Source organism: Coenobita brevimanus, chromosome 111, assembly GCF_032717465.1.
Source record: "Coenobita brevimanus isolate Jiangsu-jjx chromosome 111, ASM3271746v2, whole genome shotgun sequence".
NCBI classification, from domain to species: domain Eukaryota; kingdom Metazoa; phylum Arthropoda; class Malacostraca; order Decapoda; family Coenobitidae; genus Coenobita; species Coenobita brevimanus.
The window spans coordinates 34,655,435-34,711,500 of record NC_137064.1 but is presented as its reverse complement, the minus strand read 5'-3'; the positions used below and the strand labels follow the sequence as shown (position 1 = coordinate 34,711,500).

At 43.1% G+C, this 56,066-nt stretch overlaps 1 protein-coding gene across 1 annotated transcript; it reads left to right on the top strand.

Annotated features, from left to right (window-relative positions):
- The first annotated feature begins 6,244 nt into the window (after positions 1-6,244).
- On the top strand, positions 6,245-55,738 carry nompA (no mechanoreceptor potential A). The gene is made up of 21 exons (XM_080286483.1): positions 6,245-6,320; positions 16,659-16,928; positions 25,646-25,740; positions 26,415-26,673; positions 27,426-27,552; positions 28,326-28,498; positions 28,823-29,101; positions 29,460-29,583; positions 30,071-30,267; positions 31,962-32,789; positions 33,934-34,333; positions 42,240-42,373; positions 46,321-46,499; positions 48,046-48,185; positions 50,078-50,314; positions 50,881-51,031; positions 51,296-51,448; positions 51,981-52,144; positions 53,154-53,279; positions 54,651-54,770; positions 55,626-55,738. The coding sequence occupies exons 1-21, from the start codon at positions 6,245-6,247 to the stop codon at positions 55,675-55,677; spliced, it is 4,284 nt and encodes a 1,427-aa protein (XP_080142609.1). The 3' UTR covers positions 55,678-55,738.
- Positions 55,739-56,066: the final 328 nt, after the last annotated feature.

Here is a 56,066-nt window from a genome sequence, read left to right as displayed (position 1 = left end):
ATACTAGTGTTTGTATATGTACGTGTGTGTGCTGTGGCCTGGTGTGTAATAATAATTCACCATGTATGTCTGTTTGCAGAGGTAGGCTATAAATATGGCCCAGTGGAAGGTCACGAGCATAATATATATAAATAGCGCGGGGGGTTGAGGGAGGGAGGGGTGCAGTCCCCATCATTAACCGCAAAATTAGCATTCGCATTTTTTAAGATCGATGAATGAAGTTTAGTATAGACAGCAGAGGAACTGAGAGTGGGTGTTGCGGGAGGGGACAGAGCTTCTGACCATTACCCTTTCCCCTCCAGAATTTTTGTAGTTTGGTAGCGCTAAATGGTTGTTGTTACATAAAGTTGTGTTGGTGAGTGTGTTTGTTAGTGTGATAGGCAGTGACACCTTCGGGGAGTCCCCAGGTGAGGGTGAGGCTTCGTTAGCGAGGGACACCACCACCCCGGCCACCGACACCGCTCCCGCCTGCCCCTCCCTCCCCATTTCCTCCCATCATGACGCTCTTTTGTTTTAGCTGCCCCTGTCGTGTGTTGCCTTTCCGTTCGTTATTTGTTATATGGCATCATAGTGCCATTGTTTGCGTACACAGCCTTCACGCCCGCCACTGTTGTAATTGAACTGTTAATTTTCCGACTGTCCTTGATGCCTGCTGGCAGTGATGCTGCTGTTTTCACTGTTGTTACCTGAACCCACGAAAGGGAATCATACACCAGTGGGCACGGTTCATGTGTACGTTTTTATGCAGACATCTCAAAACATCGGTAAAACAAAGGAAATTGAAATACCGGTATATCCAGCCCATCCCTCATCCCTCACCAGTGTACATGTCACCCTCGAGGATATGTCTGATCTGCATTGTAGACAGCTTATGCAGCTGGTTCAGGTTCTGCTTTGAAACATTGCGTTTAGATACCGTAGACTTTGTGATTCGGTCATTGTTCTCTCAGATTTGGCCTTTGGTTCCTTTCGTGTGTTGGATGTCACAATGAAAGACGTCATGGTAGTGAAGGTATTAATGTTGCAGTGAGTAAGTTCATCCTTCTTCCATCTACTCGCCAGGATTTTCTAAATGCTCAGTCCTCCATCTCTTTGTATTCTAGGCACCATTCTCATGATCCATCCTAGAAAGGTGGCAGTCCTCAAAGTCAGTTTCTAAGGAGGTTGGGTGTGTTAAGCAGACTCTGTGTTGTCTCTGTCCCTTCTCTTCTGTTGCTGTTACACAAGAGCTTTATTTACCCGTGTGTAGAGTACAGTTTTTATGTTTACGTGTGAGACTGCATGATTCGGCCATGTGGAGCAAGTGTAGAGTGACGGATTGGCTATACACTGTCTACTTAAACTTGGCTTGTCACGAAAAAGTGCTATGAAAAGGATATAGAGCCGTAGCATTGCCATATTTTGCCATTAAACTCGAAATTATGGTGCTAGTCACGAAAAAGTGCTATGAAAAGGATGTAGAACCATGTTATTGTATTAGTCTGCCAATAAGAAAAAAAACTCTAAGTGAAGGTGTAACTGAAAGAGTGAGAGTGATGTTGTGGAGCAAGGTGAGGGAGGAGGTGGAGCAGAGTAGTGGCGTTACGGCTCTGCGTACGCTGAGAGGGGGAGTGACAAAGGTGAAGGAGGGGGAGGGAGGGAGAAAAGGGAGGGAAGGGAGAGACAGAGGTAGGAAAGAGAGAGGCAGGAGGAATGACGGGAGATAGGAGGCAGCGGGAGATAGAAGGGAGGGTGGAAGGCAGGAAAATAGGGAGGCAGGAAGAAGAGAGGTAGTAAAGGAAGGGAGAGAGAGGGGAAAAATATGAAACTGGAGGGAGGGAGGGAGGAAGGTATAGAAATAGGGAGAGGGAGGTAGGAAGGAGGGAGGGAGGGACGGAGGGGACAGAATAGATGGTAGGGAAACAGGGAGAGAGGGAAAAAGATAAAACAGGAGGAGGGGGGGATGGATATAAATCAAGCTAGAGAAATCGACAAAGTATAGACTGTAACTGGGGAAGGAATGATCAAGAGGTGGGAGAGGGTGAGGCAAGAAGGCACTGAGAGAGAGAGGGGGGGGGGAACAAGTGGAGTGGATATGTGTGTGTGTGTGTGTGTGTGTGTGTGTGTGGGAGGGGGAGGGGAGTGAAGGAAGAATGAATGAACGTAAAAACAGAATACAGAGAGAATAAAACGCGTGGGGAGACAGGAAAGACGTGACAGTAAAAAGTGGAAGAGGGAGCGAGAGATGCATAATTATTCACACAAAAAGAATAGAGCTGCTTCCGGATTGGGGGAAACCAGTGTAGAGATGCAGCCACAGATACAGACGACCTGAATCTGGTGGTACTGAGAAAATACTTTATTCCTTTGACAGCGATAAAGATTGGAGGATACGAGATGCGGAGGAAGAGAGGAAGTACTTAACTATTTAGTGGGCTGGGCCGCATTTAGTTTTGTATAATTCAGTTTAGGGAAATCCTTGCACTAAACAAGGTTAGGATAAAACCCAGTGGGAAGTTCCTAAAGTGTTCTTCTCAAAGTGCAAAAAAAAGAAAGAACCCAAAACTGACAGTCTACAAAATTTGTCCCTATCAAAGAATATTGAGCAAATACAGTAGAATATAATATTAAAATACCATATATTTCTGGATGCTTGGACACAGTGTGGTTAGAAGGCTGGAGGTCATAGACAGAGGGAAAGAGAACCTGATAAGGAAAAAAAATTGGGCGTGTGAATAAGTTGCAGCCTCCCAGACACCACCCACTATAAAGACAAGCACAGGTGGAGAGGATGATGCAAAAAAATATGTTTAGGAATGTGTGTGTGATGGCAGGGTGGATGGGATGGGAGGAAAGGGTGGCGTGTTGTGGACTGGGGTGAAGTTCCTGTTACATTGACCTGATGCTCTTCCTGTGTCGCCCCCCTGATGATAATAATGATAATGATGGTGTTAATGATGATGGTGATGGTGGTGGTGATGGTGCGTTCGCCTGTTATCTATGATGCGCTGCGTTAACTTTTACATGTGTGTGCTTTTACCTCTTCCTCTGCCGCCGCCATGTGTTACTGAGGTGGGTCACAGAGGCCCAGGTGTAATATGCTGGGCTGCGTTCTCTTTACCTGGGATGCGGTGCGTTAGTTTTATGCGCGGCATTTGCTTTTACTACCTCTGATGTGCTGCTGAGGGGGAGGGGAAGGGTAGGACGCACGGACGATGGGAGAGAGAGAGAGACTCGACGGAGCGGAAGGCCAAATGGACAGTAAGGAATGCGGAAGGTAGGACCAGGGAGGAAGAGACGATGAGACTGAAAGGAAGTAGAAAGATATATAGAGGGTAATACAAGACACCTTCGTAACATTGCATTCTCTTCGGTTGTGGAGACTCCCTAACACCTTTTCCTTAGCGATTTATTTAGCTCACCTTAGCAGTCTCTTGTATCAACAGTTTTTGCATCAATACCATAACAAGAATATTGAGGTGTATTGTGTACAACAAGTGGTGCAGGGCACAACAAACCTCGCCGGACAGCAGTTATTTTAGTTCTGTTAAATACTGATTTGGTACTGCCAGTTAGTGTCAGTAAACAGTTAGTCGCAGCTAACTTCATTTTCAACTTGCCCTGTGAAACTCCTAAATAATGTCTACGGTAATGACGCAACTCACTTCACATTCAAGAACTCGCCCTGTGAAACTCCTTGACCTGGCGTTTCTTCTTTCAAACTTGAAGACATAACCTCCACAATTAAATCAGTTCCTTTTGGGACCATTGCCCACATATCCTGAAGGTTTCATGTATTTTTTTCCAGCCGTTTTTCCGTAATGGTGCTAACAAAGAAACAAACAAAAAAACGACCAAAAACAATACCTCGCCGGAGTCCGTCCCGGACAAGGTAGTAAATCGCTGTGGATGAGGTGTTACGAAACGTCCAAAGCCTCTTAGGTGTGTGTGTGTGTGTGTGTGTGTGTGTGTGTGTGTGTGTGTGTGTGTGTGTGTGTGTGTGTGTGTGTGTAACGAAAGTCAGAGAGAGAGAGAGAGAGAGAGAGAGAGAGAGGGAGGGAGAGTTTTCGCATCTTCCATTAAAAGATAAATCTTAGGTTATCAGGTTTATGTACATATGAAAGAGTTACAGCCAGAAGTATTACTGTGATGGTGATGATGTTAAGACCCAAGCCTTTTATTACCGTCACCAGATTTATCACTGTTGTTTCAGATATCGCGTTAATAAGCTGCGCCATCCCTTGTGTCGCTTGTAATGATCTCCTTCATTTAGCACGCATTAATTTCAGAAAGATTACCCCTTAAATTTCTACTCTTATCTGAATGACTAAAATCCCAGTTTCAAAAACTTTCTAATTGTTTCTCTGTGGAAAAATATGTGTGAAGCAGTCTCATATTTTCTTGTTTTCATAATGCCTTCACACTTGCATTATGAGTGCCACCCCTACCCTTTCTGTGTTTACAGAATTTTCAGTCCTTATGTACCTTCCAGTAAGTATACAATTTCCAGTACTTATATAATTCACTGTTCGGTTGAGTCTGCAATTCCTCTGTCCAACTAGTCCAACCACTTCTTGACCCCATCCCCCCACATCACTTACTAATACCCGATACCGTTAGTGCCAGCAACACAGTGCTCATTGAACAGTCATGCCGATCCATCAGAATTCCTTTTGAACAAAAAGACGCATGAAAAAACGATGCATAATTACCCATAATTGAAAGGCACGCAGCGTAAGGTGGGGAAAAAGATGGGGGGGGGAGGGTTGCGTTCACTGTCCCATCTCATTACGTCACGCGCCGTCCACCAATCTCCGGAGGTCTTCGTGAGCTGGGTGTGAGGGCCGCGCTGTGATTGGTCTACATCCTGCGCTTTTTGCTACGAGGCACGGGATTGGCTAATCGTCGCTTCTGGTGTGACAATGGCTGTTATTATTCTCGCACTGATGGTCACAGTTGAATGTAAGAGTGATTTGGGTACAGAAAAGTGGTGGAGTTTTCGACTTTATGAAGGTCCCATGGTCCCCAGTGAATGTAAGAGTGGTCTGGATACCCAGGAATGGTGGTGTTTTCGACTTTACGTCGGTTCCAAGCCATAATTAAGAGCGATTTTGATCCAGATTGCAGTAGCACTTTCGCCTCTACGACCCTGTCGGTGTTGCGGGGGTGCTCACTTGTGCTCTTTGTTATATTTCCGCCAAATGGGTGTGGGTGTGAGGGTGGGGGTTCAGTTGGGATGGTGGCGCCGCGGAGGTAACACCGGCCTGTGGGGAGGGACCATCTACCAACACAACCACCACCATCACAACAGGACAGTACCGCTTTACTCAGCCAGTACCACATCAAGGACAGTATAGTCTTCACTCGTCTGTCTCCACACTAGGAACGTTTACACACTTCCAACACAACTACATCAAGGGCAATTCCATCTTCGTTACCAGCAACACGTCAGCATCACATCGAGGTAGTGCTTTAAAACTTGCAAAACACCAAGAGCAGTACTGTCTTCACTTTATTCTCACCGCATCAGGGATAGTAACGCCTTCGCCTTCACACCACCATAGGCAACCACAACAACAGTGTAATAAATAAAAACTGAAATAAAGCGCAAGTGAGCTGCCAGAAATTAGAAGATTGATCTCGTTGGACGTTCGTGCGAGAGAGAGACAGTATACCGAAATTGGGCGCGTGGCCCTCAGCTTTTTCCCCCCTACCGCGGTCTAGCCTCTCTATCCCGTGTACATCAACCACAACTGTCCATTAACTCTCCTTTTAAACTAAGCCTCTGTTACACCCTTACATCGTCATTCAGTCATTGCTTACTGTCGACATTTGAAACTCTTTTGTTTACATACTATCCTCTGCCCCTTATACTCTGCTCTTTAGTAACATTATTCTCTGTCCATTGTTATTACTGGATCCTCTACCGTATAAATCATACCTTCTGCCTCTTTCCCTGCCCTGTGTCAGCTTTCTATCCTGTTTCCTTACATTTTTGTGCCCTTTGTCAACCTTCTTTCTGGTGTATACATTTTGTCTTAATTTGCTGATTGTCATCTACTTTCTGCCCTTTTCCCACTTCTGCTCTCTGTTACCAGTCCTCTTCCCTCTATCTCCGACTCCCTGTCGTGTACCTTTTTTCCCTCTACCCACTATCCACTCCCTTGCACCCCTTGCCCTTCCCCCAGTGTGCCAATAAGAGGTGCGTGTACACAAGCATCATGATCCCAGCCTGCCCTTGCCTCTCCCTGCAGCGCCTGTGAAGATGGTGAGACAGTCCACATCACACACTATGTTTAATGCCGTGGCTATCGTCTCTGCGCTCCACCTCCTCTCCGAAGGTTAGTTGAGATATTGATTATAAAGTTATTGATGTTATTGGTACTATAGGTTAGTTGGTCCTAGTGTTTTTGATAGTTTTTAATGTTATTGATTGTGCAGCAGTTGTTTATTAGTTTTAATGGTATTATTATTATTATTATTATTATTATTATTATTATTATTATTATTATTATTATTATTACTACTACTACTACTACTACTACTACTACTACTACTACTACTACTACTACTACTACTACTACCACCACCACCACTACTACTACTACTACTACTACTACTACTACTACTACTCATTACTAACCAACTTTTTAAGTTGAAAATTAGGCTAGGTTGATTATATTAGTGTAATTTTTCGCCAATTTGTCATTTATTATTATTATTATTATTATTATTATTATTATTATTTTATTATTATTATTAATATCATTATATTAATGCACACCCACCTCATTGATTAGTGGGAAATAGGGTGGAATAGTGATGCTGATGCTGATTATTACTTCCGCCAACGAAGTCGGAGGAGGTTATGTATTCACCTATGTTTGTTTGTTTGTTTCTCCGCACAATATCTCCAAAAGTTCTCAATGAATTTCAGCGAATTTCTGTGGAAGGGTGGGCCATGGACCAAGAAAGAATTTATTAAATTTGGGGGTGGATCCGGATCCTGAGTATCCCGGACATTATCTCCAAAATTTCTCTATGAATTTCAATAAAAGTTTGTGGAAGAGTGGGCCATGGGTCAAGGAACAATTGATCAAACTGTAGGGGGGATCCGGATCCTATGTATTCCGCACAATATCTCCACAGATCCGGATCCTGTTTAATGGCAATGGCATTGGCGGAGGTATCTGAGTGCTGTCTAGTTGATTGTGTGGTTGTTTTTGTGGTTGTCGTCGTTTTTGTTATTATTTTGTTGTTTCAGGACTTAAGGTTAAACGCGGATGACTTTCTTACACTACTGAAATGTTTGCTGTGAGATTACAGTTGTTTTAGTCTCAGCTGGAGCCATTTTACTTATGAAGAGATAGAGAAGATATATAAGTGTAGCTTTTGGCAACTTATTGAGTATAATTCACCCAAGCTAGTGATAATCTGCAAAACATCGCCAACATATAAGAGTAAAATTCATCCTAACTAGTTATAGTCTGCAAAACATCACCAACATATAGCAAGGACTGAACTGTATTGTAGTGATGCTAAAGAGGGACGCCTTAATGTGGTGGCACTAGTATAACCGAGCTGCTCCACTGCCCGGCTATACAAACGTCCCTCATCTGCCTCCGTATCACCCATATGGAGGAAGCTAGACTGTAGAAGGAGGACTTCTTCAGCCTGCAGTCCACCGGGTTCACGGTCAGTTGATCCTGGGTTTGCAAATATATCCTAGTCAGAGTGAAATGGTGTGAAAATAGTAAGAATAAAGTGAAACCTAAAGCCAGTGGACTGTAGGTTTAAGTTGATCTCCTGCGGTTCACCATCCTCTTTACGGTGGATAGGGAAGTAGCTGAGAGACGTTTGTGTAGCCAGGCAGTTGACCGACCTGGTTATATCGGTGCCACCACGTGAAGGCGTCCCTCCGGCATCATGTCCTCGGACTAAAGGGGTTAATGAAACTAATGACATGACAGGCTATAGCTATTCTCTCTCTCTCTCTCTCTCTCTCTCTCTCTCTCTCTCTCTCTCTCTCATACATAAAATTAGTGATGTGTGGTGAACCCTGAGCAACTACATTTCAGTCACACCCACACCAGCCGCACTGAACCTTAGTTATGAAGTGTTATGGAGTAGGCATGAATCTCCTTGGTTACTAGTTAAGTCAGCCCTCCAGTCTACCTACGCCTGAGCTGAAAGGGATTAGGAATTTTTGTCAGGTTAGAATGAACGCACTGTAGAGCCGTAATGTGAAGGACGGTTAAGAGTCACTGTACTGAGAGAGAGAGAGAGAGAGAGAGAGAGAGAGAGAGAGAGAGAGAGAGAGAGAGAGAGAGAGAGAGAGAGAAAGAGGAAAGGGGGGGGAATATCACGTCACGGGTTGAGTGGCTAGGAAGATGAGCAGACTCGACAAACACAGATGAATCTATGACATTACTCAAATATATAACATCCTTAATTGTCCCATGTTGCGTGTTTTTTATTGTACTAATAAATACCAAGATTAATATTAGCAGTACCGTCACAGGCTGCCCCGTATATCACAACGCCTCTCCCACGTTTCAAAATACTGTGTACTTCAAGTGGCCTTTTTTTTTTTAAGATATTAGAAAATCTCCTCAGCTAATGGTAATGTGGGCTTTAATGACGCCTAAAAGCTGCGTGAGGATAGTGAATTGTACGAGGCATAATGCGACGGAGGCGAAAAAGTCATTGTACTGTACCACGTGCGTCACACAGCGTTACCAGAGCGGTGACGTTACTGCGACAGAGGTGATATAAAAGTACCCCATGAATGAACCGAGTATAGTGCGTTGGTTCACACCTGACAGGTCCCTATCCTCCTTTCACTTCAGTTGATGACCTAGCGTAGCCAGAGTGGAGAGTACACTTGATTAGTAACCAAAGACACTTGTATCTACCCTTTTTGGACTTTTTCCTCATCCCTGGTGCCGAGTTACTTGCAAGTAGCACTACATCGAGTGAGCGGATGGTGGGTGCCCCCATCTTCCATTGTCATTATCTTTCATTGTAGGGCATAATTATAAACTCAGCATTCATTCGTGTGAGTGTGTTAGTGGCAGTGTGAGGAGGGCAGTGTGTTGTGGAGGTGTGGTTGCTGGCATGGTTAGGACCTCACACTTACTAATTCACAGTGAGGTTGGGAGAGTGGTGTGGTGTGGTATGGTGTGATATGTGGTGTGGTGTGACCTGATGTGGTCTGGTGTAGTGATGTGGCGTGGTGTGATATGATGTGGTGTGGTGTGGTGTGCTGTGTTGTGGCTGTGGCTGATGATGCGGACCACGACCTGCCTCACCAGCTAATATCTCCAGGAAGTGACAACTGGCACACACAGCATCACACCACCACTCACGCACACACTACATACCGGCCAACATTAAACTCACTCCCTTGCATTCTTTCCCGCTGTGTTGTACAAGCTCCTCACAACATGAGTTCATTTGGATACGTAAAGTAGCTTGTCCGGTGTTGTTGACACTTTCGGCCGTGATGCTGATAATCCTGAGCGTTGTTCCGAAATCTTTCCATTGCTTGATGGCTATATTTAGCCAAAAGGACCAGAGATGGAGTGAGAGAGCGTGGCAGAGGACAAGGTGGCGAGATAAGATTCGGATATTTGCTGGGGTTTGATGGAACCGGTCGGCAGTTAGTAGGTCAGAGTGGAAAAAGAAGGGAGAGGCTTTTGCCCTGTATTGGACTGATTCAGACTGATGGTGATGATGTTGATGATGACAAAAAGGGACCCTCTCGTGTAAAAGAGTTATCATATGCTGATTGTTATGTAGTTAACGAATATACTTTAGGTCTTTTCTGTCACGGTTTATAAAGTGCAAAATTCGTTTAGTGGTGGTTTTGGAAATATACGCATGCTTTCCACTGGTCGGTTTCCTAACACATGGTTTCCATCCCTCACTGGAGTTGTTTCCACACCGTACGTATAGCGGCGCCCTGGAGCGTGGAAGTAAGTGCTGCCACCCCTCTCTTATTACAGTCCTGCCGTCCTTCCATTCCTCCTTCTTTGCTCCCTTCTTTCTTTCCTTCCTGCCCACATTCATTCATTCATAGCTACTTACCTACCTACTTCCCTGTCTCACTTCCTTCCTTCCTACATCAGTGCCTTATATAGGGGAACAAGGCACATAAAGAAGAAAATACGAGGCTGGGGCTGGGGCTCGCATGCTGATAAGCTTAGGAGGCTTCGTATGTAAGAAATGAATATCTTTGGTTGCTAGTCAATTCGTCCCTTCAATCTGACTACACATGCCCTATTTAGCTGAAAGTAGTTTGGCGTCATTTAGGGTAATTGCACCATAGGAAGCCACTTAAGTGACGGGAATGCAGTGGCAGAGCAGGAATGATGCGTAGAAATTAAGGGCGGAAATGGCCGAAAAAAGCAATATGAATAAAAAGAGAGGGAGGGGAGGCGGAATAAAATGGGAAGAAGGGAGAAGGGAAGAAGAGGGAGGAGAAAGTGGTGAAAGAGGAAGGAGGAGGAGAGAGTGATGTTGGAGAAGGGGAGGGAAGAAGTGGGAGGTGGGGGAGGAGGAGAAGGGATAAGGGAGGGGGGAGAGAAAGAAGTGATGTGAATCAGAGAGCATGACGAGGAAGGCAAGGAACGATAGGGGAAGTGGCGGATGAGGTAATGTATGGAGGAAGGAAGAGCTAGACAGACAGCAGAGGAGGGGAAAGAAAAGAGATGGAGGAAGGAGAAGAGAGGAAGGGAGGGAGGGATTGAAATGAGAGGCAGAAAGAAAAAGAGAGGAAGGAAAGAAAGAGTGAGGGAGGAAAGGAAATGAGAGGGAGGAAGAGCAAGAGAAGGGGGAGGGAAAGAGAAGGAGGAAGGGCAAAAAGAGGAAGGAAGGAAAAGAGAGAGAGGAAGGGGAAAGAAAAGATAAGGAGGAAGGTCAAAAGAAGGGGGGTAAGAGCAAGAGAGGAAGGAAGGGAAGTTAGAGAGAGGACATCCTTTCCTAACATAAGTGCCGTCCCATATTTCATCCCACTTGACACCCGCATATCTTCATTTCATAATCCTTTAGTTCATTCCTGGTCCGCCCTTTTCCTCCTCTGTGCGTGTCACAAGTGGTTTTGCCAAATCTCTTTAAGTTAACGGAGACTAAGACCCAACATGTTCACTCACTTTCATTTATCCATGTAAGCCCTAATAGTGAGTCAGCAAGCACGTTCACTGTATCTTATGACTGTGTGACTGTTTCGTGACTTCTGATCATGCTGCAGTGCCGTGCGGTGGCGTTGGTAACAAGACACTAGTATGCAGGCACACTTCCTTTCATCCTTACTCACACCTCTGTATTAACGCCTTTGGTTTCCTCACCTTCGTATTCATACCTCTGTAATCATCGTCATTATCATCATCTTTTCCTTCTTCTTCTCTCCGTTCGTTATCACCATTTTCATGTTCATCATCCAAACCTCATCACTAACATAGTATTATAATTAGGGTGGGTAGTATTCAGAATCAGAAAAGGAAAAGAGTAACACAAAGCATCAGAGTGCCCAGCGCAAATCGACCACCCCACCATCCACTCATCAATCAAGCTTTCGAAATTCTCAACTGAGCCTGACAGTGAAAGAAAGGAAAATAAATGATGTGTAGCCAGAATGATGCAGGACTTAACGCCTTCAGTCCCATGAGGATTTTTTTTTTTTTACTGTTACTTTCTGTCAATTTAGTTTAAGAAAGAAGGTTCCATTGAAGAAGCCATTTAACGTGAAAACTATATTGAACCATCACTTTTTCGACAAGCCTGTCATAATGTTAAATGAAATGGTTTGGAAATTGAAAAAAAAAAAGGAGTCATCCAATTGATATATTTAACTTGGTATATATGACTATACTCTCTTTACTTTAACTTGGCCTGAAATTTTCATATCTCTAACTTTAATGGTGAGTTGTAACGAGAGATTAGCACCAGAGTATGCAGGTTACGAAAAAGTCCTATGGAAAGGATGTTGACCCTCAGTACTGGCTTCTGTCACTCAGCTAAGCGATATAACCTTCTAGAGGACGAAAATCTGGACCAAGTTAGAGTGAAAAGGGTATAGGTGCAGTTTTTTTTTTTTTTTTTTTTTTTTTTTTTTTTTTTTGTCTGACTTGAGAGTGGCCTCTTAACCACTTGAGTTTGGGGACGTATTATTCCACCTTCATTCTTGCTACATACAGGTGATTCTGTTCGGGTTTGGTTAGACTTTTGAAACTGCAGGGGTTAAATATGACCTTCGTTAACTCGTACCATCGCTGTTTTACTTTCACTTGACAGAAATCCCTAACCCCTTTTTAGTCTCAGTTGATGGCCAGGTGTAAGTCAGGTTGGAGGTTTGACTTAACCGGTAGCCAAGGAGTCATTTCTACCTCACCACTAAAGCCCACCGACTTTAATTCGCGCCACCACACTTAGTATTCAAGTTGTGAGAGTTGCTCTGCCCTGTCTCATGAAAACAAACTATATATTAGAGTTTCTCCTAATAAATAAAATCGTTTGGTAGTTACCTGAGGGGAAGGAAGGCAGCAGTGGTGTTTCTGGCCTGAATGAAACAGATCATATATAAGGAATCAAACACTCAGAGCCTACAAAATATTATCCAGTCCGGGGATAACTGAACAAAATGGAGCCAGTAGCAAGATCTGATAGTTTCGAGAAACCATCAGGCTCATCACTCAAAGCAGATTTACGCAAAGTGGTTAAGTGAAGTAGTTAAAATATTGATGCCTCCCGCTCAGGCCAACGCCAAGGCTAGATTATACTAACTTTGGCGCCACAAGTTAGCTTAAAATACTTTAGGTTCGTTCCGGTAAACAAGCACTGATAATGAGAAGCGGGAGTGTGCACACCCAGATCCACGTTTCATCCCCGTGAAGAATAAGAAGGGAAAAAAAGGAGGAGGGAGGAGAAGAAGAAGAAGGAGGGGCATGAAAAGGAGGAGAATAAACATGACTGTCGACTTCACGAGATCAGAATTATACACAGAAGATCCTAGTCAGACTTTACGATTCCAGGGCTGTGAGTAATACTTGTGTGTCGGGTGTCTGGAGATTTTTACTCCGTTCTTGATCTGTCCTATTACTTACAAATTTCGAATGAAATGTAACACTTGTACCAAGTAAAACACACACACACACACACACACACACACACACACACACACACACACACAAATAGCTTCGGTCCTCAGCCCATGTTGCGATATATAACACATTGAGATCACAAAGGAAGTACAAAAACAGTCCATAAAAGGGGGACATACTGACGTGGCTCTGACACAACACTGATCACGATTCAGAGAGAGAGAGAGAGAGAGATTAAAAACAGTCTCTCAAAGGGAAACATGTCGACTTGGTTCGGTGGCCAGACAGCACACTTTCACCGTCACTCAAGACTCACTAAATGCTGCCTGAACGCGGGAGACGGAAATAGACTGCTTCTGATGCAAGAGAGAGAGAGAGAGAGAGAGAGAAGTGGTGGTGGTGAGGTTACTTGTCACCTTCAGTAAGCTCATGTCTTTGGTACTGAGCCACGACCCAGCAGACCATGCAGAGAAATACGAACACACACTTGCAAAGAAAGTGAGAGATGGGGAAGTGTTGATGTGTAAAATTCATAATCCTACTATGAATATGTGTGTGTGGGGGGGGGGGTCAGAGTGCTGTACACATGACAGGGGCCGGATATAACGGGAGTCATACTGGCCCCTCACACTTCCGCTGACATGAGGACAAAAGATGCGCCTGGTGTCCCTCGTGAAGCTGCTCTCTCTCTCTCTCTCTCTCTCTCTCTCTCTCTCTCTCTCTCTCTCTCTCTCTCTCTCTCTCTCTCTCTCTCTCTCTCTCTCTCTCTCTTTCACACATACACACACACAAAATTCATGTGTATAAATAGGTCTTTGTTTCAGTCACTCGTTCACCCCTGGTCTTCTTCCTGTTGTTCCCGCGTTTCCAGGTGTCGAGTTACGTTAGCCTTGTGTCCTATCTGAGTTACGATCCACTTCCGTGTTACTTTGCCATAAACTAAATGATCCGTTCCCTGAGGCTGAGCGGTCCTCCTGCGCACGTATAATGGCTCCACGCACCTTCACATGCCCTCACTTGGATGCTAATACTCACCGTCCATACTGAATACATGCTAAGGTTGTTTCACTCAGGGATGGTGTGATGGTATGAGACATTTGGAAAATCATACGACGTTAATCTGTTCTTTCAGCTTGGATCGATCTCCCGTCATGTCAGTCATGTGTTTAATGTTCTGCCACTTGACCACCACCTCGTCCCTCTTCAGTTTTACCCAAACTTTCCCAGAGCTGAGTGGAGTTTGATAGTCCCCTTTGCATTTATGGTTGTTCTTTACACCTGTTGGTTAAGTGGTTGGAATGCCCAGTCGGAGTGACGTCATAGGTTAGATCTCCAAGGGCCAATTTTTTACATATAATGTAATGTTTTGTTATGTACTCGTAATGTAATGTAATGCTACCCCTATACATTGAAGGGGAATATGGAATTGTCTGTTTTTACTTCTACTCTATCCCCCTTCCTCTAAGCCATTATAGTCAAGATGTTTTCCCTATTGAGCCCCCCCCCCCTTCCTAGACTCCCAGACTCTTTCCACGTTAACTTGGCACAGATTTCTTCCTTTTGCAACTTATTTCACATAGCTCAGTAGTACAATGAGGCAGTTCTAGGGACCTAGATCCATTCCACAATACTTCTTGGTAACTAGCCTCATATTCTAGTGTTACTCTTGTAACAGTTCGGCATTCAAAATAGATAGGTGATCTTTTTACGGCTACATTGAGTGAAGAGAGTATAGTCAACAGTGGAAGTTTTAAACTCCCCATAGAGCGCTCTCCTTGGATGAATAAATTGCCTGAAAACAACAGGAGCGTGGTAAAAAGTGTTGTTGATAGTGATGGTGGTGGTGGTTTCTTAGGCTCATTTAGACGTGAACTTGGTGAACTGCAGTCTGAAGCAACCCATTTCCTATGATTCACCATTCTCCTTTCGTAGGACAGGGAGTGCGTTGAGAGACCCAGCTGCATTTGTGCCTGTTAAATGAGGCCGAGCGAGCGGAAATGTTACACAAGTGAAAGTTGTCAGCGGGAAAGCTTTGAAAGGGTGTGTGGCTGACGCTGGCAGGATGGTGTGTTAGGTCATTTAATATATGTCATAGTTTGGATTGTTTACAGTGGCTACTTTCCCTATTGTGTTCCTTATCAGTGGTTTTATCTTAGGATCACTGTGGTATAATGTAGCGTGTGTTTTGTGTTGCAGTGAATAAATCATGAAGGAGTTATAACGGTAAAACTTGAATTAAGGAGGCCACTTTTTAGTAGTTTTCTGTTGAGTTTTGACGCACAGAGATAACCAAACCAGATTTAATGTATCCTAGCTTTTAACCAAACCTAATCTAATCTAACCAAAGAAAATTGCGTGGAATATAAATTATGTTTCCAAAGAAAATACCTGTGACTCCCCATATCCTGAGGCGCGGAAAGATAGCACTCCTATTCCTACGCGTACCAGCATTTATTATTATTATTATTATTATTATTCTGTTGTTGTTGTTGTTGTTATTGTTATTATTATTATTAGTGCTACTTCCAGACGATTTTATTCAAGTTGAAAGAGTTCCTTGGTAGTGCTAGCCCGTCTGCTTCGAAAACTCTACCCTAAGTTAAGTAAGGTGCTTGAGAGGGGCGCCTTCATGCCGTGGCACCGATATAACAGAGCTGCTCACATCCACGGTTATACAAACGTCCCTCAGCTTGCCCCATCTCTAGTACAAAAAGGACAGTGAGATGATGCTCAAGGGGTGTTGCAGCCTACAGTCCACTGGGTTCACGTTCTGATAAGGCTGGGGTTGCAACCATTACTATTATCCGTATTTGTATTTCCATTTTGTAAGTACAGTAGAGTACATACTTAGATTTCAGAATATTATTACTTTAGATAATACCATTGCTAATTAGTAAGGATTTTATTTTTAATCTTCATCGATGGTGAGAATGTTTAATGAGATTCCAAAACTCAGGTTTATGGCATTTACTCATGAGTTGGGGATTGGCTGACAGACGCTTGCTGCCGTTGTGAGATGGAGGTGGTTATGTAAGTGTGTGTTGCGTAGGTGGTGCCGCCCCCAGGATTCTCGTTCATTTTTGTCTGTTGTGGTTTAGAGTTGTAGTGTTTGCTCGCTAAACTAACCCAACCCTTCCCCCTCACTAACCCTCCCCCGCACCGCCTCCCCTGGGCTCACGTCACTAGTGCTTGAAGACGAGGTGCACCGGCGATGTAGTGTGGGCTTATTGCTGGCCTGCCCCCCTCCCTCTCTCCTCCCTCCCTCAACACACACACACACACACACACACACACACACACACACACACACACACACACACACACACACACACACACACACACACACACACACACACACACACACACACACACACTTCATTAATACCAACTACATTTACAGCCACTCAGCGTATGAGTGACACAACAGACAACCGGCAAAGTTGAGGTTAGGGAGGTGTGAGTGTGGCGGGTGCGGGGCAGGAGCGGGGCAGTAGTGGCATGTGTAGTGGAGGGCAGGGTAGCAGCGGCAGGGCGGGGCAGGGCAGAGCGACGGCGGCAGTACAGTGTTGTGTACCGCAGGAGTGTTGCCAGCGGCCGAGGGCAGCGGCGAGCCCTACGGCATCAACCGGAATGTGGTGGAGGCAGCGGCGCGGGCGGGGGTGGCCCTTGGTGGCGCCCCACCTGCCTCACGCCAGTTGGACAACCGCCCTGCCCCCGCCCTCAATCAGGTGCTAACTGAGGCCCCAGGGCAGGGCGAGGCTGGGCGGGTCACAGCTACGGTGGTGACGCTGGAGATCAACGTGACCACCGAGGCGCCCTCTGGCGAGACACAGGCCCCCGGGGCGGCGGGTAAGTGGGGCAGGGCAGGGTGGTCAGGGGCAGCCTACCACCCCAGCCTGGTTGTGTTGGTGCATGATGCTAATTATTAGCACACACCCTACCCTCCCCTCCCTGCCTGCCTGCCCTTCCCTTCCCTGTTCCACCGTCAGCCTTCATTATTACAGTTCCTTTGCATGCCATGGCTGCCAGCATGCGTGGCTCGCCTGCCTTTTCGACAGAGATCCTAAGCTAGTCAGGTAATAGTGTAGAAAAGCCTGTCTTGCTCCCTCCCTCCTCCTCTCATGCTCAGACCCTTTTCCTGCCTGCCTGCTTCCTCGTCTGCCTGCCTGCATTCTCGTCTGCCCGCCTGCCTGTCCTTTGCATGGCCTTTTCTGCAGGAAATGATCGCCGTGGCCAAGTTGAGTTTATTACAAGGGTCGTGAGCCAGGAAGATAGTGGCGTATGCTGCCGTGGAACTTTTATTGGTAGAATTATAATTTAGAGAATCGCCACAAGAAGCTCCTCAGTTCAGTTTATTTCTCCTTTCTTTCGTACGTTGTTTTTCATTTATTTTTTCGATGAATCAGATGTTTCTTGTTTAATTGTTTTCCCAGTTATTTAAGTTTCTTCTCATGCCTTGTCGACGGAGCTTGGTTTTGGCAGGACGACCTCTCCATGGTGGAGGGCTACAGCCCTCGTACAGTTGTTTAAGTTGAGTTGGGACAGAGTGTGTAGGGAAGAGATGGGGTGCATGTGGTTTAGTTAATGTCGTATGTATGTGTGTGACAGGTGTCCATAGTTTTCCCCCAGAATATGACCTGCCTTGTCGATTTACATCCAGGTTCTCTTCTAAGTACGAGCAGACTGGGACAAAGGAGACCCCTCTCTAATGTTCCCGTGGTCGGCCCGGGAATCAAACTCGGGACCTCTCGTTTGCGAGGCAAGTCTGCTTCCAGTTACACCACCGCAACCCCCGTGATGGAGTCCTAAAACCCTACCGGAAGCTGCTTAACAGTTAACCTGTCCTGAATTATTTTCTGGCTAGGCAAGATTATATCATGGTTAGGTATGTGCTAGGATAGATTATCTCATGGTTTTCAGTTAAACGATACCTCTGTTACAGAAAGGAGAGAACGCATACAAGCGGAATGATGCAAGAAAAGACGTCAGGAAAGCAATAATTTCAGGAAAGAATTGCCGTATTAATAAAAAATCATTAGAAATAGTCCGGAACATTAACGAACTTAGCTGAATGACTGCTTCTGGTAATGCTCCTAAGCTTCATCCTTTTGTTCTCATCACATTTCCCAATCTCCTTCACTGTCATCTTCAGGCCTGTCACTAACTCTTCCCCCTCCAGTCACTTTTCACCTTCTACTGCATGACGTAGTTGGTAGTTTCAACATAGGCAGTAACGCCATCGTTTTAACAAATCAGAAGTTGGAACATTGACAGCAAGCCTTGCTGTCACTTCCCTTTCCCTTCCTTAGCTTCAGGGATGTGCTGACTAGGGTGGAAGACTGGAGTCTCTTTCCCACCCCAATCCCTTCCCACCAGTGATTTTTATAGTTGGTCAAATGGCGAGTGTTGCCTGAGAGCCACTCATGTTAAAATCAAGACATGTCCAGAATATTGCCAGACCCCTTACAACCTCAGTCTTCAGTATTTAGTCACATCCCAGTCTATATATCACAGTAGCCTTTATTTTGCTCTTTCATCTCAAGCATACGCATACAAAGAACTTTACTTGAAGCTAAATTTGGTGTTGGTCTTGTGTATTGTGCATGACAATCTCCAAATCTGTATAGTTCTTAGTTGTTTTCCCTGAACCCCTTCAGTATGATTACGTCTTTTTATTACATTCGTGCTACCAACACATTATTTTGTTGAGCGTAAGAGAGGCTTTTGGAACTGGATGAGCTGGATGTCAGTACTTCATTTCCCGCTAGGAGTAGTCGCCTCATCTGAATAAAATCATATGACTAGGTAGAACATTATAGAAAAGATGTCTTTGGGGTGAAAGGGTTATATCTACGGTCGTCGCTATTTGAGAATTTCAGATAGTGGTTTTAGAAATTTTTGCATAAATTATGAAAAGTAAATTGCTGGGGAAGTAGTGCCACGAAATCTCTTGTCTCAGGGACAGCACGGGTATTGTTTATACATGTGTTTGTGGCACTGTTTGTTTTCTCGTTTGGTGTGTTTGTGAACCATTTTAGCGTGTAAATTTTAAGCATATCAGATTTTTTATTCAAGAATATAATTCTTCCAGGAATTTTGCTTCTGATTTATGTATGTAATTTGAATATTGTATTTATTTGTTCTTCGGCAATATAGTTTCTTTTACTTAAATTCTCTCTCTCTCTCTCTCTCTCTCTCTATCCAGAGCATATCTACTTTCTGCCTTATCTCCTCAGACACAAATAGATAAATAAAATAATCTTTCTGAGTCTTCATTTCTTTGCCAGGATCCTTGTCCCACCTACCTGCATGAAATATCTTGCCTTTAATGTTATTCATTTTGTTCATAGTATGTACACCTGCCAGCTGATGGGTTTTTTAATTTAAATGATTAACTAGTTTTGACTTATGACTGATTGAAAGGGTGCCTGGCTGGTATTCTTGTTAGCTGAGGCTGCAGTGGGTCTTTTCCTTGGCAATTTATTGTGCATATTGTAGACATAATACTTTCATGTTCATTGCTTATGCCTTTGTAATACCACTATAGATTACCCTCCCCCCTGGAGGTAGGGGAGGTTTTCAAGAATACTCCCCCAGTATCCCTGCTTGTCGTACAAGGCGACTAAAAGGGTTGGCGGAGAGTTAGTGCCCCTCCCGGAAAACAGCTAACTAAAAAGACGAACAAGAAGCCTCGGACAAGGACTGACCAAATGATGACGACCAAGGACCGGACAAAGGACATGGTAATTGCAACATGGAATGTAAGAGGTGCGAATGATGAGGTGAAAGAGAGAGAGATTGTCCAGGTGCTTGAGGGTGCGAAAGTTGATGTATGTGGCGTAACTGAAACTAAATGGAAAGGTGAGAGTGTGAGAGAATGGGAATATGGATGGGGTATATGAGCAAGAGTAGGTGAGAATGAGAGGGCAAAAGGAGTGTGTATAGTTGTGAGTAAAAGATGGAAGAAGAACATAAGAGAGTATGGATCAGTGGGGTCAAGGATTGTGTGGGTAAGATTGAGAGTTGAAATACAAATGTGGGCAATTGTGTGCGTGTACAGTATGCGCCAACGCAAGATCGTCCAAGCAGAGTGAGAGAAGAGTTCTGGACAAATGTGGAAGTGTGCATGGAAAAGTTTGGAAGGAATGAGAGAGTGTTTTTGATCGGCGATATGAATGATAAAGTAGGGAATGTGAAGGTGGATGGAATAGTTTGTGAGTGGGGTATGCCTGCTGAGATAGATGAGAATGGCAGTGCGTTAGTGGACATTTGTGCTGGGAGGGGGTTGGTGATAGCCAATAACCTCTTCAGGCATAAAATGATCCACAGGTATACATGGCGAGTGATGAGAAGGGTGGGTGGTGAACTGAATGAAAGGAAGGCAATGATTGATTGTGTGTGTGTGGATGAAAGGATGCGAAGATGTGTAATGGATGCAAGACTTATAGAGGTTGGGGGAGTGAACTTTCTGACAACTACTTGGTGGTGGCCAGAATCAAGATCCAAATAAGATGGAGAAATAGAAGAAGGGAAGGATGGGAAGAAGGAGTATTTGCAAGGAGAGTGGAAAGGTTACAAGAGGATGAGAAAAAGGCAGAGTATAAGAGAGAAGTGGAGGAACGATTGGGCAAATATGAATTGGAGCAGATGGGAGACGTGGAAGGTGTGTGCAGGATATTTACAGCAGAAATATGTGCAGCATGTGATGTGGTGTGTTTGATGAAGAGAAGACGGAAGGGGGTGCAAGGAACAGCGTGGTGGAATGAAGAGGTGAGACAGGCTGTGGCACAAAAGAAGAAAGCATACAATGAATGGATGAGAAATAGGGGCGTGGAAGAAGTTGAGAGGCGGAAGAGAGAGTTATATGTAGAAAGAAAGAGAGAGGTGAAAAGATTAGTAAGAGAGAGTAAGAAGAGAGTGGATGAGGAATTTGGAAGGAATTTGAGTGTAAAGTGGAGGGACTGTAAGAAAATGTTCTGGAAAGAGGTGAAGAGAGTAAGACAGGGCGGAAGTGAAGTTAGCAGGGGAGTGAAAGATAAAAATGGTAGATTACTAGTGGAAAAGGGAGAAAAAGTGAGCAGAGGGGAGAGAACACTTTAAGGAATTGTTGAACATAGAGGATGGAAGTAATGAGAATATAAGTGGCTGGGGAATGGCTGGGAGAAGGAGGGAAGCGAGAAGATAGGAAGAAATCAGTAGGATAGAAGTTGTGGAAGCAATGAAGAAAGTTAAATTGGGGAAAGCCCCAGGAATTGGTGAAGTGTGTGGTGAAATGCTGAAGCATGGGGGAGAGATAGTTGTAGGATGGATGTGGAAGATGTGCAGATTGGCCTGGGAGGAAGGTAGAGTCCCGGAGGATTGGAAGTCAGGTATAATTATTCCTTTGTACAAAGGAAAAGGGGAAAAAGAAGTGTGTGGTAATCATAGGGGCATTTTTCTTCTTAGTGTAATAGGAAAAGTGTATGGTAGGATATTTATTGACAGAGTTAGAGAAAGAACAGAGGAATTAGTTGGAGAAGAACAGGGAGGGTTTAGGAAGGGAAGAGGTTGTATAGATCAGATATTCATTCTTAGATCTTTAGTGGAAAAGTTTCTAGAGAAGGGAAAGAAGTTGTATGCGGCTTTCATGGATTTGGAGAAAGCCTATGACAGGGTGGATAGACAAGGATTGTGGAAAGTATCAAGAATATATGGAGTAGATGGGAAGTTGTTGAATGCTGTGATGAGTATGTATGATGGTGCAAAGGCTGCAGTGCGTGTGGATGGTGAACTGAGTGAATTTTTCTCTTTGAAGGTTGGGTTGAAACGGATGTGTCACATCTCCATGGTTCTTCAGTCTGTACATGGATGGGGTAATAAAAGAGGTACAAGGTAGGGCAGTGGATGTTGGAGTGGCCCTGGTGAGAGAGGGTAGTGTTTGGAAACTCCCTGTACTGTTGTTTGCAGATGATACTGTGTTATTGAGTGAAGACGAAGGGGAGCTGCAGGGCTTGGTTGATGAATTTGGGAGAGTGTGTAAGAAACGGAATCTAAAGGTGAATGTAGGGAAGAGTAAAGTGATGGTCTTTGAGAGAGGTGAAGTCAGGGAATGCACAGCGAGGTTGGATGGTGAGGAAGTGGAAAATGTGAGTTCGTTTAAGTACTTGGGTAGTGTGATGAGTAAGGATGGAAGTTTGGAGGGTGAAGTGCATGAAAGGGTACAGCAGGGAAGAAAGGTTGCTGGTTCCTTGAAAGCAGTGATAAGAAACAGGGAAGTGAGCATGGAAGTGAAAAAGTCACTACACGACAGTATTGTGATACCAACTCTAACGTATGGAAGTAAAGCTTGGACGCTGTTGAAAGGACACAAGTCAAGAGTGAGAGCAGTGGAAATGAGTTATTTAAGAGGAGCCTGTGGAGTCACATGGAAAGACAGGCTGGCAAATGAGGATATGGTATGGATGTGGATGCGATAGGAAGCGTTAGGAGGAATACACTGAGGTGGTTTGGCCATGTGGAGAGGATGGAGGGTGAAAGACTGACGAAGAGAGTGTATGTGAGTGAGGTGGAGGGGGGGAGAGGGAGGGGGAGGCCGAGGATGAGATGGAGGGATGGGGTGGAGAGGTATATAAGAGAGAGGGGTGTGAGTTGGGAGCAGGGCAGTGAAATGGCCAGGGACAGGGCAACGTGGAGGTGATTTGTTTGTGGCCACCCCTGACGGGATTGAGGCTTCTGGCAATTGATAGGATGGATGGATGGATGAATTGCGTAAATACTGTAATGTTGGGTGATTTTAGGTCGACTCCTCGTCCTAAAGACACCAGCGACTGAGTGAGGTCCTCTTTCTAGACCGGAAATAGATCACTTACAAAGGAACAGGGCATAAAAACTCGGCAAGACACCTTAACACATATATTGCCTTAATCCAATTTCCCTTACAATATACATACAGTGGTGCACTAGATGTGGAACGGGTATAGTGACAGGCTAGTTAACAATAATACATCACGTCACACAGACACTGTGATTATACCTGAGTTATTGTACAAGAGAATGTTACATAGGTATGGTGACATTGCTCATACACTCTGTCTCCTCAGACTATGCGTAGTACACTGGTCTGCTGCACTTAGGTATCGCCACACACTTGTATATTGCTCTAGTCCTGGGAACTTAGGCACTGACACAGCACACTGAGTACGTTAGGTTAGAGACACATAATTTACTGGTGGTGTGGTTCCCGGGAATCGGAGGGAGTCCTACAGGTGAGCTGTCCTGCAGTAGGTACGGGACTGCTACTGGGCACATTTCTGGTCCTGGGTGCAGGGAGGTCCTCCCTTGTCAGGGCCTCGACCTGGTGAGGGGCCCTCAGCGCTGGGGCCAAACAGCATCAGGAGTCGGGCCTGCCGTTTCTTATTCCGGGCAGATGGCCAATGGTGAGTGGGTCCCGGGGTCCCGCCCTGGGGTCCGAGGATTGGCCCTAGGAGACTTGGGACTGCGGTCGCCTCTAGGTTTGGGTGCCGTCGGGTTGGCTGCGGCACATCGTCCGTGGGGCATCCGTCAGGATCCGACGTCATCCAGGGGCAGGCTGGAGGGCATGGATCCCTCCTTCAGTGACCGGGCCTCGCCACCACTCCTGGAACGGCAGCACCTCCAGGGAACCACATCTGGAGGGAGAGACAGAGGGGTGTCCCGCACAGCCACCGGGTGGAGAGTGGACTGTGCAAGGGGCTTTCTTCTCTGGGAGAACCCTCGGAACTGTGGACGAAAGGTGTACAGTGGCCGTCCATTCTCCGATGCGTACAGTGGCCGTCGTCACGGTTCCACAGGCCCTTAGACTAGCATCAGAAGGACGTACAGTGGCCGTTCCTTCCCCGGTGCGTACAGTGGCCGTTGCCGCGGTGCTGCTCCCGAAGGAGGAAGAGGCAGATGAGGGACGTACAGTGGCCGTTCCCTCCCCGGCATGTGCAGTGGCCGTTGCTGCTGGTCTGCCTGCCCAACGGGAAGTAGCTGAGGGACGTACAGTGGCCGTTCCCTCCCCAGTATGTCCTGTGACCGTTATCGCGATGCTGCTCCCATAGGAGGGGGAGGAGGTGGATGAGGGATGTACAGTGGCAGTTCCCTCCCTGACGCATACAGTGTCCGTCATCGCGGTTCCACTCCTACCTTTGCCTGTCAGTGTGCGTACAGTGGCCGTCACACCAAGGCAGGCTCCAGATGTGGCTGCAGCAGAAGGACATACAGTGGCCGTTCTTTCCCCGATGCGTGCAGTGGCTGTCATCGCGGTACTGCAGGGAGAAACAACTGAGGGATGTACAGTGGCCGTTCCCTCCCTGGTACGTCCTGTGGCCGTTACCGCGGTGCTGCCAGGGACTGAATCTGGAGCAGTCCCACCTCAATCCTGATGAGGACTGGTCCGGCCGAGAAGTAGTCTCGCATCCCTGTGACGTGGTTGGGCTGGTTGAGGGGAGGAGGGACACAATGTCGGGGCGCACCTGAGCCCATCTTGCTGTGAGCCAGTGTTTCGCTCACCTGGCCCATTGTGGTGTCCTCCTGGGGTGGGGGTGGGGCTGCGGCTCCATAGCGGGGTGGGGGATCTGGCAGCAGGAGCGCATTTCAAGTACCATGCATGGGATTACTAATAAGTTATATACAGAAATAAACTGGTATGGAGGGACTCCTAGAAAACCTAAATTGACAGAATGTGACACCTTGACTGTATCCAGGACAACAGAGGAACATATCATCCTTTGCCAGTTTAGTCGTGCATATCACACGTTAATATTCCTCTGTTGCTGTTGTGGTCCCAGGCCCATCTGAAATGTTAACCCAGGGGACTGCAGGCATCAGTTACCCTTTCAGCAGTCAGCCATCCTCTTTTCAAGGATGGAAGTTGATGAAGGACATTTGTATGGTCAAGCAGTATAGCCACCCTGTTGTATCAGTGCTGCCACATTAAAGCATCCCACTCCAGCACCAGCCATAGTCCTTTGTGTTAATGATGTAAATTCTGACCATATTAGAGACAAATGCAATACAAGAGAATTTAAAAGTGAAATGTGCATAATATGTTGCCAAGGAAGAGGTGCTAGAAAGCCTCTTGAGCATAATAGCCCCATTCTTTTCCCTGACCTTATCTGACAAATTGTGTGAGCATGTGTCTGAGTAACTGGACCTGTATACACAAATGTGAGCCATGCCCCCCTCCCTTTTTTTTTTTTTTTTTTTTTTTAGTGTGGATCTTGTTCCTGATATTCCTTGAAGTGCACAATGACCTGATTCATGCCTACCACAAGATGTGTGCCTGCCATGTGACCCTTGTTTCTGACATTCATTTACTTGTGTGAATCTGCTGACCTAACAACTTGTCCTGACCTGACCTGATCCACTCCTGCCATGTGACCCTTGTTCCCAGTATTCCTTGACTTGTGTGAATCTCTGCTTACCTGACCTAACTTGATCTGTGCCTGGTGTGAGTGGCCCTTGTTCTTGATATTCCTCGACTTGTGAAAGTGCGCTGACCTGACATGACCTGCTCCCTGTGTGCCTGCCATATGACCATTGAGCCTGTGCCTTCCCTCCCATAGCCTCCTTGCCACCATGCAACCGAGGCCGCGGGGTGGTGCGCTACGAGAGACTGCCAGACACCGTCATGGAGGGCAGCCCCATACAGGCAGATGTGGTATGGACTACAGTACACATTTACCAGTCTGTGTAGTCCTCTTGTTGTCCCTTCACTATAATGACATATTTTTGTATTTTTTTGTTGCTGCCTTCAGATGATTTCATTCAGCTTAAGAGACTTTCCCAACTGGAAAAGTTGATTAGAGCTTCAGTCAATCTGTTTAGTACGAAAGCTGTTTTCCAGGTATTTTTTAAAATTCTTCTGGAGGTAGCAAGGATGAAACTTGGAATATGTCATCAGACTGAATGGACTGTAAAGCCAGCACCATAATTATGTAATATCATGTATGAACATCTGTTAGCAGTATAACTTTTGTGTGCTTCTCCTTAGTGCATGTTGTAAGTTATGTCCATAGTTATTATTATTTGATCAGGTGCAGTTAGTCATTTTGGAAGCATCACAGTAATTATGCCCCCAGCAGCATCTTTATGCACATATATTTGAGAGTACCAAATACAACCAGATTTGATCAGTAACCAGAGCTCTAAGAACAGCATTTCATTGCTGCTTTGATACTTCCACAATAAACAATGTGCTTGCAGTATTAAGGAAGATTAGAGTTAATGTTAGGGAAAATGACATTTGGTAAATTGTTTAAATTTGATGATACCCATTTCATTTTCTTAATAGAAAAAAGACAGGATGATCATTATATTGATAATGTTATGCAGATCAGGCAAAACAACACTCCTGGCGAGGTACTGGCAGCTTGTGAGACCCAGTGTCTTCAGGACAAGACCGCATCAGGACTGCAGAACACCTGCACGTACTTCGACTTCCACCCAGGCCGCAAGATAGAGTACTACAAGGGAAGTGAGATTGGGTACACTCAGAGTCGGTGCATGCTGTCCCGTCCACCTGATCGGTTTCAGGATGTCAGCTACCGATACGAGGAGGATCGGATGCACTTTCGAGAAGTTTGCTACACAGGTGTGTTGTAGCTCAACTGAGATTCTTTATCTAAATAGCTTTAGAAATTTCATAACACCTCTTTCAAAGCTATTTTTCTGCTTATTACGTACCAGCATCCTCTTTTATCTTCCTGATGCAAACTGTGTTGCTATTAATATGATGTAAATACATACAGGAGATTGTTGAGGTATAATATGCAAAATACAATTCTAAGTAGAAGAGATAATATGCAGTTTCCCAGGTCTCATAGAATATTACTCTAAGTTTTAAAAACAAACCTATGATCAACTTTCCCAGTGTTAATAACAAGAATTACTCTGGTGATGTCATTGATGGTGGTGTTAATACTAAAGATGATGTGAATAACACTACAGATGCTAATAATGGCAATGAAAATTCAGTACTACTGGCGTAGTAGACACGTTTTAACCAGGTGGAACTGAGCCGCACTCACAGCTTAGATACATAATACTGTATTGTAATGGCTGTCTGAAATTCAGGGAGCCTCTGTTATGAAGTAGGCATGACCTCTCCTTAGTTATTATAGATCTTTCACCTCATCTTGCTTCAGATTTTCATCCCTTTGTAGCATATTTCACATAGCTTAGCAGCAGAAATTGACAGTGCTAAGACTGGCACATTTTCATGACTAGCATCACATCCTAGTACTGCATTAGTCTCGTAATTTCTGGTCAGCATTCTAGATGAAGTGATGACAATTTTAAGCCAGGCTAGAGTAAAACTCCCTATAACAGTAATTGCAATGACAGAATCGGTGGTGCGAGCTGAGTGTCCATCACGCCTGTACGTTATGGAGAGACGACTCAACAAACAGTTCAACCCCATCGACAGATATGAGGTCCGTGATGCCCGCACCCTGGAGGAGTGTCAGGATAGGTGAGTTACCAGCGGATTATGGGGGGAGTGGGAGAAAGGTGTGCTTGTGTGTCTGTTTGTGTATGGAGGGGGGTTTCATCAGGTGACACTGTGCTTCTACCTTTTCTTTAGCTTGTGTTAAGGACTGCAGTAGAAAGTCAAAAACAAAATGAACAGTAAAGGATGATGGAAGCTGTTATTGATAATTTCTCCCACTTCATGTTTCAGCCCACCTCCCATCCTCCCCACAGGATCATAAAGGGATTTTAAGGTCCTAACCATTTCTTGCAGTGAACAAGTCACCATTGCACTTAGTTATTGTCAATAATTATATTGTTTGGTCATATATTTCACTTTAACATTCTTTTCAGGTTGGTGTAGGTTTGGTAGCTATAAGACTAAAGGCAAATGGATATACAGGCTGTATTATGCACAGCTTAAGATTAAGATGCTTTATAAATATTGTATGTCCCCATTTCCTTTCTTCTCCTCTTCCTCTTCTGTTCTTCACTGATTTCTCCATGTCTGCTATCCCTTAAAAAAAAAAGAAATCATATTTTTGCAGAAAGGACAAGAAAATGTGTTTATAAAATTTCTATGTCTCACCTTCGTCATGGAAAAACAAATCTATGATGACAGACGCAGTGGAGTCTCAGGTGTAGATATGCTTGTGAATCCCTCCATTGACTACAGTTCTCCCCAATGTCTCAACCAGTATGTCATTGACCCCCTAGGGACCTGCTTAACCTAACCTGCCCCTTCACCTGACCTGACCTAACCTGCCTTTCCCCCAGGTGTCTCAACCAGTATGCAGATGACCCCCTTGGAACCCGCCGCACCTGCCGTAGTGGGACCTTTGTGAGGGACACCCAGACCTGCTACCACTCCGGCTACACCATCAGAACACACCCATACCTCCTACTGACCAACAACACTGTGGACTACTTTGAAAACACCTGTCTTACTAGTACGTAGTGATCAGAGTTGGTAAACCAATTAGATCTTGCTAAATGTTGTGTCAAAAGATGTTGAAATACTGCATTGCAAAACTTGTTCTTGATCAAACTTGTGCTTACACTAAACCTAATGCTACTCACCTGAACCCAAGTATTCCTTGACTTACCCTAGCCTAACCTAACTTTATGTATTTAACATAACATCACCTAATTTAACCCGACCCTAACTTTAACCAAATAGGATTATAATATTGTATTATGTAGGTGACATATCCTGTCCTAATTTAAACAAAGCTGACTCGACCTAAACTGATCTCACCTAACTTTTTTAACAGAGGACCGTCGTTGCCCAAAAAACAAGTTGCTGTTTGTGGTGGCAGTGAATCATGAGCTGGTGGGGCCATATGACACAGAGGTGTACAGAAATGTTGACTTGGAGCAGTGTCAGGATCATTGTCTGGAAAGCAAATATATCTACTGCAGGAGCCTTGAGTATGATAAGAAGACCAGAATATGTACTTTGTCAGCAGAGGATAGTGTCAGCAAGCCGCATCGTCTCACTAACTCGACCTCGGATAGCCGACTCTACTATCAAGTTATGTGCATTGATGGAGGTGGGTTGAGTGAGAGAGAGAAAGATCCTCCATAATTGCAAAGTACAATACAAAACAAAGTGCTGTATTTATGACAGAAAAGTAATGGAGGAGACCCACTTGGTTGATCAGACAGTGTCCAAAAACACATGATGAGCAAGGGAGAGAGAGTCCCCTTTCCTTAATTATTAAATGCAAAATGGAGCATTTACATTTGAAAGGTAATTAGAGAAGCTCCCTTTTATTTGATCAGGTAGTGAAAAAAAGAAATCATTCCCAACCCAGTTATGGAATGAAACTCTCCACTTATGCTATTTTATCATTTCATGGAATAACAATACCTGTTTTTCATGTGTTGACCTACATCTTTGTCCGACAGAGAATGTGATTGGCCAGTATGCATTTGATAATGCCAACACACAGCAGCTGAATCAGAGGCGCTTCAATGATGTGCGTACTGCCTTCCAGCTCTTTAGGGAGCAGCGCCTTGAACTGGATTCAGGGTGGGTGTATACAGTATATCCTTGTGTGTTTGGCCCATTTCACTGGGTGTGCTGTTGATAAATCTCCCACTTTTGTATTTTCTCTTTCATTGTGTATGGATCCTGTCTTACCCCATTCTTAGGGTGGAAAAAAGTTCAGAATGATGATGATTTACTTCCTCATGTGTTATTGTACTTCATGTTACTCCATAATTGTATTTTTACTTCTTGATGTCCTAACTTTTTGAACGGTGTCATTATATGTAACCTCCATAAATCCCTTCAGTACTGTATGCAATTCCTAAGTTGGTTAGATTTATCTAGAGTAGCAACAATAAACTAAAGTTACATTATTGGATTGCAGGGATTAATACTGTCTCCATTAACCATCTTATGGTCAGAATAACTCTAGTACAAGAGACAGCTGACATTAGATGAGCATTATATTAATTTATTTAGTTGGGTGAGTGACAAGAGCATGAAAGTGTTCAACTGGTCGTCTATGCAGCTTCCGTGGGTACAGGGAGCTTGACCAGCCCATGACTTTGGCTCAGTGCCTGGATGAGTGCTTGGAGGAGAGGCGGTTCCTGTGTCGCTCCGTCATGCACTCCGAACGCACTCGTGTCTGCCGCCTCAGCAACTATGACCAGCTCAATGGCAGACTAGTCCGAGACCCCAACTTCCATTACTTCGAAAACCTTATGGGTTAGTGAGTGAGTGTGTATGTAAAAACAGTGAGTGAATGAAGTAATAGTAGTGAATAAGTGAATGATTGAGAATGTGTGTATGTAGTACCAGTAAGTGAATGTGTATTGTAGCTGTGAGTGAGTGATTGAATGTAATAGCTGTAAACAAGTGAGTGAGTAAACGAGTAAGTGTAGCAACAACAAGTAAATAAGAGTGGGTGAGATGAATACCTACAAGCATATTAATGAGGTGAGGCAGCAACTGGATGAATGTGAAAATGAATGATGATAGTCATGAGTGGACACAAGGAACTCAAAGGTGGAGAGTTACATGGTAGGCCAAGAAGAGATATGGTAAATGAATGTGTACATGGTAGGCCAAGAAGAGATATAGTAAATGAATGTGTGAAAAATAAAAATGCATATAAGTTAATAAGGCAAGGGTATTCCCTGCAGATTGAGTTGACTGAATGAATTATGTACTGAGGGGCAAATGACACCCTTTTTTTAAATTGACATCTGATGAATTGACTGTCTGCTGGATGTGAATTACATCTAAAAGAAAAGTACAGAAAATATGTACAGATGGTTCAGTCTGTGATATGGAGCCAGGATTACAAAGGCATCATTAATGTGTGAATGATTTTGTGGCCCGTATCACTGGGCATGATGATAGTTCTCCTGCTTTAATACTTTCTCTCCTTGTTTTAGGATCCCGCCTCACCTCATCCATATGTGGGGAGAACAGGTTATTATGATGGTGATGATTGGTTGGGAGACTTTGGCAGGAACCTTAAAACAGTTTTTCTTTTAGGAGTTTTATCTCTCATATATAATCATAGGCTATATTTTCCTTGATTTTGAAGTTTTCATAGCACCTTGTCATAAGCAATTTAGTGTGCACATTGCCCTTTAATATCTTTTAGTATATTCTTGATGTAGACTAGTCAGTATTAAGAAAAGATATAAATAAGATACTGGTGAATAATGTGATGCAATATGCAAGATAATGACTGAGGAAAAAGTGCCACAGACTCTATTATGACAGTGAGAATACAGCATATGTCTACTAGTGTCTATCTGCTGATATACAAGAATGGTATAGTCAGAATGTTAGACATTCCAGTGTTTATTATTTTCCTTTTTCATTGCCAGTATTACTTATTAAAAAGGTCAGGATGATGATGATGATGGTAATATGAACAGTTACAGCTCTGTAAAGCTGATAATTTATCATGCAGCTGTAATGTTCCAGCACACCAAAAGTTCAGTATGTTAAGATTTGATTAGCACTGCCACCTCAGAGTGACAGTTTATATAAGCAGAATGTTGAGGGAGGTCATCATGTTCCCAGTATAATATGAAGAGAAAGTATTATGTTACTCTACCCATTACTGTACAGTCTAGAAGTACAGCATAATCAGGTAATAAAATTTCAGGGAATCATTGTAAGGTTCCCAAAATACTGTCACTTTTTCCATACATTAAGTGTTGTAAACTAGGGAAAGCAGACAAATCATCATTATAGATAGCACTGGAACTGTAATAGGCAATTTATTTGTATTTTTATTGTCTGAATAGCAAAAGAATGTAAAAGTAATATAATGATTAATTGTCATGGTAAAAATTGTAAGATCAAGTGTGTGTGTATATGTCTAAACTGTCATTTTTACTCACTCCCCTGTAACATGTATGTTTATGGTGTTGGCGTAGTGAACATAGTGGGGAATCAGTTAGCGGCTGGATCGGCTGAATCATCCGTGGCTGTGGCGGATGATCACAAGACAGATGACACAGATGCAGTGGGCCCTGGTAGTGCAGGGCAGACTGGAGCCACTCGCCCTGGACTGAGAGGCAGTGGAGACAACACAGATGATAGATTTGGGGGTGACAGAGGGAGCGGATTCTCTGGCGATCGAGACACTGGTATCGTGAGCAACAGGGGATCTTTTGGAGGCAGTAGCAGCAGTGATGCATTTGGAAGCAGTTTTGGAGGAAACAGAGGTAGTGTTGGAGGGAGTAGAACAAGTGATGGAGGAATCCGGGACAGATTTGGAGGCAGCGGCCCAGCAAGTGATGGAGGAATCCGGGACAGATTTGGAGGCAGCGTTGACAGGTTTGGGAGCAGTTTTGGAAGCAACAGAAATAACGATGGAGACAGAGACAGATTCGGAGGAAGTCGAGGCAGCTTTGAAGCTGAGCACAGGAGTGGTACTAGAGGAAGCAGCACTGATGATGATGATAGAGATTCTGCCAGCAACCGGGCAGGCTTTGGCAGTTTTGGTTTCAGCAGCCGTAACAACAACAACAATGACAATGGCAGCAGACGGGGCTTTGGTGCTGGCACTGGAGTAGACGATGACAGGAGGTTCCGTCCACTCTCCCCATCTCGGCCTCTGGGAAACCAAGTGGACTGGCCTGGCCGGGACCAAACCAGTGGCTTCAGCAGTAGCGGGAGGGAGCAAGGATCACCCACAAGGACATTTGGGTCAGCAAGGCAAGGAAGTGGACTCATCGGAGACGACATCCCAGCTGGGGAAGGTACCATGCATGTCACCTGCTTCTCAACAAAGCATCAGGAGCTTTTGATTTATTTGCTGTATGAAATCTTTGACAACAAGCTCCATTCCTGCCTGATTACCAAGACTTTGCCAGTGCATGACCATTGCTAGATGTAAAAGACTCAGAAATTCTTATAGAGTGCATGACAAACTCTGAAAACAACTGTATTTCGTTCGGTGTTTTGTAAGAGATGCATGGCAATATGTGAACTGACAGCGCATGGAAGTGTTGCAGCCAAAATGCTGAGATGCTGTGCATGATGTGTAGTGCATTAAAATTGCTTAAGAGTGCATGGTATATTACTAGCTGATATGTTGAAGTTGTGCATGATAGTTACAATTACAAGCTTTTACATGATATTTGCCTTGGCCCCTGTACTGTGCATGGTATCCCATTTTAAGCTGTGCCAACCCAGCTTAGTGAAGAAACAGTGAAGCAGGCAAAGGTCCCACCACCTTTGTCCTGCAATTTGCATGATCCCGCAGACTAACTGACCCATCACTCTTCACCACAACAGTCGACATTAACATAAGATTTTGGTTACATTCAGTGGCAGGTTGCCTCTTTTTCATTTCGTGGTTGTTCTTGCTGTTGTGTGTATTTGCCCTGTGCTGGCATGCAGTTGTTGAAGGGAGTAAGTTGACTTTCACTTGAGTCATCATCCATGACTTTTAGGTAAACATTGTGGTGGACTACTTTTTTTTTTTCCCCCTTGGGAATGTGGAGTGGCATTGACAGTGGATATGTTATTAATACCCTCCAGAGGTGATGTGTTGTGTGTAGTGCAGAGAACAGGTGGGATAGTTTCTATATCCATTATTATTTTTTCTTACAGATTTTATTATTGTATATAAATCTGTTCCAGCTAATATACTGATAATACTTTTTTTTTTATTATTTGGTGTCTCATATTTCAGAGCGTAATTCCTTTCTCACACCCTTTTTTTCTCCCAGTATTGCTCTCACATGCTCCCACTGTTTCCTTGTCATTTAATTTAGTATCACACTTATTACTGTATCATTTCATTTGTATGTCTTCACTTTTTCATCTTGCTTTTATCTCTTCCCACTCTCTTTCTTCCAATTCTTGTACCATGACTTACCCACCTGGCTGCTCTTACAGGGAACAGTCTTGGTTTTGGTGGGTCATCAGGTGACAGAAATCCAAGACCCACTGGTGGTACTGGAGGGCGCTTTAGTGGCAGTGGCTCCTCTGGGAGTGACGGCTTCTTCGGAAGCGGTGGATCCTTTGGGAGTGGTGGATCTTTTGGCAGTGGCGGATCTATTGGTGGTGGCGGATCTTTTGGGAGTGCTGGTGGATCCTTTGGGGGTGAAGGAAGTTTTGGTGGTTCCGGACTCGCGTCCTCACGCTGTTTTGGTTCCAATAATTTTGAGCCTGTGGGGACACGCCTCCGCCTCCGTTCCCAGTACATTCGGGACTTTGAGAGTACTTCATCCCTGAGTGAGTGCAAGAGGGCATGTCTCAATGAGCGGAGCTACACCTGCCGCAGTTTTAACTACAGGTGAGTCATTTCTGAAACTTATATGCTGGAAATGTGGACAGTGCACATGAAACTATCTTTTGTATAAACATACTGTACTGTTCTTGACTTAAGTATTGCCATAAACAAAAATAAAAAGCAGACTGGTAATGCTCTACAAGCAGTCTTCATTAGTTGTACATGTGAGGGATGTGTTCCTCAATTTATACTATAAACTTTTAAAAATGAAAAATCAGCTGTATAGGTAGCCATGCAACCTTAATACTCTCAGGCTTCTATGGCTCATTCAGTTATATAAAATCATCTGGCATTAGTTGAAATACATAATAGAGTTCTCCCAGTCATGAGAGAGTTAATGGTGACAGTAAGAATTAGTGCTCAAGCCCATGATTCATTCACAGTTAATAATTTGGCCATAACTGGAACATAGTATGGTACTAAGAATTACCTCAACCATAAGAGAGTTAATGTGCAAGTTTTCTGTAATTTATTTTGAACCCAGTGCAAAACAACATAAAAAAAGAGAAACTGATACTGGAGATGCACTGTATTGGTGCCTCATGATATTTAGAGAGAGAATCCGTTATAAGATATGTTTTCTCGTGTTTCTTTTATGTGCAGTGCTATCCATTTTCCAGTCATAAAGCTGTTATTGCTAGGATTAGATTTTCAAATCCTTGAAACAGGAAACTACTGTAATGATAATGTAAAGTACTGTTGCCCATGAAAATCATGTTGCTTTGCTTTCTGTTCTCTCACTGGACTTTGATAGTTACTCTTGTGAATCTGAAGCAAGCATCACTGATAACACTGATAAGCAGTCAGGTCAAGCTGTCAGTGTCAGTTGTTGCAGATTCAAAAGGCTCATTGTCAGAATACATGAAGAGAAAAAAGCAAGAGAGGCAGGATGATTTTTGTTACCTGTACATGTGTTCTTTATCTTTTTTACATTTGACTGGCTAGGAAGTCCACTCCTGAACTATTTTTGTGAGCCAGGGTTTCTGCTCACCCTCTGTCCCTATCCTGGGCAACCAGATGGAAGTTGTAGCTAAGGTCTCATACCAAATGACGACCTGCTTATGGTGGTTCAGAACTCTTCCACACCGCACAAATCACAGTGACATGACAGTTGTTTCTCATACGTTCAGGCAAAGCTGTAGATCATCACTTTAGCACTGGACAATGGGTCTTCATTCAATGTGAAACCCAGACTACAAATTCATTTCATCCAAGTGTAGAATCAGGGAATGAGGCAGAGACTGTGGACTGCATTGTTAACCCCACTACTTCAAGGATTTGTCTTACTTAATCCCAGCAGTTTCATTCAGTTTATGGGATCCATCTTGTTGAAATAGTGGTTAATGTGGTTCATCTAATTCCTTCACCACCAGTCATCTTTCCAATGCTAAAGGTGGTAGTAAAAAGAAGATTTGAAATACATCAGTGGAAATAGGGATTAAAACTAACATAGTCTGACAGTCATTAATAAAGCCCAAGCTGAGAGGGAAGAATGTTCATTTATTTATTTATGTGTCTGCTAGATGTACTCTGTAATATGACATGCAGGCTAACCACATCTAATGCCCATAACGTTCCATAAAAGACTCAGAAATATTGGGTTTGCATCCCCCATTGCCCGTACAGCTTTAAAGATACAGCTTTATCTCTCACGAGTTTGTACTGATTAACACTAGTACGGTTGTGTTGTATAATATTGATCCACTTTTTTTGTTGAACAGTTATGAAACTTGTATATATTATTCTGAAAACTGTGTTTGGCCCTGAATACTGCATCAGTGTGTTTCAGAGGTCATTGTTCAATGCCTTGCTATTTATTATAATGAAGTGAATAAATAAATATATATATATATATATATATATATATATATATATATATATATATATATATATATATATATATATATATATACTGTATATATATATATATATATATATATATATATACTGTATATATATATATATATATATATATATATATATATATATATATATATATGGCTGTGACTGTTCATGTCAAAAGAGACCTCCACTGCAACCCCAACATATTGCCAGGTGGCTAGTATATATCCATCATAGTTGTGATGTGCTAATTCATCAGTACTCGACACTCATCATCATCATTTAATCCTGTGTTGCCCCTTGAGGAGCATAGGAGCCCAGGGCTAGGCAAGTTGGTCCTGACATTTAAGATGAGAATGACCAGCCTCACTCATCCCTGAGTGGCATTACGTGAGCAATAAACCCAGTCACCTCTTGGATATAAACCAACACAGGCTCAATCTGGTTGGAGTGCCTTAATTACCCACTAAACCACCAGGCACCATAATTTGGTTATATGGTTACTACCCAGCATAGTAAACGATTTACTGGTGTACAGGAACCCATTTGGATTGTCAGTCAGTGTAGAGTCACTCGTAGACAGAAGGAAGAGGAAAGAAATAAGGAAAGAAGGACATAAGAGGAAGGAAGGAAGAGAGGAAAGGGCAGCCACCCAAGGGCAGCACTACATCAAGTGAGTGAAAGGTGAGCACCCCCACCTACTGGTACTATACTGTATACTGTATATTACTTAGCTGATTTTTATCATGTTTATAGTCTCCCTCAAATACCCCTGTGGCTGAAGCTATCTTATTTAGGGTTGTACTGCCGCCTTCACATGACTCAGTGCTGAATGACAACCCAAATGGTTTCTTGAAGGCCAAGAAACCCTTCACTATATTAGGTGATAACCATTTACTGTAATCATTTGGACACCTGGTGGTTGAGTGGTTATGGCAATCCAGTCAGATGTGATCCATTAGTGATTGCATCTAATGGATGCTTGGGGTTTATTGCTCAGCTAATACCTCTTAAGGGTAGCATCTGCTCACTCTTGTCTTAGAAATCTGAATTAAGTAGCTTAGCTTTGGGTCTCGATGCTCATGAAGGGGTACTAATGGATTGGATGATTGATGGGACAATAATGGATTGGTGGATGGTAGATAGATGCAGATAGATTACTTTAGTTTTGCTGATGGAGATCGTAGTATTCAAGAGATCCCCAACAGCCAGAGTGTTAACTGTAGCTTAATGAGTAAGTACGAGACAGTGAGGGAAGACTCAGCACTGCCAGAGAGCCCCAGCGAGAGTATCAGTACAGCAGGTCAGCAGTTTTGTACATGTACAGTGAATCCTCATTTAACATACTTTCACATAGCACATTTTTCGCTACAGACCTATTAATCAACACAGGAACACTTCACACAGCTTGCCGTTATTCATAATTTTTTTATTATAGAGACAGCATTAGTATAGTACAGTATTGTATTTTATTCCAGCTAACAGTAGATGTTGTTACTGTAATCATTGAGTGAGTCATGAGAGCTTGAGAGGGCTAAACAATCAAGATATGTAGGGACTAGCCAAGATTGATACAACTCACACTGGCAGTTATCCAAATATATTACAGTACTTAATTATTTAAATTGCTTATTTAATTCAAGTAGGCACGAAGAGAGTGTATGTAAGTGGGGTGGAGGGGGGAAGAGGGAGGGGGAGGCCGAGGATGAGATGGAGGGATGGGGTGGAGAGGTATATGAGAGAGGGGGGTGTGAGTTGGGAGCAGGGCAGTGAAATGGCGGGGGACAGGACAACTTGGAGGCGATTTGTTTGTGGCCACCCCAAACGGGATTGAGGCATCTGGCAATAGATAGATAGAGATAGACATCCAGTCACAACATTGAGTACACTTTGACATATTTGCTGCCCTGAATATTATCGTTAAAAACCTTTTCATGGAACATTACTTTCACTTTAAACAGTTTTTGCCCAACAAGTTAGTTTTCATGAATATATCTACATTGTTATGTGAGGAATTACTGTACTTTCAGAGTTTTGCATCTTGATTTTATCAGCATGGTTTTTTTTCCATCTTTGTTGGAAATAATTTTTTTCTTCATTTGGCCAGCATGTTCTTCCCTTCATTAACATTTCTCTTAATTATTCTTTGCTGTATTACTGAGCATGAAGCCAGTAACCATGTTTTGTTGTCCACCTCTGTGCTTGCCACTTAAGTCCTTTCATTACATACTGGATGTAGTGTATCATGAAATGTATGCCAGTCCTTGGATCTGGTATAATCCTCATTCATCACATACATATGACAGTACTGTACACAGTTCCCCAGACCTCATTTGGTGCTTTCCCCCCCCCCCCTGATAGTGTTGCTTCCTTTTGTTCGTCTATAATTTCTATAACAAGAACAATTGCAATGATATTTACTGTATATCCTACATTAAAGCAGACCCCCTAATGACCTTTCCGGAATGTTGAGTACTTGAAAAATATACTTGTACTAGGTACAGTATATTAAATATATAGAGTGTGGTTTTGAAACGTGTGTGCCTCCTCTGCCCCCAGTGAAAATTTGGCTACCAGTGAAGAAAGCAGAGAGCCACAGTGATGTAATATTTGCCTTAATGTCTACATTTTCTCTGAGTCTCGGGATTGAAAGCCTACCCTTGGCACACATTTGACATGAATGCTGGTAATATTTCCATTCACACCCTGTCAGTTCTACCGGTGACATAAGTACAGTATGCAGATTCTTGCACACACAAACTTAGCCATTACCTCAGCTTTCACATGACTCACTCTCACCACAGACATCCCTTCATTGTTCATACTTGGTCTCCGTCTGAGGAGAAGGCCTATTCCTGTAGTGGATCCCATGTGAACAATTACAGTTACAGAAGAAAGTAGCCATATATAAATTTTCTGGAAAATTAATACAGTATCTGCAGGTAATTTAAGAACACACCGACTATGGTATATGTCTAAATATAGTCTTTAGACAATGCAGGACAGTGCATATAACCAGGCTTAATGGAAACTAAGTATATCTCCTTCCTCAGTGACATAGAACCATGCAGGCCACATGATGATAATTTTTATAAATACAGTATAAGTATTCAGTCATTAGTTGTGTCTGTTAGTAACTTATAATACACAATGACCATCACAGCATATATATATATACATCCATGGTAGTAAGAGTAGAAGAGGGGAGGTTTGGCAACGTCCACCATCATTGTTGTACGGTACTTGCATTATCTTCCTTACTAATGAGTGAACTAGTAGTGGAATCATTCAGCATAAGAAAAGTTTTGTAATTCAAGGGTGGCAATATTGACAGATGAGTCTTCTCAGTGGCCATGTCAGTCACTGTAGACCATGGTGTGTTATTAACCCCATCACCCCTATGAAATATTACTCATTTTATTCTTGGTACATCCAGATGATATTATTCACTTAATAAAAGCCTTCTTGTTGCACTAAGAGGTAATGGAGTTTGTTTATAATATTTCCAATACTAGTTTCTCCAGATGGAAAGAAAATATAAAGGTGGTACCAAGACTCATATAGAAGCACATCATCAAACTGAAGAGATTAATATCAGCCAGTTGCTCTGTGTTAGGTGGTATTTTGCACTTTTAAAGCTTCTCTCAAGCAGGAATGATCAGCTGCCATTTAGTCTTATTCTCAAGCAACTTTGCTGTGTCTTGCTTACCTTTGTCAGTATTTGAGACTGCCTTAAAAACATTGAGAGTGGACAAGGTGGCCTTGCGTGGGACTCCAGAACTTATATTGTATACTTGTGATCAGTTCCCTATCATAACTAAGGTGTCTTTTACAGGAAAAACAAAGAAGGGAGAGTGCAGAATCTTCATGTTCTTTTGTTCATCATGGAAATACATATCTTAGTTTTGATAAGGAATTACCTTAGTTTGTGAACCTCCACCTTATACTTCACCACTCATCTCATAGATTCTTCTTTGGCATGAAAATGTTCAGTGCTGCATTTACTCTTGCTTGAAATGTATTCCTCCCTCTTACCCCACCTTTTTTTTTTGTGTTATATCCCAGCACTGTGCCTTTCTCAACCAAGACCTCCCCAACCCACCCTACCCCACCTTCATCACACCCTCCCTCATCATACCATACCTCCTGCAAAACCTGTCCCACCCTCACCCAAAGCACCTTACACCTTGTGTTGGGTGCTGTTTGTTTTCCCTTTGTCCCTGTTCACCCAGTAGTACAATTAGAGACCTGGATGTAACACTAACTGTTGTGACTTGTGTTCCAGGGGAGGGTTGGAACTTAACAAAAGTTGATTATTGGCCTTAATGACCCTTTTAAAATCAGTAGGCATAAAACCTGTGAGCCATCCTTTTCCTCAAACTTACCTGACTGTGGACCCTCAAATGCTGCTCCATTGTAGCCAAGCATTCACCTTGAGACTGTGGTCCACTTTTCCCAAGTTAAAAAATGTAGACTAAAGGCTCTGTCCCTTGCAGTAAATACCACCACATTCACCACTGAGGGTCATATTATTGAAACTAAGAGTGCAAAATTGTAGACAAGCTACAGATTTTTAAAGGCAGTTTTTGTACTATTATGATAAGACATGTTTAACTTTCTTTTATCATTAGTGAATACATTCTGTAATGTGGGATGCAGGCTGATCACATGTGACAGTTATAGGTATTCCATAAATGTCTGAGGGGCTTCAGTATACAATTTTGCACTCAGTTTTAATAATATACTGTAAACCTTTCCCCAGCATGCCATTCATCCCCACCCTGCCTGCAAATAATCCAGCCCCTACCATCTTATATCCAGCCCTCTGCCACAACTAACTGCCCCTTACCATCACAACCCCTGCCCTCCCGATGCCACCACCACTAAACCCGTGCCCCCATCACCACTGTTCCCTACCCCAGCCTGCCATTAAGCGCTGCCTCTGCCTCCACTAAGCTCTGCCTGCCCACACTAAAGGTATGACACCTCTCGTGACAACTGCGAGCTGTCTGACGAGAGCACCAGCACCATCCTCCGCCTCAACAACCCCTCACACTTCGAGACAGACAGAAACAGCGACTATTATGAACGTGGCAGTGGTGCGGGTGACAGAGACACCACCTGCCATGATGGTAAGGCCACACAACAAAATTCAGCGATGATTTATGAGAACACAGTCTGACTAGTTGCTGGTAAGGGTAAGATAAATATGGAACAGGTTATATTAATCTTTTTTACCATTTCTCCCTCCCTTGAGATTAGTGATGGTTTTTGTTCTTGTATGGAATGAATATTTCTAGAAAGCTTGTGCCAGATCAACGGTTATTATGATATATTATATCATTTTTAAAAATATGAAAGTATATTATAAATGAAAAGTGAGATGCTCGTAATATGGAAAGTTGGCCCTGTAGCACGATGCCACATGAGACAATACCCATCACTGCTCTCCATCCAGGTCACCCACCGCCCCATCAGTCCTCACCATAGCCCATTCTATATTATTCATGCACTTGTTTCAGCTGAATATGAGAGATAATGTGTCTCATTTTCTTTTTTTCCCATCTCATCCCACTTTTCTTGGCTTCCTCTGCAACTTTTTCTTCCATACTCATTGATCTTTCCAATTCTGCATGGCGTTTCTTTCATTGTATTCGTTCTTTCCAATTCTACATGACTTTTCTTTCACTGTGTTCATACCTCTCTTTGATTTTTCATTTCTGTGTGACTTCTTTCGATATTCTCTTCCAAATATATCCATCTCTTCAATTCTTTGTGGCAATTGTCATTATTCATCCCATGTTATATTTGTCACTGCTTCATCACCTTCTTCTCCATCCTTGTCTCTGTCTATCATCGATCTATCTATCCATCTATCTGTCCATCTCTTCAATTCTTTGTGGCACATGTCATTATTCTTCCCATGTTATATTTGTCACTGCTTCATCACCTTCTTCTCCATCCTTGTCTCTGTCTATCATCGATCTATCTATCCATCTATCTGTTTGTTTATATTTTTCTTCCACCTTAACTTTCCCTGCCACACCTTACTGTGGGCACCTCTCAGATCATTCTTCCCCGAGAACTGTGAACTCTCAGACAAGGACTCCTCCAGCCTGAGCCTCACTGATCCTGACCACTACGAATCCAACACACTCTACCAGTATTATGAACGCCGTGTGCCCGACAACTGTCTTGATGGTTAGTTAGTGTCTTTCTCCTGATGGTGAGAGGGGAAAGGGAAGCATGTGTCCAGGGGTAGAGTGGGAGAGGAGAGGATGGGAAGAAGACAGGGAGTGTAAGTAGCTTGTGACAACACAGATGGACTTACCCATCAGATACATCCCTCTCACTTGTCATCGGACACCATTATTTCATATACAAGTCTGAAACATGAACATTGTGTTGATGTCTAAAATTAACCTCTAGTAATCCAGCCAGCCAAAGTGAAACTTACCGTATCCTTCCACTTTCAGAATCAACAGACACATACATAGTTACAGGCAGTCCTAAAAATGGTCACTGTTTACTCATTGATGTAAAACCTGCATCTGTTTCAAATCTCACAGATTTGGAATTATTGCATTTTGTACATTGTGTTACTAAAACAGATCAAAATTCATGGTTTTGTTAGATCTCTCATCAGTCTGATAAAGACTGTACCAGACAGACTGATAAAATAATTGTCATAAATGTAAGTATAATGGTAATATTTCATCCATGCTTTCTGTTTGTATGCCGCACATGGGCATGTAGTTCAACCTGAGTGTTGAAAGCTTTCGTGGATATGGATGTTACCCAGGGGAAGGTATAATTTGGTCGCAGGAACCAAAACAGCAGTACTTGGAGGTTTGGAAAGGTAGCACTGCCCTATCCTTGACTCACTAAGATCGTACCCACAGCTTTCAAGATAAAGGAATAAAATATCCTGTGTATACAGATACAGACTCAAGTAGATTGTGAGCACCATAGGAACTAAGTATATGTTCTGAGGGAGGGGGCGCAGCCGCAGATCCCATCCACAAAGAAAATATCCATAACTTGGCTAACAGAGGCAGTGCTTGGTAGCACCTCTGTATTTATGATCCCCAGGAAATATCCATAACTTGGCTAACAGAGGCAATGCTTGGTGGCACTACTATATTTATGATCCCCAAGAGAATATCCATAACTTGGCTGACCTAGGTAATGCTGGGTAGTGCTACCGTATTTATTTATAAAGTTGTATATCATGTTCTTATCCTCCACCTTCATCCCACTTTCAGGTTTCTAGGCACAGGTACATTTATAAGGAAGAGCACTGTTACAGTATTATATTGCTAGATGTGTTCTTTGTTTTGTTTTCCTGATACTTAGAATGACACTGTTTTTGCTGTTTCTTGATTCACTCCACCGTTGACTGTGACTTTTCCTGGGTAGTCTGTGTCATGTTTTCCCAGAATGGACAAGTAAAGAGTGTAGAGTCTTCCCATGTCTCTTGATCCTCATACTAAAACAAATCATGGTAGTGAGGTGTAAATTATCATGGATTATATTTGTTTTAGCTTGGAGAATGAGGAGAGGCAAGTGTAACCTTTTCCTCGAAACAAAACTAAGTTATGGCAGGGAATCTAATGTAAGTTTGTACAAGATTCCCTTCTGTGGTTGCTGAGCTGTTCCATGATTTGTTCACCCCAGAAGTGTGTATACTGCAAACTTTGCTTTCTATTTTTTATATATGTTCCACTAATTTTTTATTGTGGAATTTGCCTTTGTGATGAGTATGTTCTTATGACAGACATGTATGGGATGCTCTTTTCTTTACAGTAATATGTATTGCTGATTTTTATTTGTAGAATTAGTTTGTGTTAAGTGTGCTGTTCTGAGGTAGACTGACACCACAAAAACATATTGACCAGAATACCTTAACCAATCACAGTAACCCCTCATTTTATGCTTCTAAGACTTCATGGTCAGGTTTTACAATGACCTCAACTGTCACCTGTGTGTGACTTACATGGAAAGTGTGGCATAGGTATACACTGTATACTGTACATGCACTGATATCAGCAAAACATGTCAGGGCAACCTTTTCAGCCACCCATGTGGTGACATCATGCCACTCATAATGCCCTCCAGTTGATCCTTAAAGTTGAAGAGGGGTTGGGACCACCCTCCCCTACTTTAGTTTTGCAGCCTCAGATCCCGTCCCCCTTACAGTTGTCATTGTCTGTCTGGGTAAATGCCTCTAGTTTGTTGTCTAAGTCTTTTAAATATCACTTTCTTATATCTGGAGGGTGAAGTGCTTGAGAGGGTACAGCAGGGAAGAAAGGTTGCTGGTTCTTTGAAAGCAGTAATAAGAAACAGGGAAGTGAGCATGGAAGTGAAAAAGTTACTACATGACAGTATTGTGATACCAACTCTAACGTATGGAAGTGAAGCTTGGACGTTGTTGGAAGGACACAAGTCAAGAGTGTGAGCAGTGGAAATGAGTTATTTAAGAGGAGCCTGTGGAGTCACATGGAGAGACAGGCTGACGAATGAGGATAAAAAGGAGCGTTGTGGTGTGGATGTGGATGTGATAGGAAGCGTTATGAGGAACACACTGAGGTGGTTTGGCCATGTGGAGAGGATGGAGGCTGAAAGACTGACGAAGAGAGTGTATGTGAGTGAGGTGGAGGGGGGAAGAGGGAGGGGAAGGCCGAGGATGAGATGGAGGGATGGGGTGGAGAGGTATATGAGAGAGGGGGGTGTGAGTTGGGAGCAGGGCAGTGAAATGGCGGGGGACTGGGCGACTTGGAGGCAATTTGTTTGTGGCCACCCCAAATGGGATTGAGGCGTCTGGCAATAGATAGATAGATAGATTATATCTATGTGATCTCTGTGTCATTAGATAACTTAGCAATTTATTGGTAGCAGAAAATTTTGTTTCTAGACAAGTTAAGGGCATGTTTAGGATTTTGGGAACACATTAGCTGTAAAACCTGTTACTGCACTTTTTTTTTTTTTTTTTTTTTTTTTTTTTTTTAAATGCAGCCCAGATGCATTAGCTGCATAAAGCTAGAGGTTGCTGTACAAAGATGGATGTCAGGTATCTAGTACATGCAGACACACACATACATATTATCTAGAACATGCAGACACACACATACATATTATTATCTAGAACATGCAGACTCACACATACATATTATTATACATAAACTAAGCTTGAGTTTGGCTCTGTTTTGTTTGACTTTCTTTAGAAGGGACAGTATTTTAGGCTTTCAGTGTTTGGTTCCTTCATTCTGCTTTAAAAAGCAACACTGATGTAACTAAGCCCCCCAGAATAATTTTGCTTTTCCCTTATAGAGGTATTATATGCTTGTTTTTATTTTATGTAGCTGCATGACTTTCTGCTTACAGTCTTCCAAACATTACACTGGCAGTACATGAGGCCTTGTGTCAGTCGCATGAGGCAGCATCATCACCAGATTCTACTGTACTGACTTATTAAGCTCTGTTCCTAATATTTCTAGCTTAAATGTACACTCATGAGCCATAGTTTCTGATCACCCTCTCTCTGTATCTCTAGCCAAAAGTATAGTTGTAGCCAGAGTTTCATGCTGAATATAGACTTACTGATGGTAATTTGAAGCTTTTCTGCTCCAAATGTGTAACAGTTTCAGACACTGAACACTAAATCTTAACAGTAGACAACAGGTCATCGTTCAGTGCAGCACTCTGGCTACAACTCCCTTCCTGTCAGGAGTGGGATTAGAGATGAGCTATTACTATGGGTTGAGAGTGTACAGTTCCTTACATACTGATGCTTTTTTAATGCAGAATCGTATGAATGCAAAAAATAATTAATGATTCTAAAATCGTCATGGAATACTGGACATACTGTATATACTGTATATAATAATGTCCATCATGTTTCAAGCCCTAACTCCTGGAATTACATTTTTCTCCTCCATCTTCCCATTTCCCTACCCTCTAAACTGTCTCTCTTCTCCTTCCATCTTGAAATCATGTCATTCCCCTGCAACTATCAATTTCTCTTCTTCCACTTCCTTTGCCTAATCATTCCTCAATCCACTCTCGCCCTTCTTTCCTTCCTTCTTTCCTTCGTTCCTTCCTTTCTTCCGTCCTTCCTTCCACACCTGCATCATCCCCACCCACCACAGTCACCCAGCAGTGCACAGAGGATGGTATGGAGTTCAGCCTACGCACAGAGGATCCTTTCCGTGGCCGCATCTACACCTATGGCTACTATGATCGCTGCTACATAAGAGGTTCGGGGTCAACTGCACACACACTCAAGATCACAGGACCCAGGAGCTTCCCAGACTGTGGCACTACTAAGGTAACTGTGCATTACTTTACTCCCTTCACTTCAACTTGACCTTAAAATTGACCTTTGTCCATCCTGATTGCTGAGGGATAATGAGAGATCAGAACTATAATTATGTTGCATTACTGTACTTTTTCCACTTTATTCATCCATCCATCCATCTTTCCACTTTAACTTGGTCTAAAATTGCTCTCTCTCTCTCTCTCTCTCTCTCTCTCTCTCTCTCTCTCTCTCTCTCTCTCTCTCTCGAATGCAGAGCTGTGACAATAGGTTACAGTAGATTATGGAGCTTGGAACAAAGAAATTGCTATGGAAAGGATGTTGAGTATACTGTTTTCTTATTCTGCTATTGAGCTGTAATAAGAGATTAGATTTAGTAACAAAGTATATGAGTGATGGCTAAGTTCTGTTCTCGGCTATATTTATCAGTTTCACACAAAACAGACCTAACATAACCAAGTTTATCCGTAAAAGCCATATACTTTGGTCATAACCTTGGCATCCTTCAGCCCTAACCTTAACAGTTAAAGAGGGAAAAGTAGACCCACACTATAACGGTCCCCGGTTTAGCAGATATTGGGTTTAACAGACGCAACAAAGCCCGCTGAACTTCCGTTGGCTATGACGAACATCTGGTAAATGGGGCACAGTGGGTCACAATACACATGTTTCCTACCCCATTTACTCTGACCTGTCCTGAAATTGCCCACTCCCCATTGTGATTGCTGAGTCGTAATAATAGAATTACTATATGAGTACTGGTCATTAAGATGTGCTATGACAAGTATGTGAAATAAACTGCAAAAGAACAAAATTATGGGCCAGGGTACTGTGAAATGGGCATAAGGTACATTTTTAGTACCCAAATATGCTATTTTACAGTACTTATTTATTTTCAAACATGTGCTTGAAATCCCACCCCAGGGGAGGAACTTCAGATAAAGGTGACCCTCAGTTCTAATGGACATGGCTTTCCCCCAATTATTCCGTTATAGCGAGGGTCTGCTGTATGTAGTATTCAGGGTTAGGTTAGGTCTGATATTTTTGCTGGCTTAGATTATGTAATGCCTTTTCCACAGTAATATAATTTACCTAGTACACCCTGGTGTCCCACATGTATGATACTGCTTCAAATGGTCAATACATTTACATGCAAAGTAATATTAAGAATAATATGAAGGTCTAATCAGGGAAATAAATCACTAACAAAAAAGAGTTTTGGTCTCCAAGCCATCAAGAATATGGAGCTAGATCTTGTTTGGTTTGGTTTGCATAATAAAGCTACATAAATAAAACAGTGTTGTATAAGACAAGGTGACATTGATATAACCAAGTGATTCTGTTGCCAGTGTTATACAAACGTCCCTCAACTCCTCCAATATCCACCAAAGCAGGATGGTGGAGAAGTAGGGCAGAGTCAGCCTGCAGTTCACTAGGTTTATATTCAGACAAGCCTGGGACCACAACAGCAACAGCAACAACAGCTAAAATGAATAATTCATCAATATATATTCTCCTACTCACTGCAAACAATTCTTCTTTTCCTTCATGACCTCAGTATGGGGAAACCATCACAAACATTGTGGTGGTGCAGTTCGCAGACAACGTTCAGACATCCTTGGACAAGCGGTACAACCTCACCTGCACAGTGGTGGGACCCGGTGAGGCTGTCGTCACATCAGGTTACATTGGTGCTGGGTAAGTTAGCCATAATCAAGAGAAGTGAACTTTGGTGAATCTGGTTTGATCTGCAGTATCGTATAGTCAGCTGAAAAACATACAGCATTGATACATGGACAAATCATTGTGATATATAGACCACCCTGTGATGTAAGTGCATACTGCATATAAGTGTTTGTCTTGCATAAAAATTAATATCAACCGTGGTTAACCTGGTTTGATCTCTGTTCACCTGTTTGGTGCTGGAGAGGGATGCCTTCACATAAGGGTACCAGTGTGTCTGGGTGGTGGACTTGCCCATTTAGACAAACATCCCTCACTGACCTCTCTGTCCCCCAAAAGGAGGGTGGTGGATTGCAGAAGAAGGGCAAGTTTGGCCTGCAGTCCACTGGGTTCACTTTCAGATGAACTTTAGAGTTGAAACTACTATTGGTTCTACCATCTTGTTTCCTGGTTGCCTAGAACCCTCCCCCCTCACATCGGCAGTTGAGGTCATTAGTGACTTTGTAGGCACACTGCCTACACTGTGGAGGATTGAACTTTCTGGTGAGTTTCTTGAGTGTGTGGAAGAGTTTTGTTATTTAGAACACATGTTACGTGCTGGAGGTGGGGCCAGAGCTAGCTCTGTGGCTAGAGTGAGGAGTCACTGGAAAAAGTTCAGGAAGCTGTTGCCTCTTCTGATATTGAGATGACTCTCCCTCCATTCTAAGGGATCTTGGTATGCAGCATGTGTTAGGAATGTAATGCTGTATGGTAGTGAGACCTGGGCAGTAAAGGAAGAGGATATTTGCAGGCTCAAATGTACTGAAATGGCAATGATTAGGTGGATGTACAGTATGTCTCTGAGTGCAAGGCCTGGGAGGGGGGCTATGTCTACAATGGAAGAGTTGAGAGGCAGGATTGGACTGGAGTGTATTGGTGTTGTGATGAGGGGAGGTAGACTGAGATGGTTTGGGCATGCGGAGAGCATGGGGGATGATAATGGCGTGCAGAAAGTGAGAAGTGTTAATGTCGGGGGTAGGGTAGCAAGAGGTAGACTGAAAAAATCCTGGGACGAGGTCATTGAGAGTGACCCCAGGGATAAGGGACTGAATAGGGAAGCTGTCAGAGATCAAGCAGCATGGAGAACTGCCATTAGGTGACCAAGACCGACGCATGCAAGCATGTTGGAGCATTCAAAAATGAAATGAAACGACCTGCCATCCATTTCATTCTAAATCCCTCTGTTCCCAGTTTACTGTATAGACCCTCATATCTCATGCATCATTTACTCATATTCATCTCCCACTGTTTTGTTTATTGGTTTCAGAAACTTTTTCCCTCTTTCACTGAGAGTACTCCTCTCATGCCTCCATGCTCTTGCATACCACAGTCAGCTGATATGATTTAACTGTCCTCCACAGTATCCCCTCTCAACTCTTGTATCAGTGACACACCCAAGCATCTTTCTTTCTATAAGCACATATCAGTGGGGCTTCCATCATCATTCACTACAGTTCTATATACCATGTGTATTTATGCGCTTCTTTGTTTTTTTAAATACAAATTACTTATGTACAGATTTCTTTTCCTGACAAATTCTTTCAGCTGATATCCAGTGTCATTTTCTCCTGGCATACCAAAACTAATCATTATAGTATTAATGATGGCATTGCCACATAATTATTATTAATACTTAATCTCTAAAGGTAGCAAAAATTTACAAAAATACATCATACGTGCTCCCTACGTGTCAGCAAGTGGGTTGGTGGAGGGTTAGTGCCCCTCCCCGTGAAACAAATAACTCAAAGTCAAATGGCCACCCCTTACAGGATTATGGCGTCTGGCAATAGATAGATAGATAGACATCATAGTGACAAAACTAAATCTATGCATTTTTCTTGCCTTTTCACTGACCACTTCTATTCCAGTTCTGGTGCTCCAATACCAATAGAATACCTGCCAGCCGAGAACCAGCTTCAGTCCCGCGTGAGACTTCAGATCCTTTATGGCGGCCGCCCTACTACCACCATCGCTGTAGGAGACCCTCTCACATTCAAACTGGAGTCACAGAGAGGCTTCAACTTAGTGTCTGACATCTTTGCCACAAATGTCATAGCAAAGGACCCGTATTCGAGCCGAAGTGTGGAATTGATTGACAGCAGGGGGTGAGTTACTTTTTATCTTTTTTGCAGAGAGCCTGCAAAATTTTCCCTGTTTACACACAAAACTGAACAGTGTAAAAGCTACTTTCAAAATCCATTAATTTTGAGATGTCTGGACACATTTCACTTAAAAAAACAGAAGTGTCAGACACCTGTTGCCAAACATTGGTTTAGTGTTTCATATAGAACACTAAACAGAGGTAGTGTATGGCAAATATAAAGCACTGAACTGTGGTATTTTGAATACAGAGGTAGTGTACATGTAACCAAATTAGTATTGATGCATATATGACACCATATGTAATAGATACTGTACCACCAATATGCCCATTGATACTACCTTACAGTGGCAGCCTTGCTTTTCAGAGGATGCATTATATCACTCGCTAAGCACATTGTCTGTCTTATCTATAGTAAGTAGTGTTATGAAATGCGCATTCACCAAAAAACAGACTTATTGTCCTTGGACATCACGAGACGTATTAACCGTCTAGGATGTCATCAGACTCTTCATGTGCAGTACATTTTTAGCCATGTTCATCAGATTCTAATTGTCGCTGTTTCCTCAGATGCCCAGTTGATATCTACGTGTTCCCTGCACTGGGCAGGGGGCGAGATGGGGACGGACTGGAGGCACGCTTCAACGCATTCAAGATACCAGAGTCAAACTTCTTGATATTTGAAGCCACTGTCCGCACCTGCCGCAGGGGATGTCAGCCTGTGAGTGTATGGGTAGAGAGGGAGGAAGAGGGGAGAGGTGGTTGAGGAAAGGAATGGGAAAGGGAAGAGGAGAAGGAGAGAAGGGAAAGGGGGAAGGAGAGAAGGGAAAAGGGGAAGGAGAGAAGGGAAATAGGAAAGGAGAGAAGGGGAAGGGGGAGGGGGGAGTGCCCAGCTTCAGCGTTTGTCATGTTACACTGAACTTACTTTCACTCAAATGAAAGTCAACCCATAATGAGGACTTGATGCCATATATGTTTTCCCCAGGCCCTGTGTACAGTGGGTCCAGGCAGGGAGGATGTGGAGTCTTACGGTCGAAGAAGACGAGACACCAACTACACAACAGATGATCCAACCAGGGGTGAGGACGAGAATGAAGATGATGATGAGGATGAAGGCCAAGTGCATGGCATATATGAGGTGAGGTATATAAGAGTGGGCTGCTGGTACAAGGACCATAAGTAGTCCAATTATGCAGGGTGACCTGTTTGTATCCAACACATTTTATTAGATGCTGTACAGCATATCTGACCACCATCGTATCCTAACATGAGTAAAATAATATGGAAAGAGCAAGAATGAATTTAAAAAGTATATAAATAATAAAACTGAAATGATCAAACACTTCACTGTAATAATGTTTTTTCTTTCTTTTTATTTTTCACTGCCTCCAGACAATTTTATTTACTGTAGCTTTTGGGAGACTTTTGAACTGGAGATACTTTATACAGAATCTATGAATCACTTCACACATCACTACCAGGGATCTATCCTAAGCTAAACACAATTGTCTGTAGATAGGAAGAATTTAAGTTAAATATTAATTACATCATCTGATTGAAGAAGTAAAGATGATAATGCTGTTGCTTTTGATGATGATAGTAAAGGTAATAATGCTGTTGGTAATGATGGTGAAGATGATGATGTGTCTTGCTATTGTCATCATTCCCAGGTGTTCCTTTCCCGTGATGAGATAGATGATGATGCCACAGCAAGGAGTCTGGTGATGGATGAAGTATGCATGGCACCGTCACACTACTACAGTCTCTTGGCTGGTCTCACTATGTCCACCCTCTGTTGTGTTGCTGCTCTCCTCTTTGTTGCATTCTACATCAGGTCTGTGAGTCATTAGAACCTGAGAGTGTTTATATATTGCCACTATTAACTCTTGCAGGACAGCTCTAGCATTTTACTGTACTTTCATTTGTATGAAATGAGTGTGTTAGGTGATAAATGTAGGTGAGATAAGAATGTAGGTGTAGAAAGAGTAAAATCAACAAAGTATCTAATGGGAGCAGTATGTTGATGAAAGAAGAGGAAGAAGAAGAGGAGTGTTGAAGAGGATGAGTGAGGTGTTTGAGGTTAAGGTAGCCTGGAGGCATTGTCATGGCCATCCCCTGTTCAGGGTTTCTCAGGAGGGAGCTAATGCATCACAGATGGTGATTATGATGATGACCTCATTGAATTAAAGGTGTAAAACAATGGTTGGTGTAAATGTTATGGGGGTGTATGGTATGGCATCATTATAATGAAGGTGCTGTTGGTAAGCAAACTGTGGCTAACAACTTATTCTTTCCTTGGTGATGTAGGAAGAAGATTTATTCCTTCACTACTTTGACATCACATCTGTCCTTTTCTTGCCATCTGCAGATGCTTTGTCCAGCTGAGCAGTTACTTTTTTTAAATGGAGAGTTTAAATACAACGATCATTAACCCCTTCACTTCCAGTGGCCTCCCCTAAACTGAATACAGTTGCCTAGAGGTAGCAAGAATATACAAAATTAAAAATATGTACCATAGCCATACTGAAGAGGTTAACACTGTAGATACGAGTATATTGACGTATCCACATTTTATAAATGGTAAGCAGATGGAGGCTGATGACATAGTGCCGTACTTTATTTTCATGACCTGAGGAGTCTTTCTAGCATCTTTAATTCCACAGTGGTTTATTTTGCATATTACTGTTGTCTGTCATTGTTTTTTGCCATAAATTGCATAAATAACCCACAAGAGATTATTATGGTAATGTGTCATATGCAGAAATATATTTATTAAAAAGAAATGCTCGGGAGCTTCCATAACCAACATGAATATGACCTTTGATGTATCTTTGTTGATGCAGAAGGAAACGTGGTGTGGAGCTGAAAAATGCTGCAGCAGATGCTGGCAACCCATACCATGCCCAGCATACCAAGGCACCATTCCCAGGCCCTCATGCCCGCACCCTCACACAGCCCGCTAGGCAGGTGTAAGAAGCTGTGTACTCTACCTCGCTATCACACTTGCTTTTCTCATATATTCCCCATCTTGCAACACTACTCAGTATGCCTCAACAGTGTCCCTTCTCCTCCTCTTGCCAAGATTATATTTCACATATACACAAACACATGGTACTGGAGAGGGACTTCCAATGGAGGCATTAATATAACCAGGTGGCTCTGCTGCCAGGATATATAAATATTCCTCATCTTCCTTACCTCTCTTCCCCCCAAGGGAGGATGGCAGACTGCAGAAGAACTGCCTCAGCCTGTGGTCCAGTGGGGTTGCAACTGCTACTACTACACAGACACATAGTCACCACAGCCCTCCAATATCTACAGCCAGATAGCTTCCTTCTTGAACCCACACAAGGCATTCATCCCACTGAAGTTGCCCTTCCTAGAGAGACATGAGTATGCCCAGCCAGAAAATCCATTCTCTTTATTCATTTGTAGAAGAAAGCATAAGGATGGCTTTTTTCTTCATTCTGAACATCCAACTTATTGCTGTAAACACCCATCCTGTTTCCCCATCCTTCAGATTCTCACCCCATGTCTTTCCTTTTACATTGGTCACTCATCTCTTCCTTTCAAGTTCAGTACAGTTGTTATTTTATAATTATTTCACAGGTGTTGTTTGATTTTTTTACATGTCAGGCTTTGGTCATAGACTAGACTGTCAGGTATGTGATGATTGTGTGCTAGTAGTGATAGTGATGTGCAGTTGTTTGTCAATCTTAAGATTTTCATCCTTTTGCACCTTCTTTTCTGTACTTTAATGGCAGAATAAGACAATGCTATGGCTCTACATCCTTTCCTTAGCACTTTTTCATAACCAGTACATTGTTCAAGTCTTAATATCTGGTTCAAGAAGAAGAAATGGTAATTTTAGGTGAGGTTAAAGTGAACAGAACTTAGTTGTAGATGTAATATGATGACCAACCTTCCTTAATTATTTCCTGAGTTACAGTGATAGTTGTAGCAGAAGAGTCATGAATACAGTATGCTAGACAGTAACTTCCTGCATGATAGAGCAGAAATTGAGTGGTAGTGATAGCTGTAGCAGTAGAGTGATGACTGACCTGATCTGTAGTTATTTCCTGAAAGGTAGAGGTACCTGTAGCAGTTTAATGAAAGTTTACCTGCCCTTCTTTCACTTGCTGACTGGTAGAGGTAGTTGTAATAGGAAATTGATGACTGACTTTCCCATCAGTAATTTTTTTATTTATAGAAGTACCTGTAGCAGTAGAATGGTACCATGATGACAGTGGGTGGCTTCACCGCAAGTGGTTTCACTCCTCTACCTGCACATATACCGTATATAGCTGTAGCAGTAGAGTAATGTCCAACCTACCCCACAGTTACTTCCCAAGTGGTGAGCCCACAGCCAGTGCCCCCCAGGCTGAGGATGGTGCAGCCAAGTCCTCCCGCTTCCCTGACCCCTCAGAGCCCATTTACACTGACCCAGCACTCTTTGAAAGGTGAGGAACATGGAAGTTCATCAGCCACTTCTATACATGGTATTGTGGTGAATACGGGTGGGGGTGCTCACCACCTACTCAATGTAGTGCTATTTTCTAGCCATACAATTGACTAAAAGATATCTGATGCTTCATATGGATGTAGCCAGCAAGGGGGGTAAATCCAAGGAGTGATTACTGCTCATATTTTGTTGATCATGGCTTAAACCCAAGGAATCTGTGTTTCTGATGGAGCATTACAGTAGAAGATTGAATGGTGGATGACTGGATGCCATCTAATGATTGCTTTATTAGCAAGAAATGTTATTAGAATGATGATAATACTTTGTGGTAGGTGGGGGCGCTCATCATCCACTCACTCGATGTAGTTCTGCTCTCAGGTGTCTGCCCTTTCCTTTCATCCTCTTCTGTCTTTGTTTCCTTCAGTCTTTCCTCGTCCTTCTGCCTACAGGTGACTTTACAATCCCTCTTCCATCTTTCTTTCCTTCATTCTTTCCTCTTCCTTCTGCCTGTGGATGACTCTACACTGAGTGACAAGTCAAATGGTTTCCTGTCCACAAGGAAACCATTTCCACCGCTGGGTGGTAACCATATAACCAAATTTTGGCGCGTGGTGGTTTAGTGGGTAATTATTGTGCTCCAGTCGGATTGAGCCGGTGAAGGTTTATATCCAAGGGGTGGCTAGGGTTTATTCCTTACGTAATGCCACTCAGGGATGAGTGAGCTGGTCACTTTCATCTTAAATGTCTAGACCAACTGCCTAGCCCCGGGCTCCTACGCTCCTCATGGGCAACGCAGGATTGGATGATGGATGGAAGGATGATGATAATACTGATGGTGAATAAATGTCTGCAGGTCCAATGATGGTATGTCACCGCGGCGGTGTTATGCAGAGGGGGATGACTAAGTTAAACCAGTGGAGAGTTGGAGGGACCAGCTGAGGAGCATCTCATCACTGATCGACAGTAATACTGTACAGTGATGACTCAAGATGAAACAAAATATTGGATACAAATTGATTAACATTTTATACCACTGGAATGAAATCAAAGCAAACTACATTAGACAGGAATTTATAAGTTGTTAACAGAAACAGTAAGTGAAGAAGAAAGATAATTTTATACTGTAATAGAATGCAGTAACAGTAACCATGAAAAACCTGACAGTTACTCAGAACAAGTTTGGGAGCTCAATTGAGCATTCTTACAAAATAATATTGTTATTGCTCATTATTTTAAATGCTGGTGAACAGTGATGAAAAAGATGTTCATGGACTAAGGATATTCAGAACCATGA

Coding starts and splice junctions, on each gene's coding strand:
- nompA (XM_080286483.1), top strand. CDS start 6,245: ATGGTGAGACAGTCCACATCACACACTATGTTTAATGCCGTGGCTATC. Junction 16,929..25,645: donor ACAGGCCCCCGGGGCGGCGG/GTAAGTGGGGCA, acceptor TCCCTCCCATAG/CCTCCTTGCCACCATGCAAC. Junction 46,500..48,045: donor CAGACTGTGGCACTACTAAG/GTAACTGTGCAT, acceptor TCATGACCTCAG/TATGGGGAAACCATCACAAA.